The sequence below is a fragment of the Microcaecilia unicolor genome, chromosome 1, assembly GCF_901765095.1.
Source record: "Microcaecilia unicolor chromosome 1, aMicUni1.1, whole genome shotgun sequence".
Classification (NCBI taxonomy): domain Eukaryota; kingdom Metazoa; phylum Chordata; class Amphibia; order Gymnophiona; family Siphonopidae; genus Microcaecilia; species Microcaecilia unicolor.
In genome coordinates this window covers 201,812,105-201,884,193 of record NC_044031.1, presented here as the reverse complement: position 1 = coordinate 201,884,193, position 72,089 = coordinate 201,812,105, and the positions used below count along the sequence as shown (strand labels likewise).

Here is a 72,089-nt window from a genome sequence, read left to right as displayed (position 1 = left end):
CGGTGGTGGGAGGCGGGGATAGTGCTGGGCAGACTTATACGGTCTGTGCCCTGAAGAGCACAGGTACAAATCAAAGTAGGGTATACACAAATGTAGCACACATGAGTTGTCTTGTTGGGCAGACTGGATGGACCATGCAGGTCTTTTTCTGCCGTCATCTACTATGTTACTAATGTAGATTAAATTTCAACATTTTTTTCTCAGAATTTCTAATCTCCCCTGTTTACTAAGTTGCGCTAGTGGCTACCATATACCAATCAGTGGCATAGCCAAGGGTGGGCTAGGGTGGGCCCAGGCCCACCCACTTTAGGTTCAAGCCCACCAAGTAGCAGCACACCTATTATGTGGCTGGCAGGGACCCCAAGCCCCACCAGCCAAAAACTCCCAACAACTGATTGCTGCCAGTGAAAATCTGCTATTTAAAAGGTATATGGGCGAGAGGGGATGTTTGAAAGACCTTATGGCATGCAGGCGAGAGAGGGAGAAACCAAATCACTTGTAGGACAAGGCGGTGCTCTGCCCACCCACCTTGGGTCCAGGCCCACCCAAACTTGGATGTCTGGCTACGCCCCTGATACCAATGCTGACACAGCCCATTCAGAGTGAATGGGCTGTGTTGTCATTAGCGCACAGCAGCCACTAGCGTGACTTAGTAAACGGGGGAGATCTTTTACTAAAGCTTAAGCTCGAGTTATCTGCAACAGGGCCCGTAGGAATAAAATGGGCCCTGCTGCAGATAACTTGCGCTATGCTTTAGTAAAAGACCCCTGTGTTTGTTAAATTTGGGTAGAGTATTTTCTTGTTCCCATGTGGTTTGTGACCTACAGGCCTCTTTTACCAAAATATGGTAAGATTTTGAATTTGAGACAGACAAAATTATACAAAAGAATACGTTTTCACAACCAGCATGGTCCCAACAAAGAAACACAGCAAAGATGACAAAAATCGCATACAGCAAAGTGATAAGGTGCTGATAAAAATCTTTAATGCAAAACTAGGCTCAACTCAAGTCTAGCCTAGTTTTGCATTAAAGATTTTTATCAACACCTCATCACTTTGCTGTATGCGATTTTATTTATTTATTTATTTATTGCATTTATTTCCCACATTTTTCCACCCATGGGCAGGCTCAATGTGGCTTAAAACATACATCAATTCAGCAAACAATCAAAATCAATGAAGTAAAGAGATTAGCGAGTAACAGCAAAGGAAAGGAATAGGAGAAAGAGAAATAGAGCTTTACCCCTTTGTCTTTTACGCTCTGGGATTTTGTCATCTGCACTGTTTTTCTTTGTAAGATTGTGAATTTACCACATCTTAAGTGCAAAACTTACAAAGGATAAGTGCAAAGTCTGTGTGGTAAATGTAGGGCGGGTTCCCTGAATCTGCCCTACATTCATAGGATTTAACTTTTCAAAATTATTGGGGTGCTAAACCTGATGGAAATTACCTCTTCCTGTACAAAGTCAAGGAGAATGTTTAATATAGGATATGTTCAAGCACCCACAAAGCTGGCTCCTATGCTTGCATTTTCTTCAAGACAGGTACTGCACATGGACCACATTAGATGTAGTGTCAGGTAGAATGGGTGCTCCCAAGCTATCAGGCACTAAATTATGACAGAACTCTGAGTGTGAACAATCTTGCAGAATGTAAAGAGAGAATATAGAGAACATAGACAGCTCATAACCTCATTCCTACTGAATCTTGTACGGACCTTGAGGAGAGAGATGCAGGTATCTCAACAGACAGGATTAGTAGATATGATGGCACTGATAAAGAAATATGCATCCTCTCATTGCCAATTAGATGACTTGCCCAACCTATCTGATAAAAGAAGCTCCTAGGGAATTTATAGGTTGTTTATCCTCATGGATAAGTTCAGCATAGAATTCCCTAGATCTCTGGGAGATATTATTTTAACATCTAGTCTTAAAAATGCAAGTTTAAAGCAGGACAATGCTAGTGAACACAGCATCCCAGTGAAGCCCACCTCTTTAACATTGCTCCTCTTTCCTCCACACATTAATTGATTTGCTTGCTTTATTTTTTGTCTATTAGATTGTAAGTTCTTTGAGCAGGGACTTTCTTCTATGTTTGTGCAGCGCTGCATACGCTTTGTAGCGCTATAAAATGCTAAATAGTAGTAGTAGTAGAAGGAGTTGAGAACAAGGACAGTATCTGATTTCAAGAAATAGTAGAAATAGTAGTAGTAGTAGGATTTTTGAAGGAATTGTAGTGCTTAGTAGCTGGTGTGGATGGACAGATTGGTTAGGCCATGTAGTCTTTATGTCTCATTATTTATTTATTTATTTATTTTTATTGCTGTTGCAATGTGAGCCTGTGCAATCAGTGGCATTCTGAATGGCTTGAATAGATTACTGGTCTTTGTACTTTTCTTTTGATCATGCATCCATCGATTGCTCTCCCAGCTCATTAAAGATCAGGCACCATTTTCTTTAAGTTGTTTTGTTATTCCAAGCAGAATGTTTTTTTAATCCAAACAAAACTGGCAATTACATCAACATCAATCAAATTGAAAAATATCGTCATTGGCCACCTATTTGTTTTGCATTTGCACTTAGTCATATGTACTCGGGATGTGCAAGAAAATAATGTGGTGTTTAGTTTCCTGGGTCATTTGCAAGGTTTTTTTGTTTTATTTAATTTTCTTTTCATACATTTTTTGTTGTTGTTTTGCTTTTATAAAAAAAATTAAAAATTAGGCCCCTGTTTACTAAGGTGTGCTAGCGTGTTTAGTGCGGCTAAACAGTAGAGTCGCCCATATGTTTCTATGGTCGACTTTGGTGTTTATCGCATGCTAATCATTAGCATGTGCTAAAAATGCTAGCATGCCCTTAGTGCTGCTTAGTAAACAGGGCCCCTAGAGTGCAAGTAGACAAGAATTAGGATAGGTTAGAATTTAAAGGAAACAAGCCCAGAAGCTGGGAAGAAATGTTCAAGCCTGTCCTGAGGTGGTTCCTGCTGGGCGAGTCAGAAAAGAGGAACTGAGGTTACTAGAAACAGAAGGCATATCTAGGAACAGAGACGTCACTATTCAATTCAATTTAACTGTCCAAAAATGTCTGCTGGCCAGTTAAATCACCTGTCTGTGCCTAACTGCTAATTTTTAACAGCACTTAACCAGTTAACGTGTGTTATGGTAATTTAACATACATTATTGCCCTTTAGGGGCAATCAAGGGGCAAATAACACACCTTAGAGCTGTAAAACACCTTAATAACTATCTGTTTACATGAACTGGTTAGCACTGAAAACTGGCTATTTTGGGGGCATTCTAGGGCGGAATTGGCACATGGCTGGTTAAGGGACTATATTCAGCACTTAACCGACCAGCGGGCTTATTTTCGAAAGGTAATCGCCGGAGATCTTTCGACACAAATCGAGAGATCGCCGGCAATCTCTCAAAAGCGGCAAAATTGGTATAATCGAAAGCTGCTTTTTTGACAGCATCACCGCTTTCCTGTCGCCAAGCCGGCAAAAGTTCAAGGGGGCGTGTCAGCGTCGTAGCGAAGACGGGACATGGGCGGGCATGGGCATGGCTACCAGATGGCCGGCTTTCACGGATAATGGAAAAAAAAGAGGCGTTAATGAGTATTTTGACAGTTTTATTTGGTCCTTTTATTTTCACAACCAAGCCTCAAAAAGGTGCCCCAACTGACCAGATGACCACCGGAGGGAATGGGGCATGACCTCCCCGTACTCCCCCAGTGGTCACCAATCCCCTCCCACACTAAAAAAATAAAAATAAAAACATTTTTTGCCAGCCTGTATGCCAGCCTCAAATGTCATACCCAGCTCCCTGACAGCAGTATGCAGGTCCCTGGAACAGTTTTTGTTGGTTGCAGTGGACTTCAGGCAGGTGGACCCAGGCCCATCCCCCCCTACCTGTTACACTTGTGGTGGTAAGTGTTGAGTCCTACAACCCCCCCCCCAAAACCCACTCTACCCACATGTAGGTGCCCCCCTTCACCCATAAGGGCTATGGTAGTGGTGTAGAGTTGTGGGGAGTGGGTTTTGGGGGGTATTTTGGGGGCTCAGCACCCAAGGTAAGGGAGCTATGTGCCTGGGAGCTATTTGTATATATTTTTTTTTAATTTTTAGAAGTGCCCCCTAGGGTGCCCGGTTGGTGTCCTGGCATGTCAAGGGAACCAGTGCACTACAAATGCTGGCTCCTCCCATGAGCAAAGGCCTTGGATTTAGCTGGGGTTGAGATGGCCGCTTTTAGTTTCCATTATCGCTGAAAAACAAAACCGGCCATCCCAAACCCGGCGAACTCTGGCATTTGGCCGGGCCAAACTGTATTATCGAAAGAAAAGATGGCCAGCCATCTTTTTCAATAATACAGTTTGACCAGCTGTTTGCGGCGGCGCCAAAATAGATCGCCGACAATCTATTTTGCCGACGCCATTCGATTATTCCCCTCCAGGTTAATTGCATAAATAAGACCTCATAAAAGTCAATCCATTCTTTATATGGTAACCCATAGCTGGTTAAATATTGAATATCCAGGCTTAACCAGGAATGTGTTAGCTAGTTCTGGAAACCTAGAAATTTGAATACCGGTGTCCAGACAATTTCCAGGTTTAACACTGTTGCTGGCTATCAATAGGCTTTCAAGATAAAGAATAGCTTCTTCTGAAAGTCTTCCAACTGGAAAGTCAGAGGTTCAGTTGTGGCTTGTGCATGATAGCAATTAAAACTGGAAAAAAATGCTGAATTTGAAAGAACTGGAATCTGTCTTTCCTGTGTTTGTTTCTGTTGTTTTGTGTTAGAAACAATGTGAAACAATAAGGAAATGCGCTTTACATTCCCATATTGTTTCAAATGAAGTGGTCTAGATTAGTGTTTCCCCAAGTCCAGTCCTGGAATACCTCATGCCAGTCAGGTTTTTAGGATATTCACAATGAATATGCATGAACTTGATTTGTTTAAACTGCCTCCAGTATATGCAAATCTATTTCATGCATATTCATTGTGGATATCCTGAAAACCTGACTGGCAAGGGGTACTACAGGACCGGACTTGGAAAACACTGGTTTAGATTGCCAACTTTTGATTTTGTCATAATTTATAATGTGATTTTCTTTCTTGTCTGATTATTGTCATGTCATAGTGCTTTGCTAATAGCAACATTATTGCTTTGGGGGGGTGAGGGTCTGTTTGGGGAGCATTTTTGAACTTGGTGCAAGCAAGGCGCAGGAGCGGCTAGGGATAACTTGTGCCCTGACCCTACTTGACACCAGGGATTATGTCAGGTAGGCAGGGGGTTCCTCGGGAAAGGAGGGGGCTTTGCATGTTTGAGAGGGATTTGGTTTGAGATTGGAAAACTCTGGGAGTGGTGTCTGGAATGGAGGGGGGAGAGTGAAGCAGATATGAAATTAGGGAGGTCTTGGGAGTATCTTATATTGGGGGGCCATCAGAAGTATCTGGAATTGAGGGAGCTGATCTGAATAGCATATGCTGGCCCCTTTAAGAAGTGCCAGCGGGCATTATTCTGTGGCTTTGTGGCCCAATGCATTCAGGAAATATACCAGCTACATTATTCAGGGGTATAGATATCAATGTGGGCTACCATTAAGACATGTTATTTTACCAATAACTCATGCTATTTTAGCACAGGTCCCATTTTGGAAGTGAATCAATAAATGGAATCAATAAAAATTCAGCGCTAAGTACTATTTATAAAGAACATCATTTAATGCAGATCCTGTGCCTAACTTTTGGGCACCAGACTTACGCCTGCTGAAACCTAGTGCAAATGCTAGAACCCAAGGCAAGCACGGTTGGGCAGTATTCTGTATTGGTGGTATGCTTTGCCATTAAGTTTAAGGAAATTAAACAATTATAAACTTCTTAGGAAATCTCTGAAAACCTTTTAAAACTTTTAAATAATGGTTGAATGCTTTTTCATATTTGTATAGTCCTGGAAATTGCTGTGCTCTTTTAAGTTTGTAAACCACATAGAACTCCGGTGGGATTTTGTGGGGTATAAGCCTTATTGTAATTGCAATTGTAATTTTGTGCACAACTTTTTGGAACACCCCTAATGTGCCCATGGCCATGCCTATTTTTAGATATGTGCCATGGGAGTTAGGTGCCGTGCCTTATAGAATAGCATGCATCCAGATGCAGATGCAAGGGAGTGTCAATTAGCATTAACTATTGGTTGTTAATTATTAATGGTTCAGAGCTCATTGTCTAACTTTTTTGTGTGTGCATCTCGGAAGCACGCCCAAATCTTTGGGCACCATATATAGAAGCTGGGGGTTTATGCACTGAGACCTAGTTACTAATAACTGGGGTAAACAGTAAAATAATGCATATTAACAGTAGCCCATGTTGTAACTTCCCCTTCAATATACATAGTAATAAGCTGTTCTGAAAGCATTTGCATGCTTTGCTTCTCATTACTATCCTGCTTATAATCAATATAGAAAAACGCCTATATTGTGACCCAAATCGGGAGATAGACGTTTATCTCACAAAAACGAATAAAGCGGTATAATCGAAAGCCGAATTTGGACGTTTTCAACTGCACTCCGTCGCGGATGCGGACAAAGTTGATGGGGTGTGTCGAAGGCGTGGTGAAGGTGGAACTGGGGCGTGGTTATCTGCCGATCAGACATGGGCGCCTTTCGCCGATAATGGAAAAAAATATGCGTTTTTAGCGAGAATTTAGGGCACTTTTCCTGGACCCTATTTTTCCACGAATACGGCCCCAAAAAGTGCCCTAAATGACCAGATGACCACTGGAGGGAATCGGGGATGACCTCCCCTGACTCCCCCAGTGGTCACAAACCCCCTCCCACCACAAAATATGCCGTTTCACAACTTTTTATTTTCACCCTCAAATGTCATACCCACCTCCCTGGCAGCAGTATGCAGGTCACTGGAGCAGTTATTAGGGGGTGCAGTGGACGTCAGGCAGGTAGACCCAGGCCCATCCTCCCCCCACCTATTACACTTGTGCTGGTAAATGGGAGCCCTCCACACCGCCCCCCAAACCCACTGTACCCACATGTAGGTGCCCCCTTCACCCCTTAGGGCTATAGTAATGGTGTAGTCTTGTGGGCAGTGGGTTTTGAGGGGGATTTGGGGGGCTCAACACCCAAGGGAAGGGTGCTATGCACCTGGGAGCTGTTTTACCTTTTTTTTTTTTTTTTTTTGTAAAAGTGCCCCCTAGGGTGCCCGGTTGGTGTCCTGGCATGTGAGGGGGACCAGTGCACTACGAATCCTGGCCCCTCCCACGAATAAATGTCTTGGGAGTTATTTGTTTTTCAGCTGGGCACTTTCGGTTTCCATTATCGCTGAAAAACAAAAACGCCCAGCTCAAAAAAAGATAAACGTCTACGTTTTTTGAAAATACGGTTCGGTCCGCCCCTTCACGGACCCGTTCTCGGAGATAAACGCCCATGGAGATAGACGTTTCCGTTCGATTATGCCCCTTCACGTATCCCATGTTACCTCATATTAACGTGTGTTATGGTAAGTTAACATATATTATTGCCCTTTAACATTATTAAGGGGCAAAAAACACACATTAGGGCTGTAACACACCTTAATAACTATCTCTTTAAATGAGGCTTAATAGAATACAGGGGAGTCAGTGAAAAAATTCTAAAAGAAAAATATTTTATTAACAACACCAAAACAATTTACTTATCTTTAAGACCTCTGTGGAGTTCAAATGGCCCCATGACTGGTGATTAAGATTAAAATTCTGTATCATCCTAAATACCAGTTACTATTCATAACTACATCCTGACTATGTTCCAAGTGGAAGAACTTTCTTTCTTAGATTTTTCTCCATTCTTTTTTCTAGCTGATAGAAAGTCTCTCCTAGTTATTTCTTTCCATAACCAATAACCGGTTCTATGTGGCTCTATGACATTGAAAGTAGGTTACAAATGCTGAGAACTATGGCAGGTTAGAACTGAAACTTTTTTTCCTGCCAGTGACATGATTATTACATAAGTCAGTAATTAAAAAAAAAAAGGTTGACGGGAACTCTGAGGCATATTGGTTTGGTGAACTATACTCCATTTCCCCATACAATCTATAGAAATGAAATAGGGCACAATGCAAAGGAAAGAAGAAGGAATAACTGCAGATTGCTATGTTCATTGTGAAATTTCCATTTTATATGCAACATTTATAGGAAAAGCTTTCTAAGCATAAGCATATTTTGCATGAAACAGTGTTACAAAACTCATAGAACTTTTGAAAATGCTTTAGAAATACTAAAATACTCAAACATGCGTATTTTCCTTCATTTAGATTGTATATCAGAAAGGCAATTTTGTAAAAGTCTAATTTGCATGTAAAACACTGTTTTACCCACAGAACTGCCTTTTAAAATTGCCTGCTGTATGATTTGTCTTCTGAAGAGCAGTCTTTCTAAAATTTGTTTGAAGCACATTGATAAAGACGAAAAGGCAAGGAGAGAGGGCTGGATATTAATAGAATTGTTTTTGCCCATTCAAGAAATGCAAGCCAACTCTCTAGCAATGGAGACATAGGGGGAAGGATAATTTTGTAAAGTATTTTCCACATATAAAGCATGTGAGTGAGTATATACATATGGTATAGCAAAGAGAGGGAGCAAAGTACAAACAAAAAGTCCAAACAGCAAAACAAAAAGTACCAGGAGCCTTCAAAAAAAAGGGGATAAGAATTTTAATCAAATGTGTAGATGAAACAATCCTAGAATGGACCCGGCACACAGCACCTGCGTCAGGGGTCACGAAGTGTAGCAGAAAACTTACGGCTGTGGGCTGGAAGCAATATGCTGCGCCACCGTGTTATCCCTTCGTGCAATGTTAAACGGAGAGATACTCTCACGAAACAACTGGTTCTGGTCACAAGATCAGTGAAAGCTCAAAACATCTTAGTTTTAATCCTGGACGGTTTTCTTTTGTTCCATTATGGCAGAAAAACATCCAAGTGTTAGGAATGCCCAGATCCCACCCTTAATACACCCCTGACATGCCCCCTTGTGATTTGAATGCACTTCTGATGGACTTCATAGAAAAACATTTAAAAATTGGTTTTGAAAATTCCAATTTGGATGTTTTTGTGAGAAAAATGTCCAAATGCAGATTTATGCCACTTTTTGGACGTTCTTCTCTTTTGAAAATTAGCTCCATAGTAACATGGAACGTGGAGGGGCATAATCGAACGGCTGGCCATCTATTTGGTCGGTGCCACAAAGAGCAGTCCCAAACCGTATTATCAAAAAAGATGGCCGGCCATCTTTCGTTTCGATAATACAGTTGGGGCTGGCCAAATGTCAGAGATGGCCGGGTTTGAGATAGCCAGCATCGGTTTTCGCCGATAATGGAAACTAATGCCGGCGATCTCAAACTTGGCTAAATCCAAAGCATTTGGTCATGGGAGGAGCCAGCATTTGTAGTGCACTGGTCCCCCTGACATGCCAGGACACCAACCGGGCACCCGAGAGGGCACTGCAGTGGACTTCAAAAATTGCTTCCACGCCCCACAACTGTACACCACTACCATAGCCCTTATGAGTGAAGGAGGGCACCTACATGTGGGTACAGTGGGTTTTGGGGGGTTTTGGAGGGCTTAACATTTACCACCACAAGTGTAACATGTGGGGGGATGGGCCTGGGTCCACCTGCCTGAAGTGCACTGCACCCACTAAATACTGCTCCAGGGACCTGCATACTGCTGTCAGGGAGCTGGGTATGACATTTGAGGCTGGCAAAAATATATATATATTTTTTTTTTTGGGTGGGAGAGGGGTTGGTGACCACTGAGGAAGTAAGGGAAGGTCATCCCCGATTCCCTCCGGTGGTCATTTGGTCAGTTGAGGCACCTTTTTGAAGCTTGGTCCTGAAAAAAAAGGGACCAGTTGAAGCCGGTGAAATGCTCGTCAGGGCCGGCTTTCTTTTTTCCATTATCGGGCGAAGTCGGCCATCTTGTGAGCACGCCCCCATCCCGCCCCGCCTTCGCTACCCTACCGACATGCCCCCTTGAAGTTTGGCCGGCTTCACGACAGAAAGCAGTTGTCGCTGGCCAAAATCGGCTTTCGATTATACCGATTTGGCTGGGTTCAGGAGATGGCCGGCCATCTCCCAATTTGTGTTGGAAGATGGCCGGCAATTTCCTTCAAAAATAAGCTGGATAGTAGATGACAACAAATAAAGACCTGTATGGTCCATCTAGTCTGCTCAATGAGAAACTCATTACATATGGTATAAAGTGATACATTATATTTATACCTGATCTTGATTTATCCTTGACTTTTTTAGGGCATAGACTGTAGAAGTCTGTCTGGCACTGGCCTTGTTTTTTAAAATTTCTGAAGTTGTCATAGCCCCTGAAAAGCTCCACTCTAGCCCATCCAAATCTATACAGCCTCAATCAGGTTACAGACCGTAGAAGTCTGCCCAGCACTGTCTTTCTTACCTAATCTTTGTTAAGCTTCTTTGGATCCATTCCTTCTAAACAGGATTCCTTTGTGTTTGTTCCATGCATTTTTGAATTTTGTTACCGTTTGCATTTGTTTATAAGCTTCATAACACTTTCTTATTTAAATATGGCCTAGTGTTTCCTTTTTGTTTTGTTGCCTCATTAATATACAGTGATTTGAATCTCTGCTGGATGTTGTCTTTTGATGTGGATGTGTAGAAGTGTTCCCAGTGTATCATCTTTTTTTGTTCTGAGGCCTATGAACCAACTTTGACTAGCCAGGAACTATCTTTTTAGGGCATAAGTACACAAGTATTGGCATACTGGATCAGACCAAAGGTCCACCAAGCCCAGCATCCTGTTTTCAACAGTGGCCAATCCAGGTCACAAGTACCTGTCAAGATCCCAAAACAGTACAATACATTTTATGCTGCTTATCCTAGAAGTAAGTAGTGGATTTCCCCAAATCATTTTATTAATGGCTTATGAACTTTTCTTTTAGGAAGCTATCCAAACCTTTTTTAAACCCCGCTAAGCTAACTTCTTTTACTATACTCTCTGGTAACGAATTCCAGAGTTTAATTACATGTTGTGTGAAGAAATATTTTCTCTGATTCATTTTAAATTTACGACTTTGTAGCTTCATTGTATGCCCCATATTCCTAGTATTTTTGGAAAGAGTAAACAAGCGATTCACATCTACCCATTTCATTCCACTCATTATTTTATAGACCTCTATCATATCTCCCCTCAACTGTCTCTTCTCCAGCCTCCATTCAGGTAACCACGACAATACTGTCATGGTTGCCTGAATGTTTCCTGCATTTTTACACTGACATTCCAGAACATCTGCACTTCATCTTTGGGTGTGAAGCTGGTAAAAATACAGATTTACACAGACACATATATGAGATAAGGGTTGTGGGCCTCCTTGGCTGGCACCAGCACTTTCAGGGAGCGTGTCTGAATCAACTATCAACATCATTGTTCTCCAGGCCTGCATTTTATCTGCTGGACTGGAGAATTGGATGACCTGATTGTGCCAAAACAGTCACCTGAGGACTATGGGCAGAAGTTTGGTACTATACTTGGTGAGAAACAAAAGGGAAAAGTTTTGGCACTGCATCAAATCATGTATTCCTCTTGTCCAGCAGACAAAATGCAGGACTGGAGACAGTGGTGTGCTGGTAAATGTTTAACAACAGGCTCTCTCCCTGGTCCACCTCTGCACCCCCCATTCACCTCTGCGCCCCCCCCCCCCTAAAAAAAAAAAAAATTGCACAGCTGGCTATAGCTGGGGAGAGAGCCTGGGGGGGGGGGGGGTGCAATGCATTACTCTCTCCAGGAAAAAAAAATGCTCCCAGGTTCCAATCTAATTCATGTTTAATGTGGGATAGAATGCCATAAATAAGTAAATAAATATAAACTTTTAACATTGGGAACCTGATTCTCATAACATGATGTCTGTTTTAGAAGCCCTTTACCAGGAAAAAAAAAATCTCTACAGTATACCCAAAATGACACAAACCAAATTAGCATACAGACCAGGAATTAGGAGTACAGACAGTCTTGCCAACTCTGAAAAAACAATGTGTTATCAAAATCTCAGAACCTAACAAACAGATCCCTATTCAGACACTTGGCCTTGCAGTCATACATGCAGAACAGAGATAGCCCCTATTCCAATTCTTCAAAAATTATCCTGAAATCCTAAGAAGCACAATACCAGAAAAACAGAAAGAAACACGTTGCTACAGTATACACTGCAAAATATGATAGCAGATGTAAATTCTCAAAGTGGACATATTCCAAACACTAAAATGAAAATAAATTTTTCTATCTTTGTTATCTGGTGACCACGTTTTTCTCATCATGCTGGCCCAGTATCTGATTCTGCTACTCTCTATCTGTTCCCTTGACTCCATTTCCAGGGCTTCCTTTCCATTTCTTTCTTTTCTTTTCTTTCCTCTTTTCTTCTTCATTTCTGATCCTCCGCAGACTTGACTGTCCAGTGGATCCAACTTCTTCCTATTTTCTCCATCCATGTGCAGTTTTTCTCCTCTCCTTTCTTCCTTTTCCCTCATCTCATCTCCTTCCTCTCTCTTTCCGCCATGTCCAGCATTTCTTCTCTCTCCCTTCCCTCTCCTCCATCCATGTCCAGCATTTCTCCTTTCTCCCCTCCATTCATGTTCATCTCACTTTCTCTCTCTTCCCTCCCCTCCAGGGGACACAAGATGAAATTAGAATGTGGTAGGTTTAAAACAAATCGGAGAAAGTTTTTCTTTACTCAGCGCATGGTTAGACTCTAGAACTCATTGCTGGAGATGGTAGTGACGGCAGCTGGCCTTGCTGTGTTTAAAGGGGGTCTGGACAGATTCCTGAAGGAAAAGTCCATTGATCGTTATTACATTTGGGGTTTTTGCCAGGTTTTTGGGGCCTAGATTGGCCGCTGTCGGAGACAGAGTGCTGGGCTTGATGGACCTTTGGTCTTTTCCCAGCGTGGAAGTGCTTATGTAGTTATGTACTTATGATGTCCAGTATTTCTTCTCTCTCTCCCTTCCCCTCCATCCATGTGCATCTCCTTCCTGTCTTCCCTCCCCTCCATCCATTTGCAGAATTTCTCCAGCCCTCCCCTCCATCCATGTCCAGCAACCCTCCTCTCTCCTCTTCCCTCCCTTCCATCCACCTATGTCCAGCAACTTTCCTCTCCTCTGTCCTCCCCTCTATCCACCCATGTCCAGCAAATGTCCTGTCCCCTGCCCTCCCCTCCATCCACCCATATCCAGCAACTGTCCTCTTCCCTGCTCTCCATCCATCCATCCATATCCAGCAATTCTCTTCTCTCCCCTGCCCCCCCCCCTCCAGCCATCCATACCCAGCGATTCTCTTCTCTCCCCTGCCCCCTCCAGCCATCCATACCCAGTGATTCTCTTCTCTCCCCTGCCCCCCCTCCAGCCATCCATGTCCAACGATTCTCTTCTCTCCCCTGCCCCCTTCATCCATCCATATCCAGCAGCTGTCCTCTCTCCCCTGCCCTCCCCTCCCCTCTATGTCCAGCAATTTCTCCTCTCTCCCTGGGCCCTGCCTTCCCATCCATATCCATTGATGGTTTTTTATGCTCATCTTTCCCCTGCCCTCCCGCTCCAATGTCCACCTGCCTGCCCTCTACTCCCCCCAACGTCCCTCTTTTTACTCCTGCCATCCTGGGAGGTTTAAATCATTGATTTACCTCCATCACAGCAGCCACAGTGAAAGCCCGTCTCTAGCCGTCCCTTCGTTTCCTGTCAGTGTCCCATCCTCGCAGAAAGAGAAAATTATGTCAGAAGAAGAAGGGACACTGATGGGAATGAAGGGAAGACTAGAGACGGGCTTTCAGTGCGGCTGCTGTGGCGGAGGTAAATCAACGATTTAAACCCCCCTAGAGCGGCGGGAGGTGAGGTAAGCATGGCTTGTGGCGCCCTCCTGCCATGCTTACCTCATTTACCGCCGGGTTGCGCCGCCCCTGGGAGCCAGCTCGCCTGCCAGAACAACCGGCTCGCAAGTGCTTTAAAATTTTAACATCTGGCTCTTGCGAGCCGGCTCCAGCACACCATTGCCTGGAGAACAATGATGTCCACAGTTGATTCATGTAATCCACAAAGCAGTAAAAAAGCCAAAGTAACCCCTTTGCAAAACTAAATGAGGAAAAACAAAAAGGGGAACGACCAAAGAAGTGCCAACCAAGGGATATTTATTAAAAACTTCACAAAGATCAACTAAAAAAAACATACAATCCATAGGGATCTATAAAAATGATATTGAGTCTCGATGCAGTCCTGGGTTTTGTTTCCAAAACAAATTGTTCAGGTTGTTAATCAGCTGCACTACTTTTAGCAGCTGGTTTCATTTTGCTGTCACAGCCCAACAGTGTGTGTGTGTGTGTGTGGGGGGGGGGGGGGGGGGGTATGCTTGATGGTGCTAAGTTGTTTGCTTTGGTCATAAGAGGAAAACAAATTACAGAGACTAAATCACTCTCTTAAATTAGAATAGGAACTGTTCATTTGTACTAAAGGACCTTCTGAAGATATTTCTGTCTGACATAGATTCAATGTAATCAAGCTGTTTGGTTATTGCAGCAAAATTGGTCGGTGCCAGCACTTGCAGGCAACGTGTCTGAATCAACTAAATACTTTTTTTTTAAAAAGAACACCCCACAGACCCTTTTTCTGATAGTTGATATTTGGCAAACTCAGATTTCCTAAGCTATTCAATCTCTGCAGGTGGAATATAGCTAATGAGAATTGATCCCATAGGCCCCTACTTATTAAGGTATTCTAAGATTTTGCAGTTACTGTACATTAGAAGCCAAAATTAATACATGCTAACTGCAAAACTTCTACGTTGACTGTTAGCAGTGTTTCTAGTATTTTTTGTAGGGCTGCCTTAGTGTTAACATACAAAACATTTACCCTGGATTCTATATAGTGCATCTAGATATCAACTAAGCATATTCTATATACTGCACCTAAATCTAGCTTAGACGGCACTGTTTTCAGCACTGATCTTTTAGGCACCTTATATAGAATCCGCCCCTTAGCTACTGAACTTTGGCTACATGACAGATAATGCGTGATGCATTCAGCTAAAACCAGAACTAGCCCAACCATTAGGCAAAATTAAGTGGTCACCTGAAGGGCAGCAAAGAACAGCAGCAATCAAAGCAAAACATTACTATTTAAAAATGTGCCAACCGATATTTAAATTATTTAACTGGCTGAAAACTGGTTAAATAGCTCGCTACCAATCCCAGGGCAAGCAATGGCTCCCCCATGTCTGTCTCAATAGCAGACTATGGACTTTTCCTCCAGAAATTTGTCCAAACCTTTTTTAAACTCAGATACACTAACCACTGTTACTACATCCTCTGGCAAGGAGTTTCAGAGCTTAATTATTCGTTGAGTGAAAAAAATAATCCCTCCTATTTGTTTTAAAACAACCTCCATGTAACTTCATTGAGTGTCCCGTAGTCTTTGTACTTTTTGAAAGAGTAAAAAATCTACTCATCCTATACCACTCAGGATTTTGTAGATCTCAATCATATCTCCTCTCAGCCGTCTCTTTTACAAGCTGTAGAGCCCTAATCTCTTTAGCCTTTCCTCATGCAACCAGTTATCTCTGCTGAAAATGACCAGTTAGTGCCAAATTCAAAAGTGGCTATCTCGTGAGCATTCCAGAGGAAGAGTTAGATTGTAAGCTCCCTGATTAGATTGTAAGCTCTTTCAAGCAGAGACTGTTTCTTCATGTTCAACTGTATAGTACTGCGTATGTCTAGTAGCACTATAGAAATGATAAGTAATAGTAGTAGTAAAGTGCCAATATTCAGCCCCCACACCGCATAAGTAAACTGCTTAAATCAGGCCGCATAAATAGCAGTCCTATGTTGAAGTGGTTTGGCTTATGTGGTCAAGGGCTGAATATTTGAATATTGACTTAACTGGCTATGTGTTTTCCAGCTAAAAAAAAAAAAAAGGATGTTCAATGCCAAAGCCTGGACAGAACCCGGCATTGAATATCCAGGAATAATGCAGGCAGCAAAACGCTCACCGCCGATGGCTGAATATCGATTGTGTGGTGTCCAATTGGGCCTTTTTACAAGATTGTTGTGGGTGGGATGAAGTTGAGAGATCATGATTGTTGAATTTAATTATTCAATTTTCAGGAGGGGTCATAAGGTTGAAGGTTTGCACCCACTATCCTTACAGTCGCTCTGGCTTTACTTCTTGATGTGATGCTAACCACTTTACATTATTTGCCTCATTAACACTTAACATGTAGTAATGAGCTAAACGTTAATTGTAAGGTATGGTTCCCCATCTATTTTTCATCCATTCCCTGCCTCCAAATGACGTTTTCTGGATCAGCTGTTTACCACAGGAATGAAAGTATGCTAGAGTTAACATGCTGCTTAGGCTGTGAGCATGTGGTAATTCCCATGTCAAACAGCTAGCACAGTTTATTAAATAAGTCTGTTAGGGGCTCTTTTACTAAGCCACGTAGGCACCTACGTGCACCCATTGCGTATCAATTTAGAGTTATCGCCCGGCAGACATGTGGCCCTTGTGGTAATTTTATTTTTGATGCGCGTTCGCTAGGTGTGCTTGAAAATATTTTTATTTTCTGGCGCGTGAGCGGTAATCGTCATTCTACATGCTTAGACCATCACCACCAGGTTACCGCGTGAGACCTCGGTCAATGACTGGTGGTAAGAACTCAGATCCAAAATGTATACGTGGCAATTTTAATTTTGCTGCACGTCCATTTTCGGCAAAAATTTAAAACGGCATTTTTTTACAGGTGCGCTGAAAAATGATTCTGACCGCGCCCAAAACACACATCTAAACTACTGCAGGCCATTTTTCAACCTGCCGTTGTAAAAGGGCCCCTTAGTGATTTCTTTCTCACAAATCTGATATCAAATCATGATTCTGAGTTCTATTTCAGTGTGTTTCTTCTATAACTGAAAAAATAAATCCTCTAGATGGGAAACCAATGTACAAAAAAAAAATCCCATTACCAACAGATTTCTTGTCTTCTTCCATCATAGCACGAAATGTGTAATTACTTAAGGTTGTTGAACAGAATAGAGAAGGAAAATATTTGAAACTAGATAACTAAGAGTCCCTTTTACAAAAGCGTGTTAAACCCTAACACATGCTTAGTGCTTGAAAAACAGACTATTGAAAATCACACTGAAGCGTTTTGCATGATTTTGCCTGTTAGCTATTTAAAAAATAAATATATTTTTGTGAGGGTGTGTCATGGATGAGGAACAGAAGGGTTAATAAGCTACTGCATTCACGTTAGAATATGCTAACCTGCTAAAGCTAAGTTAATACGGATGCACTTAGAACCTCCTAAATTGGAGGTGATAGGTGCCTTCACATTAACTTTGTACAGGTAACATGTACTAATGCAAACATTAGAGCATGACCTGAAAATAATTATTCAAAAATGCCTTAAATTCTGCTGCACTGAATTTGGGCTTATCGTATAGGAAAGTCCCATCTATCGTGTAGGAAAGTCCCATATTAAAATGCATCAAGTCCAGATTATAAGGCCCTGAGGAAAAAGCGCTCCTAAACCCCGTTAACTTGGCATCAGAGCTGGTGCAAGGGCACTAGGCACCCTAGTCTTCTGTCCCATTCAATTACGTTTCAAGTCCTTAGAACCCCTATATCTGAGGTTTTGACTTTTACACTTAGCAAATTATGATCACCTCAACACCACCACTAAAACAAATATTTAAAAAAAGTCCTATAAAAGTGTAAATTGGACACCATGCTTTGTTTTGTGTTTATTTGCATCCATGTGTATGTATCTGCTGCATCTAGTGGCATTATTCATGCATAGCACAGCTTGCAATATTAAATGCAAGCTGCATTACTCAACTTTCATAATAATGATGTGCTCTGCATGCTTTGCATTTCATTATTGCTTTGTCCTTGTTGCACTGCCAAAGCATCCATTAAGGGTGAATAATAGGCTTGTACCTTTCAATACATGTTATCCCTTTGATGCTCATTAATAACTCCCCCTCTAAAAACAGTTTTGATTGTTGATTCTTTTTATGTAATCCACTCTTGCCACTTTCAGGTGGAAGGCCTATGAAATGGAATCACTAAAATAAAAGTTCAGGGAATTGTCAGTAGTGGAGATTATGCTCTTGTTGCAGTGAATGTCCATTTAGGGTGTATCTTAATAACATTAAGTGCTGTCAACCTAGACAAATCCTTGCTGATTCTCATTGACTTCTCAGAATGATGAAAAGATTAGGTGATAAAACTGATATGTAGCAGTGACTTCCATATGAATGTCATTGATGCACTTCTGTAGGGAGTCAACAATAATCCATGTAAATGTTTTAAATAGAACTGCAAATGTCTTGAGAAAAGTCTATGACAAAATATTAGTGTTCAAATTATCAAGAAGATTTTGAATTTTCTTCACAGTCAATGTAGTTCTATAATATGGGCACCATGGTGCAATGTATGTGTATAAGTTATTAGAATACTGGTTTATATGCACATATAACTTGTCACGCCCATAGGAATATGCAAGAAGGTCAGGTAAGATGCATAGGAGACAGCGGACAGTAGCTTGGAAACTCAGCCAAAACACAGGAAAGAACTCAGGACAAGTCACTTAATCCTCCATTGCCTCAGATACAAAAATAGAATGTGAGCCCTCCAGAGACAGGGAAATATCCAATGTACTGAATGTAACTCACCTTGAGCTACTACAAAAAAGGTGTGAGCAAAATCCCCCCCCCCAAAAAAAAAAAAAAATTAACATTGCAGTGTCCAAGAAGCAATAACTTTTATCCTTCAAGTCATTTGGCCTAGCCCAGGACAAATAATAGGGCCTTTAATTCATAACATTCACTCTTTATTCAAAGGGATTCAGACTTCTCATAGCAAGCATAATCCAAAAGGGGGGTGGGGGGGTGTACAATGACTCAGTTATGTCTGTAACAGACCAGAGCAAAAACCAGGTGTCTAACAAACAGGGGGCCCAGAGTGAGAAGCACAGGGTCACCCAAAAATAAAGTTCACACAACAACATCAACAAAAACAAACAAAAAGTAAACCCAGGAGCAATTGTCCAGACAGGAGTCAGGGAGCCCTGTCATTGCTCTTGGGCAAAAGCAAATGAAAAGAAGTTCAGTCCAGCCCAGCCCAGCCCATAGGCAAAAGAATTGCAAATGTTCATACAGTAGTTTCACAACTTTAGTAAGCTTCAATATAAGACACAGTCAGAACAGTACAGGGCTTTGCTCTGCCCCCCCCCCACCCAAAGTTTAGAAAAGAGTGCCCATGGGAAACATTGCACCCCACCACACCCACCCACCCACAGATATCTTTCTCTTAGGCACAAACAGAAGCCCAGAAATCTGCCCCAGCGGGGTGCACAAAGCTCAATCTCTCCAGGCACAATTTAAAAGGCAACATCAGGAAGGGAAATACCTTCTCAAGAGGTGTTCATTTCCTCTCCATTGTTGTCTGCTGAACCAGGGGCTGACTGGACCCCCTGATCTCACTCCACCTCTTCCTCCTCTGTTAAGGGTTCTGCTGTTATATAGGATTTCAACCCACTGCTGGGTGGAAACCGGAAGCAGTCAGATGCTCTGGAGTGGAGTGTATATTGGTTGAACTCCTAGGGAAAATGACTGGGTCTTCTGTCCTCTGTCCCCAGCAGATCCTGGAATTTCAGTCCAGACTTTTGGTTTGGTCAGCCTAAGGTCTGAATTTCCTCTCTCCCCTCCCCTAGGGCAAACAAAGTTCTTGCCTTGCTCATAGGAATACAAGAGAACTGTTTTGGCAGTACAAGCGAGTACAAGGTGAGGCCAGAGGTTTTCCAGGGTCCCTTTCCCCTTTCTTGTCACAATATGTGTATATGCTGAATTTTCACCTAAGTGCTATTCTATAAATACATACAATTCTTACATAGTGGCCCCCTTACTAAAGTGCATGAAACACTTAGGGCCAGATTCTATCAATGGCACTCAAAAATGGTGCCGGAAAAGATCGGCGCTAAGTGAGATTCTATAAAGTGTCTTCACCCTTAACCTTGGGCACCAGACTTACGCCTGCTGAAACCTGGTGTAAATGCTGGTACCCATGTTGGGCACAGAGACCCAGTATTCAGTAATAAAGCACACAATGTTTTGGAATGCCCCTCACATGGCCACGTCCACTTTTGAGACATACATTTATGGGATCTAGGCACCCAGGGTCTAATATTCAGAACAAGGAAGTTAGAGCGGCTAGCTCTTATGGTCAGTTCTAAGACCGGATATTCAGTGCCGGGCCATTTCCAGTGACTGGCATTGAATATCCGGTTTGTTTTTGGCTGGTTTATTTTATTTATTTATTGCATTTGTATCCCACATTTTCCCACCTAATTGCAGGCTCAATGTGGCTTACAGAGTTTTGTTATGATATATTCATTACAGGATATCAGATACAATTGGTAGTGTACAAAGATTAAGTAATGGAAGAGTGAAGGAAGGTGTTAGGGAGGATAGTATAGAGGGTGGATTATCATAGCTGGGTGGATTAGTGGGGTAGTTTTGTAAGGTTATGGGTTCTCTTTGTAGGCCTTGTTAAAGAGATGTGTCTTCAAAGATTTGTGAAAGTTAGTTATTTCATCAGTAGTTTTCAGGGCTGTAGGTAGTGCATTCCACAACTGTGTGCTCATGTAGGAGAAGGTGGTGGAGTGTATCAGCTTGTATTTTAGTCCTTTATAGCTGGGAAAGTGCAGATTGCGAAATTTGCGGGATGATCTTATGGCGTTTCTGGGAGGTAGGCCCACAAGGTTTAGCATGTAGATTGGGGCGTCTGCATGAATAATTTTGTGAACAATCGTGCAGATCTTGAACGCAATCCTGCTTATAATCGAAAGAGAAAAACGCCTATATTTCGACCCAAATCGGGAGATAGACGTTTATCTCACAAAAACGAATTAATCGGTATAATCGAACGCCGATTTTAGACGTTTTCAACTGCACTCCATGGGCGGATGCGGACAAAGTTGACAGGGGTGTGTCGGAGGCGTGGTGAAGGCGGGACTTGGGCGTGGTTATCGGCCGAGGAGAGATGGGCGTCCTCGGCCGATAATCGAAAAAAGAAAGGTGTTTTTAACGAGAATTTAGGGCATTTTTGCTGGACCCTTTTTTTTTCATGAGTAAGTCCCAAAAAAGTGCCCTAAATGACCAGATGACCACTACAGGGAATCGGGGATCACCTCCCCTGACTCCCCCAGTGGGCACTAACCCCCTCCCACAAAAAAAAAAAGATTTTTAAAAACTTTTTTTTCCAGCCTGTATGCGAGCCTGAAATGTGATACCCAGCTCCATCACAGCAGTATGCCGGTCACTGGAGCAGTTGTTAGTGGGTGCAGTGGACTTCAGGCAGGTGGACCCAGGCCCATGCCCCCCTACCTGTTACACTTGTGGTGCATAATACTGAGCCCTCCAACCCCTCCCCCAAACCCACTGGACCCACATGTAGGTGCCCCCCCTTCATCCCATAGTGCTATGGTAATGGTGTAGACTTGTGGGCAGTGGGTTTTGGGGGAGATTTGGGGGGCTCAGTACACAAGGGAAAGCTGCTATGCCCTTGGGAGCTCATTTATGGTTTTTCTTTGATTTGTAAAAGTGCCCCCTAAGGTGCCCGGTTGGTGTCCTGGCATGTGAGGGGGACCAGTGCACTATGACTCCTGGCCCCTCCCACAAACAAATGCCTTGGATGTATTCATTTTTGAGTTGGGCACTTTTGGTTTCCATTATCGCTGAAAAACAAAAGGTCCCAGCTCAAAAACGAACACATCCAAGGCATTTGCCCCGCACAACCCGTATTTTCGGGAAAAAATATGAACGTCCATTTTTTTCGAAAATACGGTTTGTCCCGCCCCTTCACGTACCCGTTATCAGAGATAAATGTCCATTGAGATAGGCGTTTTCATTTGATTATGCCCCTCCACGTGTTCCTTGAGTGGGAGCCAGTGCAGTTTTTCTCTTAGGGGTTTTGCACTTTCATATTTAGTTTTTCCAAATATGAGTCTGGCTGCAGTATTCTGGGCTGTTTGGAGTTTTTTGATGGTCTGTTCTTTGCAGCCCGTGTACAGAGCGTTGCAGTAGTCCAGATGGCTTATTACCATTGATTGTACCAGGGTACGGAAGATGTATCTTGGGAAGAAAGGTTTTACTCTTTTGAGTTTCCACATGGAGTAGAACATCTTTTTCGCTGTATTCTTCACGTGGGTATCGAGTGTGAGGTTTCGGTCAATGGTAACTCCAAGAATTTTCAGATTTTGTGAGACGGGAAGAGAGCAGTATGGTGTAGTTATGGTGGAGTATTTGTTTGTGTTGTGTTGTGAGGTGAGTACAAGACATTGTGTTTTTTCTGCGTTGAGTTTTAGCTGGAATGCATCCGCCCAAGAGTGCATGATTTGGAGGCTTTGGTTGATCTCGTTAGTGATTTCGTTTAGATTTTGTTTGAATGGTATGTAAATCGTGACATCATCTGTGTATATGTAGGGATTGAGGTTTTGATTGGCTAGAAGTTTGGCTAAAGGTATCATCATTAGGTTGAAGAGAGTTGGTGAGAGGGGGGATCCTTGAGGAACTCCACATTCAGGTATCCATGGGGGTGATATATCCGCATTCGTTGTTACTTGGTATGATCTTGTGGTCAGGAATCCTTTGAGCCATTTGAGAACTGTGCCTCCTATTTCAAAGTATTCTAGTATATTTAATAGTATTTCATGACTAACCATGTTGAAGGCACTGGACATGTCAAATTATAGGAGGAGTATTTTGTTACCAGTTGCGATTGCTTGTTTGAATGAGTTCATTGCGGACACTAGTACAGTTTCGGTGCTGTGATTTCACCGAATTCCTGATTGAGACTCATGCACAATTGAGTGTTTATTTAGGTATTCAGTGAGTTGTTTCATTACTATGCCTTCCATGAGTTTGGTTATGAGCGGAATCGATGCTACTGGGCGATAATTGGTTAGGTCCATTGTGCTTTTCTTAGCATCTTTTGGCAGCGGAGTAAGTAAGATGTTCCCTTTTTCCGTGGGAAAGAGACCATTTTGAAGCCTGTGGTTTACATGATTCGTGAGGTCTTTTTTGAATTGTTTGGGGGCGGATCTTATTAAGCTAGTAGGGCAAATGTCTAATTTGCATTGTGGTTTGGCGTATTTTCCGAGCCATTGTGAGATTTCATCTGACGATAGCATATCAAAGTTGGTCCATGATCGATCTGCTGGGTATTCCCCGGGTTTTGGGTCTAGACATTCAAGGATGTTTGTGTACTCAATACTGTTGGTAGGTATCTTGAGTCAGAGCTTTGTAATTTTTTCATTGAAGTAGTTCGCGAGATTGGTTGCGGATGGGATGTCTGTATTATTAGAGGTAACTGGTGTAGTATTTAGGAGTTTGTTTACGAGTGAGAAGAGTTTGTGTGTATCCTTGTAGTTTGGTCCTATTTCGGTTTTGTAGTACTTTCTTTTAGTTTGTCTGATAGTGTATTTGTATTTTCTTTGTAGCTGTTTCCATTCTTTGAATTTGTATTCGTCTTTTTTCTTGCTCCATGCAATTTCTAATCTTCTGACCTGTGTTTTTAGTTCTTTCAGTAACCAGCTAAATCGATATTCAGACTTAGCCGGTTATCTTTAAACTGGCCAAAGATATACCAGGTTTTCTTTCAGCCAAATATGACCACAAAGCTTGATTTAAAAATCAGCGGATAGCCGGTTATATTGGGCAATATAACCAGCTATCTTCTAGCCACTAACTGGGGATGTTGAGCAGGGGATAGCTGGTTATTCCATGCTGAATATTGGTAGACAGCCAGTTAAGTATTATTTAACCGGTCAGCAGCTGTTCTGATTGGCTAAATAGCACTGAATATCAGGGGGCCAATGTTACAGAATAGTGAGCAGCCAGATGTGCACACAAATCCTAATTAGTACTAATTAACATCAGTATTTGGTTGTTACCACCCAATTACTGATGGTTAAGAGCTCATTAGCCGATTAAGTTGCATGCACATCTCAGGAGTGTGCCCAAATTTGAATGCCATGTGTAGAATCTGAGGGTTAATGTATAGTTAGCATGTGATAGGCTACCACACAAACACATTAAGGCATTTTGTGGTAGTTACTCTGTGTCTGCGTGTTAAATTGCATGTTGCTGAACTTTTTTTTAGAGTTCTTTTCAGGTGGCATGGCAGGGGTGGAGAGTGACTGTGAAAGCGTTAGCCAGCTAGCATGTTATTCTTACTGCGCTCAAACTGGCTAGCACAGTATTCACATGGGAGCACTAAGCACCTCCTAAATAGCAGGCAGTAAATGCATCTGTATTAACTCTCTGCAGGTACCGCATGCTAATGGTAACGTTAGCACACAACCTGCAAAAAAAAGTGAGAATGCCTTTGCGATACCCCTAGTGAGGGTTGAGAGAGGGCCTGTGAAATAACACCGCTGGACAAAGGGATACAGATGAAAACAAGTTTTTATTTCATTGAATCCTGAGGCCTGTTATGTTGCAGGACCAGGAACAAAAGGTAGAACACATCTGTAGTTCAATAAACAGTCTTAGTAGGCATCAGGCTGGCAAGGCCGGAACACAGTCTGTGGCGGGTAGGGTGGCCCCACCTAGGGTTACCATACGTCCAGATTTACCCGGACATGTCCTCTTTTTGAGGACATGTCTGGGCATCCGGGTGGGTTTTGCCAGTCCGCCCGTTTGTCCGGATTTCTTCCTTTCATGAAGGGCTTGCAAAATAGCTGTATTGTGTGCAAAATTAAGAAGCTTCAAGGTTACAACACAAGGCCTCAAGTTTCCCTCTCTTTTAGGGTCAAGACAACGTGCCCTCTCAGTGCTGAGAGGCCCTGTATAAAAAGGCAAGCCCAGACTCTGACAGCAGGCCACAGAGCTGCAGCTCTGTCACTGACTCTGGTATTCCTACTATCCATAGCTTATTTCTGCAGGTATAATTTTCAAGTTCATCAAGCTTGTCTTCTATGGCTTAAAATCTTTTAAGTAACTCTGTTTGTTCCTGACTCACCTCTTGCTCAGTGTCTAGCACTGCCAAGTGGACCTTAAAAGCCCCTAGATCAATTTGTATGTTTTCCATCCGAGTTTCTATGGATTCCATTTTGTCATATAATTTTTGAAATTGTGTGTCCCAGGTCTTTTCCATCAAGACTACAAATTCTTTGGAAATCCCTTGCATCCAGACGGACCCCAATGACGCTCCCGGTGAACATACTGCATCTGCCATTTTAGTTTCCTGCAATCATGGCCTGTCCTGATCTGTTTTAGGGAGTTTGAAAGCCATAAATGGCCAGAAAGCTTGATAGATTTGACCTTGCAGCCTCCTCTCTTACTATGACTAAGATGATAGAATTATCACGGTGAGGTTATGTAGCTCTCTGGAGGAGGTAGTTGGGCCTGGGAGCTATGGAGCTTCCCTCCTGCTCATCCACCCAACATCACCAGAAGCCCTTGTTCTGTAACATTTTATGTTTAATGCAGATGCACGGTGCTGCTCTTTCTTGAATGAACTCAACTGTTCCAATCCAGGTTTAATCTAATCTAATCTAATTTTACACTTGAAAAACCACTAAATTACTCTAATGAGTCCTAAGTGATGTGCAGTAAAATTACTCAAATATACAAGTAAATAATCATACATACACAAACACAAATAGAATAAAAAAAAGCTAAGCTGTCTAAAGGCATTCAAAACTAACCCCCCTGTGTACTAAGCCACTTGAATGGGCTGTCTTGGCATTGCTGCGTGGCAGCCACTAGCACAACTTTGTAAACAGAGGGGTTACTGTCTTAAGTCTAATGGCAGTGAATTCCAATGATAAGTAACTTGGCATGAATAAGAACGTTCATGGTTATGCTTCAAAGTAATATGTGTTTGACAGTTGTATATATAAGAAAATGCTATCCTTAATTCTTGATGTCCTAAAATTAGTAGAACAATGCAACAAATTATATAGATAAAATGAGCCCAAACCATTTGAGAGACTTAAAAACCAGATACAGTAGCTCATAAATGATTCTGGACCTAACTGGCAACCAGTGCAATTCAATCAATAATGGTGTCACTCTATCATATTTTAGAGGGTCAAAATCAACTTGTCAGCTATGCTCTGTAGCAGCTGTAATCTTTGTAATTGTTTCTGAGGTAATCCTATATAAACTGAATTACAGTAATCCATCTGTGACAGTGTATACACCTGTTTTCCACCAGTGCATGCCTCCATAAACTAAAATTTAGGCTGGAGTGGATCCATTGACTCTTTCTGTTATTAAAATGGTCATACTTCCTACATAGCTGCGTTTCATTTCAGGGTAATGCTTTGCATTGAATATTATTATTATTTGGTCCCAGGCCTGACATTGGTTCAGGATCTAAAATGAGAGAAAAACTTAAAGGCCTGTGACTCTGACTTGAACTCCAGTGTTGCTCAAGGTCTCATGAGCTATTGAGACACTGCAGAGCAAGCAGATATCTGCAAGAAAAAGGAAGGGTGGGGGTCTAACTTGCAGAATTGCATGAATGTGGCAATATGGTGGTAACAGATGTTCAGAAAGACAGAACTGGATAATTCCACAGGAAGATGACCAGGTGCCACAAAAAGTGTTTTGAGGAAGATGACTTAGTCTTCCAGTAAAAGCTAGTCTACTGTTGACCTTTCCAGTAAATATTAACCAACTCATTAGCATAGCCAATCAGTGTTAACAATGACATAAGCATAGATCCAATAAGATGTGATTACTGTCATATTACCTGTATCCTGAATGGACATATAAAAATCAGTGTACTTCCTACTCCAATGAAGAGAGATAGTCACCACTGGTACCTTTGAACCAGCCAAGTTGCTCTCTCCCATGAGAAACCAATCTATTGCATCTGAATTGGCAAGTATTCCAATTGCTTTGTCATGAGTAGTTTTGAGTCTTTTATATCTACCCAGAGAACACCTGTGTATAGCTGTGGTATGGTATTCATATAATTATGTGATTGTACATATATTTGGAGAATAGTAAAATAAAAGCATTTCATTGTTTGTATATACTTGGAGTCTCAGATATAGAGGTAATTCCATGTAGCAATATTCTGTATTTCCAGTGAAATATCACTGATCTGCTAATTGTACAAATACTTGATGAGGTATCTAAAAAAGAACAAACTGATACAGCCTTAGGTGATTTATTTCTTCCTAAGTATTAGTGGGTGGCCCACTATATTGGGAGGGGTAAATACACCCTAAAAATTATACAGCATTTTGATTGAACTCCTTTCAGGATGCTTTCATATGTGACACTTTTTCTACTGAGCTGCATTATGCAGTATGAGTTTTCTGGTGGGGGAACCAGTCAGAAGAAGGGAAAGCACTAAAATAAGGAAAAAAGGTGAGCCTTCACCCCTACAAGAGATGAAATGAGAAATTGGACAGTGCTCACCTTGGAATAACACCCTCACCAGCATCAAAATATGTAAATATTAATTTTAAAATGCATTTTCATTTGCAATAGTATCATTTTTATTGCATCACTAGATAATGCACAGCTCTTCATAGTGGTGATAACAATTCAGGCATTTCTATTTTTACTTAAATATTTTGGGGCATAAGCCATACTAGCTGTAAATGCAGAAGATAGCATGAGGTAATAGTCCATGTGGGTGTGCATTAATAGTTAATAGAACACCTCAGCCTTAGCAGGTACTGCATTCTTGTTTAGGAATAGCCTAATGGTTAGTGCAGAAGCCTTAAATTACGGGGAACTGAGTTCAAGTCCCACTACAGTTCCCGGTAACTCTGGGCAAATTGCTTAATCCTCCATTGAATAACTGTAGTTGCATCCTATTAAGGCTATGTGGAGGGGCATAATTGAACGAAAACGTCTATCTCCATGGGCGTTTATCTCCGAGAACGGGTCCGTGAAGGGGCGGACCGAACCGTATTTTCGAAAAAAATAGACGTCCATATTTTATTCGACAATTTGTGAGCTGGGCGTTTTTGTTTTTCAGTGATAATGGAAAATGAAAGCGCCCAGCTCAAAAACGAATAAATCCAAGGCATTTGTTCGTGGGAGGGGCCAGGATTCGTAGAGCACTGGTCCCCCTCACATGCCAGGACATCAACCAGGCACCCTAGGGGGCACTTTTACAAAACCAAAAAAAAAGGTAAAAGAGCTCCCAGGTGCATAGCACCCTTCCCTTGTGTGTTGAGCCCCCCAAATCCCCATCAAAACCCACTGCCCACAAGTCTACACCATTACTATAGCCCTAAGGGGTGAAGGGGGGCACCTACATGTGGGTACAGTGGGTTTGGGGGGTTTGGACGACTAAGCATTAAGCAGCACAATTGTAACAGGTAGGGGGGGAATGGGCCTGAGTCCACCTGCCTGAAGTCCACTGCACCCCCTAACAACTGCTCCAGGGACCTGCATACTGCTGCCAGGGAGGTGGGTATGACATTTGAGGGTGAAAATAAAAAGTTGTGACACATCATTTTTTGTGGTGGGAGGGGGTTAGTGACCACTGGGGGAGTCAGGGGAGGTCATCCCCGATTCCCTCCAGTGGTCATCTGGTCATTTAGGGCACTTTTTGGGGCCTTATTCGTGAAAAAACAGGGTCCAGGAAAAGTGTCCTAAATTCTAGCTAAAAACGCATACTTTTTTCCCATTATCGGTGAAATGCGCCCATCTCTGTTTGGCAGATAACCACACCCCAGTTTCGCCTTCGCCACACCTCTGACACTCCCCCATCAACTTTGTCCGCATCCGCGACGGAGTGCAGTTGAAAACGTCCAAAATCGGCTTTCGATTATACCGCTTTATTCGTTTTTGTGAGATAAACGTCCATCTCCCGATTTAGGTCGGAACTTGGGCGTTTTTCTCTTTCAATTATAAGGTGGATAGTCAACAAAAGAATGTCAATAATTATTCCCTGCAATACCTGAATGGCAAAATGTTAAGGATGCTATTGAGGCAGAGAGACCTTGCAGTCACCATGCATTAATTTTGGCTGTTAATCTCTGATAACTGTAAAATCTTATCATACTATAGTAAATAAGGCCCTCCCCATGGTTTCATTTCTTATAGCTGTAGTTGGTGCATAAGCATTAATGATGGATATAACTGGAAGAGGATGTGTGTCTGTGTACAATGTTTATATGCATGAGGTATACTGTGAAAATGAGGTCAGAATGAAAGTGTGAAGCGCCTGTGGTGAGAGAGTCAGGTTGCTTTTGTAGTATGAAGGGTTTGGCAAAGCACTTCTAAGAAGTTCACTTCTGTGATCTGCCTTCCAGAGATGAATAATATCTCTTTCAAAAGTGGCTTTTACCCAGAAAGAGCACATGCATTTTTTTTTTGAGAAAACAAGGTTGTGTCATCTTTCTCTCTCATGATATGTGATTGAGTAAAATGACATGTTTTGTTTCAGTGCCGTTTGTCAAATCTGATATGTGAGAAGAAAAGTGACAATATTCTCCTATAGAACATAATGGGAACAACCCAGCTGTAGCAGGGCACATTGTGGAGACAGGACAGCTCCCAGGAGAAATACATAAATTCAAGGTGTAGGCCTTCTGGTGGTGAATAAAAATTGTAAGGATGTGAGGGGGAATAACTCCTTGTGAACCAGTTTATTGTTGGAGTGGAAATAAGGTTATTACTTGATCTGAGTCAACCCTTACAGCTAAATCAATGTATCTATAGATTTGTAGTCCTGCCTTTCTAAACGACATAAATAAAGTACCATGGTTGATATGTTAGTCCACTTTAAAGGTTAATAAATAGAAATAAAAACAAAACAATAAGATGACACCTTTTTCGTTGGACTAAAAATACATTTTGGTGCTGAAAAATCGGCATACAAATTGAGCACTAAGTGCTCCAAGTTGGATGCTGTTTATAGAATAGTGTATAATACGGAGATCTGTGCCCTATTTTGGATGTGAGGATTTACACCAACTAAAACCTGATATAAATCCTTGCACCTAAATTAGGCACGGATCTGTATTATTTGATAAAACTGTGTACAAATTCTAGGAACATCTTTGACATGCCTCTTCCATGATCACGCTCCTTTTCGGACCCATCTGTAAATGTTTATTGTGCATCTTTATAGAATACTGACTATAAAGATGCACAAGTAAATTCCAGTGATCCTGAATTATCACCAATAATTGATTATTTGCACCCAATTATTGACATTAATTGGCTCATTATGCAATTAAATTGTGCATGCAAATTTACACGCACAATTTTGAGCACTATATATGGAATTAGGGGTTTTTGACTAGATTTAAAAGGCCAGAACCTCTGTTCCTCAAGTTAGGGCATTATCTTATTCATTTTATAATCATGTACACCCAAACTTGCTCATGCAGACTGTATGTTGGGACTCCTTGCCACAATCAGCTTTAGATTTTTTGGCCCCTTCACAGTCTTATCCCCCCAAGACTTTCTAATAAGTAGCCATGGTTTCATCCTGGTCTCTGACTTTTGCAACAAGTTAGAATTCAAAATTCCTGATATGGTCTCTCATTGTAAAACTTGTCAGAATTTCATATAGATCAGCTCGAAAAACATACTATAACCAACAGGTAAGAACCTCTTCAAATCCAGTTCGTTCTATATTCTCTTTGATCTGCCATCTAACTCAGTGGGATAAAACAGTCGGCTACTGTTGTATGCCATAGCAAATCATTTTGAACAGAAAATTATGCTACTACAACAATCTTTTACTAATTCTCATGTATCGCAGCCCTCTATTGCACCAGATTCTGGTTTGTCAATTTTCACTTTGTCTCCACATCTCTGGTCAGTCTTTTCAACTGCCTTCTCTTACTACCTTAAATCAGGATTTCAAATCAGTCAATTAGACTTGTTTATTAGATCCTATACTTTCTACTTCGATCATGATTCCTAGGTATGGGCTACATTCTTTGGCAATTATGTTTATTTGAAACACACTAACACTGGGGAAAGTTCCATCTTCCTAGAAAACAGCTGCAATCCGGCAGATCTTGAAAATGTTTCTTTAGACACAATGGACCCAGCCAACTACAGACCAGTATTAAATCTCTGTTTTCTGTCTGAGCTAAATGAAATGGATTTTCTACACCCAGTTAATGGATCATGTTTACAAAGTTTCTGCCCTCCATCCTAGGAAATCTAGATATAGAACAGGACATAACTGTGAACAGTTATGACATCATTGTTTAGTGACATGTCTGTTATGCTGGATTGAGGACATATAGCATTAGCGGTTTCTTTAGATTTGTCATGTGCTTTCACTTAGTAGATCACTCTTTACTGTTATTCTGACTGTTGTCGGGACTCTTTATAAATGGTTTTGTTCATTCCTAAACAATCATTCCTTGTATGTGAAAACTATGATGAATACTTCATCTCTTCTACTAACGTATGCCGTGCCTCAGGGATCAATTATCTCACCTGTTTTGTTTAATCTATTTATGAGCCCCCTGGGAACACTGATTCAAGATTATGGTATTCATTTTTACTTTAAGAGGATGACATCTTTTTGGTATATTATTCCAGGGCCACCGAGAAACTGAGCTGGGCAAGAGGCAGGACCATCGCTGTCGCTCTCACCCCCCCAGGACACCGCCCCACCCAGGACGCTACAGTCATGACTGTCATCCCCTGGACACCACATTGCCAGGCCAGATTGGGGGGGGGGGGGCTGGAGCCCAATGTGGAGGGGGGGGGACATTTTGCCCTAGCTCCCTGCTCCCACCACAACTCCATATACCTTGGCTGGCGGGGGTCCCCAAGCCCCACCAGAAGAAGCCTTCCCTCCAGCGCTTTTCTCTGCTGCATTGCCTGTCCAGTGTGGCTGCTTCTCCACACGTCGTGCATGCTCAGTTTCATCAAAACCGAGCATGTGCGACATGAGCAGAAGCAGGACAGGCAATACGGCGAACAGCACTGGAGGGAAAGATTCTGCTGATGGGACTTGTGGACCCCCACCTGTCAAACCAGGAGCCCCAACCAACTGTGTCTGTTCCTCCACAGCCTCTAAGGGGGCCCGGTGCTGGAGTCTGTCTCTCTCCTGCTTCTGTCAGAACCCAGGTAATTGCGTTAACGCAATCACGAGTCCTGTCAGAAGCAGGAGAGAGACAGACCCTGGCACTGAGCCCTCCTTGGAGGCCAGGCCCAGGGGAATTTTGCCCCCCCCCCCCCTGCTCCCTTCTCTGCGACCCTGATTGCATCTCTTTAATAACCCCTGACCTAATGTATCTTCAATAGTGTTTGACATTAGTTGCTACCTGGCTTTGAAATCATTGTCTTAAGCTCAGTTGTTCTAAGATGACTGTATGCTGGTTTACAGGTTGCCTGGAATGCCCTTTATTGACACCCTATTTAATTGACTCAAATATTATTCCCATTGATTCATTTAAATTCTTGGGGTGATTATAGACTCTGAGTTATCTTTTGGGCCTCATATTCAGCCAGGGTCACATACAATATACAAACTTCACTACTATTGAATAACAAGAGCAGCGTTCCAAGCATGCCCAAGAGCTAACAATTACAAATGTGAGTACAGAAATTACAAAAAAAATAATAGTTACAACAGCATATGAAATAAGAGGTAATCGGTAACGTATCTTAATGGATTAGGCAGAGAATTCCATATCTTCGTATCTTGATAGGTAAAGCCTGCATTACAAATAGATTTATAATGAAGCTTCTTAAAACTTGGGTATTGAAGGATGAGATAGTCCCTAGATGTATGAAAAGCATTTTGTAAAGGCAGTTCTATCAGGTTTTGCATTAATAAACCATACAAAATTTGATAAATATACAAAATTTAAAGGTAATCCAATAATTTATTGGAAGTCAATATAATTTAGCCAAGATAAGAGTTTCTTTCTTATAACAAAGAACTCTACAAACATGATGGGCAGCGGTGTTCTGTGCTGATTGAAGTTTCTTGACTAAAGAGTATTTTAAACTTTTTCTTGACTAAAGAGTAATTTAAACCTGAGTAAATGGCAATACAATAGTCACATTTAGAAAGTACTAGTGTTTGAACCAAATAACAGAAGACTGAATTTGGAAAGAAAGGTCTCAATTGCTTTAGCCTCCACAATGTATTAAAGACATTGGATATCACCTCTGACACCTGAGGTTCAAATAACAGATACTGGTTAATAGTTATACCTAAGATTTTCATAGTGGTAACTAACAGGTATGTCATATTATCTGTAGTGAAGTTCCTAATAGCCATACAGTTATAGGGATTAATCAGGGTTAGGAACTTGGTTTTGTCTTTGTTTAGTTTTAATCTGAAATTAGCAACCCAGATTCCATCAGATCAAAACTGGATTTGATAGTAGGCAAGATTTCAACTATATTGTCTACAAATGGGATGTAAATGGCAACATCATTGACATACATAAAGGTATTAAAATCTCTGGATTCCATTAAGCTACCTACTGGGGAAAGAGGGGAGTCCTTGGAACACCACAAACAGAGGACCAAGGTGGAGACATTAGAACAGCCTGCTTTACTTGATATTGTCTAGATTGAAAACCATTGAACCATTTTACTAAGTTTGATGGATTATTTTGGCATCTGTAGTAAAATACAATGGTCAACTGTATCAAAAGCACTAGACATATCAAACTGTATAATTAAAGTTTCCCTACCTAAGCTCAGTTCTTTCCGAAAACTGGCTATCAGGTGGTTAAGGCAGTGTACTATATATCCAGGTCTGAACCCAGATTGACAACTATGCAGAATAGAATGTGAATGAAGATATTCCATAAATTGAGATGACACCAATCCTTCCATCGCCTTTACTAACAAAGGTATAGATGCCACTGGCCTATAATTGGATACTTCACGCCTACTAGACAAGGGGTTCTTTGGAATAGGAGTAAGAATTATTCTGCCTTTGTCTTTACAGAATAAACCTTGAGGTAACATAAAAGAGATATTTAACAAAATGGATAAATCTTTTGCTGACTTTAGTAGATAACTGAGGCAAGAGTCCAATAAACAATGTAAAAACACTTAAGAAAGAAAGAATGGTCAACAAAGCAGCCTGAGTGTCCACAATTGCTGATCTGGGATATAAAGTGATAGACAACCATGTAAATAATCTGGACCCAGCCCTTCTAATGTACTCTGTAGCAAACAGCTCATCTTATTAGTGAGCTTCCTCTGTGTGATTCTGTTGAAAACTTTATTGAAATCCAAGTATACCACACTCAGGGGCCCTTTTACAGAGGGCGGTAAGCCTGCTGCCACCGTCCCAATGCAACCGCTGGAGGTAGTCCCATCCTAAGCGTGTACCATTTCCAGGGTAAAAAGAAAACCCCTGGAAATAGCCTGTGTGATGGTAACCTGGCGGTAATCAGGCATCGCCGCTCGCTGCCCGGTTACTACCACGTTAGTGCAGGAGCCCTTATTTCCACCTCAACGGGTGGCTGTAAGGGCTCCCCGTTGCATGGCCATGTGTGCTGGGGACCTTTTTACCCACTGCGGTAAAATGGCCCCCACCACCAGCGCAGGGCCCTTTTTCTTTCAGCTTGGTAAAAAGGCCCCTCAGTATATACACTTGATCTAACTCCTTAGTAATCCAATAAAATTAATTATTCAAACAATACATGTGCTACTGTAAGCTAAATAATGATATCATCTGAGTAAAAGAAAACAATTGTGAACTATAAATAACAGAAAAAACGTCTTGCCCTCTATTGATGGTGTCTGCGGTGGACAGTGAATTTATCAATTTGCCAAAGCCTCAGAGGCACATGATAGATAGCTGCAAATGCTATTATGGTACTTAGAGATAGAATGAGATATATGAATATCAGCTGCAAGGAGTGAGAATTTACCTTAATTGTTCCACAGTTGTAATTGATATAGAAAACTCGACATTATGGAAATTAATAATTTCTGCCTGCTGAGAAGGGAAATGGTATACACAGCTGAGAAATAGTGTGTTCATCTATGAGATACCACTAACCAAAGTCCATACCAAATGAAGTACTAGTACAACATGTTGTCTTTAAATGGACATCACTGTGTAGTCTGGTGCCCATTATCTTGCCAAATGTTCTTGGGTGTATACAGTGCTTTTTTTGTAGGAAAAACGGTACTGGTACTCCTTATGGGTGGGGCCACTGCATATGACCCCACCCCTATGTTAGCCACACCCATGTTAGCCACACCCCTTATACCAACCTTGACACATATAAACAGGCATTATTGAAAATATTATACCAGTATAGGAGAAAAAATAACTTGAATTTTTTCATTATAAATAATTTCTGTAAGATGTTACAGCTCCAGTATACCCAGTGCAAAATAAGACAGCAGATGTAAATTCTCAAATTGGACATATTCGAAACACTAAAATGAAAATAACATGATTTTTTTTTACCTTTGTTGTCTGGTGACTTTCTTTTTTTGATCATGTCAGTCCCAGTCTCTGATTCTGCTGCTCTCGATCTGTTCCTTTAACTCCATTTCCAGGGATTCCTTTCCATTTATTTCTTTACTTTCCTCCTTTCTTTTTCATTTCTTGCTCTACATCCATAGGTAAAAGCTGGGTCCTCCGCACACTTGACTGGAGGAGGTATAGAGTGGATCCAGTTTTGCCTATTTTCTCCATCCATGTGCAGTTTTTCTCCTCTTTTCCCTTTCCTTCATCTCCATCAGTATGCATCTCCTTCCTATTCTTCCCTCCCCTCCATCCATATACATCTCCTGTCCTTCCTCTCTCTTCCCTCTCATCCATCCATATCCAGCATTTCTCCTCTCTCCTCCCCTCCATCCATGTTCATCTCACTTCCTCTCTCTTCCCTCCCCTCCATCCATGTCCAGCATTTCAACTCTCTACCCTCCGTCCGTGTCCAGAATTTCTCGTCTCCCCTAAATCCATGTGCATCTCCTCCTCTGTCATCCCTCCCCTCCATCCAGGTACAGCATTTCTCCTCTCCCCCTCCCCTCCATCCATGTTCATCTCACTTCCTCTCTCTTTCCTCCTCTCCATCCATGTCCAGCATTTCAACTATCTCCCCTCCCCACCATCCATGTGCATCTCCTTCCTCTCTCTTCTCTCTCCTCCATCCAAGTCCAGCATTTCTCCTCTCTCCCTTCCCCTCCATCCGTGTGTATTTCCTTCCTCTGTCTTTCCTTCCCTCCAACATTTCTCTTCCCTGCCCTCCACTCCATCCATGTCCAGCATTTCTCCTCTCTCCCCTCCCCTCCATCCATGTGCATCTCCTTCCTGTCTTCCCTCTCCTCTATCCATGTCCAGCATTTCTCCTGCCCTCCCCTCCATCCATCCATGTCCAGCAACTCTCCTCTCTCCCCTGACCTCCCCTCCCGTCCATGTCCAGGGTAAACTTCTACAAAACAAATGAAGATGTGATTCCATATGCTCCAATGAAAGGAGAGTTCAATTCTACTTCCATTTAATTTTAATATATTACATCGTCTTTATAAACACCAGGCTTCCCAAGGCAGATTACAACCAGTTAAGATGAACCCATAAGGAAACAGAATATTCTCACTGACATCTGGCCATCTGAATTGTACAGAAGCACAGTGAAGAAAAATGAGCACAAACTACAGAATTTATAATTGCTGTTTCTACTAGCTACAATACTTTTTGAAGTTGTTTTAGTGATATTCAATTATGTCTTTTCTCCTCCACCTTATAAAGCACTGCCTATCCAACAAAAACAGTGTTAGACTTGTTAAAGATGGGCCAACAACAAAGAACGGCAACGTGGATGCAGCAGCTCACAGGTTTGCTTGCTGTGTTTTGAGTGAATGGCAATGACGGCTGAGCGGAGGAGTAGAAACAGAGATTAATCAAATGTCTTCCTTAATTATAATGGACTAGATAGGCTCACTTCCACTCCACTCTCTATTTACCCGAAGTTGCAACGGCGAGCCAGCGGGCGGCAGCAGTGAAGGCTGCAAGGAGGCAGGCTCACCTCCAGCCTTTGCTTCCCTGCCCTCTCAGCGTCCCGCCCTCGCGGAAAGGAAATTACATCAGAGGAAGGCGGGACGCTGAGAGGGCAGGGAAGTGAAGGACGGAGGCGAGCCTGCCTGCTTGCTGCTTTCACTGCTGCTGGTTCACCGCTGTGACTTTGGGTAAATAGAAGATTTGCATGGGGCAGAACGGAAAGTCGGGAAGCTGAGGGCCGACAGGTGAGCCAGCCCTCATAAAAAATTTGCCGGTACGCTGTACTGGCACAAAAAAAGCACTGGGTGTATACCAGAAAACTAATGGATCATATTAAATAATAATGGCATGAAATTTGGCTAGCAATCCTGCAAAGATCTTAATCTGTATGAGCCAAGGAAAGATGGGCAATTACTAACAATAATGTGTTAAAACTGGCTTCAATTTTTTTTAGGACAGACGGATTTACCCTTTTGCAATGCATAAACTTATAGCTCTGATTTCCGTATACTGTACATACAGTGAGATAAAACTAGGACTGAATTAGCCTGTCATGCTAAACTGGAAGTAGTAAAGCTATCCTTCGTCTACATCTTCCCCGATACAACTAGGAGTTTGCATCACTATGGGGGCTTGGTTTTGTTTCCATTTGGATTTTGGTTTCATTTTGGAGAAGTGTGATTAGAGAGAGGATGGATGAGGGTGTGTGGCAGATGGAGGGGTTATGGCATAGGTCTCGAAAGAGATGAGCAGCTGATTGGCTGATTCCTATTTTTAAAAGAGGAGAGTTTACATTATAATATATTATAACATAACTTATATTCTATTGTTGACCTACCCAAATTACAGCTTGAAGAAGCTGGATAATCACCAGAAGCATACAATAACAATAATAAAGAATTGCAATCATTTTAACGTACACTAAAATAATCTTTAGTATAACGTAAGATATCAAACAATAACAAAGACATGTTTCCTAAATAAATGTGTCTTGATTGCTTCTAAAATGCATATAATTTGCTGCAGATAATAGTAGGCCTGAAAAATCTTTATCTAGTCTGGCTTCTTGGAATGAAAGTAGATTGTCAACAAGTCTATGACTCTTTTTATTTTTTAGTGAGGGATAAGCAGATACATTGGAAATCCTATTAATTTTAGTTGACACCTGAAATAAAAAGTGATTAAATTGATATGATGGCACAAAACCAAAAATAGCCTTAAAAGATAAACAGAGAAATTTGAAAAAAAAACTCTTACATATACAGGAAGCCAGTGGGTTTTTATATAATAGGATGTTAAACTATCACATTTCTTCAAAAAGTTAATTAAACGTAAAGCAGTATTTTGTATAGTATGAAGTTTTGTAAATATTTACTTAGAGCAACCTAAATAAATGATGTTACAGTAGTCCAAAAGACTTAAGTGATCTCGATCAACATATTTTTGCACCTGACAGAGATTTTGCACAGTGAGACAGGCACTCTGAATTAGGGTATTGATCTGCATTTGCAGCGTTATTTTACAATCACAAACTACTCCCAGATTCATTCTAATAGTAGAGGAAAAATGTATGTTATCTGATTGTCACATCATGCACCTCTTCGTCTAAGGAGTTACTGATAAGCATAATTTTTGTTTAGTCCACTCTATTTGTTGCAGGCATATTCTATACAGTTGTAGCTTGGAATGTTAATTGACTTAATCGCCATATCAAAAGAGAGTTTTATCACATTTTTATAAATATCAAACACAGATGCTGTTTTCTTCAAGAAAATGTCTCAAGTTGAAAACAGGTTGGGTAGAGCAAGTGTTTTCTGCAACATTAGTTAAAGCTATGAGAGGATTCGCCATTTTGTAGGGATGGGCTTTTCATTAGAGAAAAACAAGCAGAAAAAAAACACAACGTGGTTTTCATTTCCCAATAAGCAGAGGAGTGTGGTAGCCGTGTTAGTCCACTCTTAAGGTTATCAATAGAAATCAAACAAAATAAAACATGGAAAAGAAAAATAAGATTATACCTTTTTAATTGGACATAACTTAATACATTTCTTGATTAGCTTTCGAAGGTTGCCCTTCTTCGTCAGATCGGAAATAAGCAAATGTGCTAGCTGACAGTGTATATAAGTGAAAACATTCAAGCATTACTATGACAGTCTGACAGGGTGGGAGGATGGGGCTGGGTAGGAGGTATGCATGGGGACATCAAAGCATATCATTGATATTCTAACAGGATGGGTGTGGATAGGTGAGGGGTGGGGTGATCAACAGAGACATACAGCTTTATGGTTTATAATGGTCTAGGAACCCCAGATCCTTGTTAAGTCCTTTCTGTTGGGTGTTAAAATATTCATTCATTCTGACTTCAAAGGTCTTACGTTCTTGTATGGTTTTAAAGTTACCTTTCAGTATTCTCACTGTGAAATCACTGGTACAGTGTCCTGGTTCTGTGAAGTGCTGTCCCACCGGGGTAGGGGCCCTACTGGCTGTATTGTTCATGTGATGTCTATGTAAATTGAATCTTGTCTTAAGCATCTGGCCTGTTTCTCCAATATAGCATCCTTCGTTACAGTTTTTACACTGAATGATATATACCACATTGGAAGATGAGCAAGTGAAAGATCCCTTTATGTTGAATATCTTTCCTTTGTGGAAAACTGTGGGGTCCTATGAAATATTTTGGCATAGTTTGCAACTGGATAAATTACAGGACGTGTGTCCTTCTGTTCCTTTTCAGTCTGTGATGGAAGTTTACTTCTGATTAGCTTGTGTTTTAAGTTGGGTGGCTGTCGGAAGGCCACAAGCTAATCAGAAGTAAACTTCCATCACAGACTGAAAAGGAACAGAAGGGCACACGTCCCTGTAATTTATCCAGTTGCAACATAAAGGGATCTTTCACTTGCTCATCTTCCAATATGGTATATATCATTCAGTGTAAAAAATGTAACAAAGGATGCTATATTGGAGAAACAGGCCAGATGCTTAAGACAAGGTTCAATTTACATAGCCATCACATGAACAATACAGCCAGTAGGGCCCCCACCCCGGTGGGACAGCACTTCACAGAACCAGGACACTGTACCAGTGATTTCACAGTGAGAATACTGAAAGGTAACTTTAAAACCATACAAGAACGTAAGACCTTTGAAGTCAGAATGATTGAATATTTTAACACCCAACAGAAAGGACTTAACAAGGATCTGGGGTTCCTAGACCATTATAAACCATAAAGCTGTATGTCTCTGTTGATCACCCCACCCCTCACCTATCCACACCCATCCTGTTAGAATATCAATGATATGCTTTGATGTCCCCATGCATACCTCCTACCCACCCCATCCTCCCACCCTGTCAGACTGTCATAGTAATGCTTGAATGTTTTCACTTATATACACTGTCAGCTAGCACATTTGCTTATTTCCGATCTGACGAAGAAGGGCAACCTTCGAAAGCTAATCAAGAAATGTATTAAGTTATGTCCAATAAAAAAGGTATCATCTTATTTTCTTTTCCATGTTTTATTTTGTTTGATTTCTATTGATAACATTTCCCAATAATAATGCTCACTCACTGCCTTTTAGTTGGGTGTTGCATATGTTTTATCAAAGTCAGTAAAGATTGATGTTTATGATAATGATGGTAAAGTAAATTGTAAATACCATCCCTCTCTCTCTAGAAAATGTTTTGATTTTTGGTGTTTGTTAATTATTATGATTTAATTTGATTTTTATTTCTTATGCAGTTTATAAATTTAATAAGTAATAAAAAATTAAAAATATGTTGGAAAAGGTGATTGAAACTCAGCTTTAAGGCATCGCTTTAAAATGTGCAAAAATCTTTTGCAGTTTCTGGTTATGAATACTACCAGAACAAATTCTAAACTCTAAAATCTCAATGGGTCACAGTTCAGAAGAGTTAGAGGGTTCTGCTATTTAAATAAATCTCTCCTCTCTGTATTTCTCCTGTTATAAAAGAGTAACCTAATGCTGCATTACTTCTGACATGAAAGAGTAATCTAATGCTATGAAAGTTATGCAATAAATGGCAAATAATTTTTTTCTAGCTCATGCTGAAAAAAACATACACATGAACAAGGCAGTTCTATAAAGGGTACCTAGAGGGTGTCTGGTAGAAGCCTGTTCTATAAGGAAAGTAGGTACCTATTTTTCTTTATAGAATATTAGCCTAACAGGTGAAATATGTGCCTAGAATTTAGGCGTGAGCACTTAGTCCAGTCATAGAGCTGGTGAAATGTTCGCACTTAAATGTCAGAGATATGCCCATAGCTTATAGTATTCCACACATTTTGTTTTTAAGTGGGAGTCTTGCCCAGGCTCTACCCATGTGTACACCCACCTGTAAAATACACACTATCCCTCGGATTAATATATAGTGTGCCTAGAGATTTTGGCACGGATTCTATAACAATGAGTGCAACTTAATTGGCTTAATAAGCTAATGAGTGCTGATAACAGCACTAAACAAGCAATAATGAACACTGATTAGTATTGAGAATTTAGGCGCACAACTCGCTAAGCATATTCTATGGCAAAGTGCACTGAACTTCTAACTTGCACAGGCAAAAAGGGGCATGGTTATGCGCAGGGAAATGGGCATTTCATGGCCCAGTGTGTGTAAATTTACATGCTGATATTTACGCCACATTTTTGTTGGTGTAAATAGACACACGTAGTTTTAGGTGCTGAGATATCAACTAAGTGTATTCTATAATCAGCACCTAAATCTATGTGCCTATTATAGAATACACTTAGTCGGTGCTGATTTCAATGCTGATTTTTTAGGCATTATATATAGAATCTCCCCCTATAAACATTAAGCATGTATTTACAGAATAGCGCTTAAGCCAGATGTTGGCATTTACATGCTTATGTGGAATTTTGGCATCTTCCTCCAGAGTCTATAAGGGGCGTTCAAATTTGTATGCCCAAATTTAGGTGCAATCTTGAGATGCATGCACAACTAACTTGGGTGACAAGCCAATTGGGTGCTAACAATCAATTATTGATGTTAATTGGCAGCAATTTGGATTTACGCTTGCATCTTGCTTCTCGCTATTCTATAAAACTGCAGGCCCAAATGGTATTGAAAATTATAGATATATTTCCTCATTACCATTCCTTGCTAAAATTATAGAGAAGGTAGTTTACAATCAATTGTTGGATTTTATGGAAACATGATACAGAAACATTGCTTATTTCTCTATTGGACATTGTGAAGTTGGGGGTTAATAAAGATATTCATTTCTTCCTGGTTACTTTGGATATATCTGTTGTATTCGATACAATTTGATCATAATAGTTTGTTGAGAAGGTAGCATTCTACTGGTTTGAGGAATATTGTATTAGATTGGTTTACCTCATTTTTGGAACATAGGAAATTTTATGTAGTGAACAGGTCTGTGACGTCTGATGAATTTGATTGTCCTATAGGAGTTCCATTTGGGATCTGCTGTCAGCAATGCTATTTAATTCTGGTTATCATTATGCAGATTACTAAATTGCTTGAATCTACAGTACCAATTATATGCTGATGACATCCAATTTTTGTTTCAAATTTGTCAATCTTGAAGATTCTTTTAAACCGTTGTCTCTTTGTTTGAAATCTATAAAGCATTGGATGAGGGAAAATCATTTTGAACTTAATATGTCAAAAACCCAGATATATCTTTTATCTTGTTTCCTATCAACTGATGTTCCTGACCAATTTTTTAATAGATAATATTCACATCCTTATATTTAAGGAAATTTGTTATCTCAGAGTGGTGTTAGATTCCTCATTAACATTAAAATCTCAAGTGAAGGTTATTAGTGTTGTTTTCTGTAAGCTTAAGAGAATCAGGAGTTTGAGGGATTTTTTTTAGCTTCACAGAATTTCAGGTTAATGGTTCAAAGTGTAATAGCCCCTTGCTTTGACTATTGTAATGGCCTCCTTGTGGGACTTACAAAGAATTCCCTTAAAGCTCTGCAAGTGTCCCAAAATGCGGTAGTTGTTCTCGCTACAATCATATTTCTCCAGTCTTGAAAAAACTGCATTGGCTTCCTATTGAGCATAGAATAAAATTTAAAATTTTATGTCTGGTTTATAAAGTTGTCAACAATTTATTGTCTCATAGTCTAGCAGCAAACCTGTGGATTTATCAGCCACCTGTGACACTGAGGTCTGCTGCAATGCTTCAACTGGAAATACTATCATTTTGGATTATCAGGTTAGAGGAGTTCTGAAAATTGATGTTCAAGGGGATTGGTCCTATATTAAGGAACTCATTGCCTTTAAAAATTCCGAGTAAACTGAACACTGAAGCCTTTAAAAAAATAACTAATGTTTGAGCAGTTTTATGGCAGGGGCATAGCAAGAAGTTGATGGGGGGGCCCTGGAGATAGACCAGGGCGCCAAGAACTTCCTCTCAGTCCCCAACCCCTTGCTGCAGTGGTTGTTGCCCTTGTTGCTGCACACATCCCTGCTGCTGGCATTTCTTCACACCCTCCTCGAACATACCTTTGCTGGTGGGGATGCACAAGCCCCACCAGCTGAATTTTGTCTGAGAAGCAGGCAGGCTTTTCCAGTCTCCAACGCCAGCATTTCTGCACATGTTCAGTTCAAATATGAATTCAATATGCACAGAAGTGCCATCATCAGCTGCTAGAGCACCCTGCCAACTTCCTGCTGCTCTGACAGCATAAGCAGGACTCTGGCAGGGAAACTCTGGCTGGCAAGACTTGAGCAACCAAACACAAACAAGGTGGAAGATAAACCAAAACAGACCAAAAACAAGGGAGTAAGAGCGCCAGAAATGTTTAATAGGACTAATAAACTTTTCTGGCGCTCTTACTCCCTTGTTTTTGGTCTGTTTTGGTTTATCTTCCGCCTTTTTTGTGTTTTGTTCTGTTTTCACGGGAGATTTGGACTTCTTTTTTGTGTGCAAGGCTTGAGCAACCTCCACCAGCCATGTATTGGATACCACAGTGCTGGACTGGGCCCGAGACCAAAGTGTGTGGGGGCCCAGGCTCCTGAAGGCCCATCCCAATGACTACTATATTGTTTTATGGTAAAGGCTAGGAAGTAAGAGCTACTTGTTCTATTTAAAGTTTATATCGGCTGCTGTCATTATCAGCTATACATCGTCAGTCAACCATTCATTGCCCCAGGTTCCAAAACTTAAATTGAGAGCCCTCAAGGGACAGAGAATGTACCTGTACAGCGCTGCATGTGTCTAGTAGTGCTATAGAAATGATTATTATTATTAGTAGTAGTAGCTATACATGTACAAACACTGAAGAGAAATAAGCTTTGATTGGATACTTAAATGGTCAGGTATTTATTGTGTTGGCTAAAGTTATTTGGGGTTTTTATGCTATTCTTGTTTTATTGCATGTTTTATATGGTGAAATTGAATGAGTAGGATATAAATGCTGTAAATAAATCAATAAGTAAATAGTGCACAACCTCAAATGGGGTGTGGCCATGGTAGGGGTATGGGCGAATCAGGGACATTCTGGAAATTTAGGCATGCCAGGAATTGCACCTGATTTTAGCAGACAAAACTCCAGATGCCTAAATTTGGGAATCAGTTCTATATGCCATTCTATAAAGGGTGCTTGTAATCTAGTGAAGACAAAGAAACATGACAATTGAGAGAGGACAAGAGAAAGTATGTATTAAAGAGAAGCATCCTCAAAAAAGGTGAGTGTTTTTGTCTGGATTCACATATAAAAGAGTGTAGTTGGAAATGTTGGTAAACAACACAGCTCAGAGGGACTTGTTTGATGAACCGAGTTCATGAGGAAGGGAGTGGGGAGAGCAGTGGCGTAGGAAGGGGGGGGCGGCGGGGCGGTCCGCCCCGGGTGCATGCGCTGGGGGGGAGGTGTCGGCTCGCTGGTTCCCTGCTCTTTCTGCCCCGGAACAGGTTACTTCCTGTTCTGGGGCAGAGAAAGCAGGGAAGCAGCAGAGCCTACGCAGCTCCCAGTGACGTGCACTGGGGGCGGATCGGCCCTCCCGCTTCCCCCCCCGCTGAAAGGTAGGGTACATTTCAGGGGGGGCACTCCAGAGGGGGGGGGCGCCGTGCCCTGCACCCGGGGGGGGGGTGTGCAGCAACGACCCGGCCCGGGTGTCAGGCACCCTCGCTACGGCACTGAGGGAGAGAGAAGAAAAGAGAGTTAGAGAATATACAAAGTATGTAAATTTGTAAGTGAGATGTATGAGGAAATGGATGGGAACCAATACAATATCTTGAGGAGTTAGGGAAGGGAAGGGAAATGAGACTTGATATACCACCTTTCTGAGGTTTTTACAACTACATTCAAAGTGGTTTACATATATTCAGGTACTTATTTTGTACCAGGGACAATGGAGGGTTAAGTGATTTCCCCAGAGTCACAAGGAGCTGCAGTGGGAATTGAACTCAGTTCCCCAGGATTAAAGTCCACTAGGCTACTCCTCTACAATTGTACCTGATAAACTGAATTTTCAAAAATGCCTCCATAAATTTCACTGGATTCTCACTTTCAGTTCCCTCTAGTATTCCCCAAATTTGCATTTTCAAAGACTGTTTTCAGTCCTGCAGTTATTTTGTTTTTCTTTCATAGTGGCATCCCAGTATCTTCTAACAAGGGAATCCCTTCCACCAGCTCATCCACTGTTCTTTGAAATAAAATGAATTACACTATAATGGAAGTCACCTGAGTTTATGGATTTTGAATAGATCCTTAGACAGCAATGCTCTGACATGTCCATCAAGCAGCAAATTCTAGCTCCACTTGACCCCCCCTTTAATTGAGAAATTTTCACTTATTTGCAAGTGCTTATTAAAAAAAAGATATACATACATCTGGGAAATAGAGATTGATGTCTCTGGAGTCTATAGTAATTTTTCATAGACTTAAAAGAAAATAATACTTATATAGTGCTCTATTTTTACTTTAGCATTGTGAAATAGACATTAATAACCAACTCCTGTCTGAGAGCACAATTAACCTATCAGTTTGTTGAGACAATTAATAACAGTTTGTATTTTTACAGAGGTTTAGAGCATGCAAGAGGTATTATTGAATTGCCAGTGGATACATTTTCTAATGATTTGTGTTTTGTTAGATCACACCAGGGATACAGGTTAAAAATCAAAACAGAATTACTTAGTGCAGATGTGTATCTTAAAATGCCCGTCTCCCTATCATGTATTCCATTCCAGTATTTGTATCCCACTTTTATCTATAGAGAATCAAAATGGGTCACGTAACTTAAAAATGAAAACCCTAAAACCCTAGCTTCACACATTGCAAATCCTAATTAGAAAGGATGTCTATAAGTCAGTACCGAAATATTTACTGAAAATATAGGATTTCAATAAATTTCAAAATGGTAATTAAATGGCGTTTGAATTGATATAGGTATCAAATTCCAAATTCTACTGAAATTCTCATGAAAGTGCTTAAGCAAAACACCCTTAACAGTAGGAAAACCTAGTCTCTGTGTAAAACAAAAGTGAGGTGAAAGCCTAAAAGAAGGAACTGACAACAATTGAATCAAGGAGTGTGGACAAAAACCATTATTAATCTTAAAAGCAAAGCATCTCACCATAAACTCAATTTGAGCACCAACCGGCAACCAGTGCAGACCTCTAAGGTTTTTGCTGAATCAAACTACATTTTGTTTTCTTTATTGTATGTTCCAACAAAATATATAATGATACACTTTAAAAAAAACAAATTGAAAAGCCTTCACGTCATGGCATCTACATAATCAATGCTCTGGACAACTATTAGAAATGAATACACTAGTCATTTTGCTTTGCAAAAAATTCTTCAAATGTTCAGAGTCAAAGAAGATATAGCAAGTATCACTGCAATAAACTACTTATTTACAGGGGTAACAAAGTACAAATGAAGTGCCAAGGGCACAAGTCTCATGATGCAATGAAATAATTAATTTCCAAAATAATTGTATATCTTTAATAGACAAAACTGTGAACAACAAATCTGCAACTTCTTGATCATATTAATATCTTCAGGGAAGACAAAAGACGCTAGGAGAGTTGCTCCATTATCTTCCTCAGCAAAAGACTACTTCAATAAAGTTGACATAACCAGATTATCTGCTTTCCTGCACAGGCAAATCCATTTAGGTTTAGGGAAATTCATTAACATCAAATTAAGGAGTCCTTTAACCAAGCTGCATTAACAGGGGACCTGGGGTGGTGTCAGTGTACATAAGTACATAAGTACATAAGTAGTGCCATACTGGGAAAGACCAAAGGTCCATCTAGCCCAGCATCCTGTCACCGACAGTGGCCAATCCAGGTCAAGGGCACCTGGCACGCTCCCCAAACGTAAAAACATTCCAGACAAGTTGTACCTAAAAATGAGGAATTTTTCCAGTCCATTTAATAGCGGTCTATGGACTTGTCCTTTAGGAATCTATCTAACCCCTTTTTAAACTCCGTCAAGCTAACCGCCCGTACCACGTTCTCCGGCAATGAATTCCAGAGTCTAATTACACGTTGGGTGAAGAAAAAATTTTCTCCGATTCGTTTTAAATTTACCACACTGTAGCTTCAACTCATGCCCTCTAGTCCTAGTATTTTTGGATAGCGTGAACAGTCGCTTCACATCCACCCGATCCATTCCACTCATTATTTTATACACTTCTATCATATCTCCCCTCAGCCGTCTCTTCTCCAAGCTGAAAAGCCCTAGCCTTCTCAGCCTCTCTTCATAGGAAAGTCGTCCCATCCCCACTATCATTTTCGTCGCCCTTCGCTGTACCTTTTCCAATTCTACTATATCTTTTTTGAGATACGGAGACCAGTACTGAACACAATACTCCAGGTGCGGTCGCACCATGGAGCGATACAACGGCATTATAACATCCGCACACCTGGACTCCATACCCTTCTTAATAACACCCAACATTCTATTCGCTTTCCTAGCCGCAGCAGCACACTGAGCAGAAGGTTTCAGCGTATCATCGACGACGACACCCAGATCCCTTTCTTGATCCGTAACTCCTAACGCGGAACCTTGCAAGACGTAGCTATAATTCGGGTTCCTCTTACCCACATGCATCACTTTGCACTTGTCAACATTGAACTTCATCTGCCACTTGCACGCCCATTCTCCCAGTCTCGCAAGGTCCTCCTGTAATCGTTCACATTCCTCCTGCGACTTGACGACCCTGAATAATTTTGTGTCATCGGCGAATTTAATTACCTCACTAGTTATTCCCATCTCTAGGTCATTTATAAATACATTAAAAAGCAACGGACCCAGCACAGACCCCTGCGGGACCCCACTAACTACCCTCCTCCACTGAGAATACTGGCCACGCAATCCTACTCTCTGCTTCCTATCTTTCAACCAGTTCTTAATCCATAATAATACCCTACCTCCGATTCCATGACTCTGCAATTTCTTCAGGAGTCTTTCGTGCGGCACTTTGTCAAACGCCTTCTGAAAATCCAGATATACAATATCAACCGGCTCCCCATTGTCCACATGTTTGCTTACCCCCTCAAAAAAATGCATTAGATTGGTGAGGCAAGACTTCCCTTCACTAAATCCGTGCTGACTTTGTCTCATCAGTCCATGTTTTTGTATATGCTCTGCAATTTTATTCTTAATAATAGCCTCCACCATCTTGCCCGGCACCGACGTCAGACTCACCGGTCTATAATTTCCCGGATCTCCTCTGGAACCCTTCTTAAAAATCGGAGTAACATTGGCTACCCTCCAGTCTTCCGGTATTACACTCGATTTTAGGGACAGATTGCATATTTCTAACAGTAGCTCCGCAAGTTCATTTTTTAGTTCTATTAATACTCTGGGATGAATACCATCAGGTCCCGGTGATTTACTACTCTTCAGCTTGCTGAACTGACCCATTACATCCTCCAAGGTTACAGAGAATTTGTTTAGTTTCTCCGATTCCCCCGCTTCAAATATTCTTTCCGGCACCGGTGTCCCCCCCAAATCCTCCTCGGTGAAGACCGAAGCAAAGAATTCGTTTAATTTTTCCGCTACGGCTTTGTCCTCCTTGATCGCCCCTTTAACACCATTTTCGTCCAGCGGCCCAACCGACTCTTTGGCCGGTTTCCTGCTTTTAATGTATCTAAAAAAGTTTTTACTATGTATTTTTGCTTCCAACGCTAATTTCTTCTCAAAGTCCTTTTTTGCCCTCCTTATCTCCGCTTTGCATTTGGCTTGGCATTCCTTATGATCTATCCTGTTACTTTCAGTTGGTTCTCTTCTCCACTTTCTGAAGGATTGTTTTTTGGCTCTAATGATTTCCTTTATCTTACTGTTTAGCCACGCCGGCTGACGTTTAGTCTTTTTTTCCCTTTTTTCTAATACGTGGAATATATTTGTCCTGAACCTCCAGGATGGCGTTTTTAAACAGCATCCACGCCTGATGCAAGTTTTTTACTCTGCGAGCTGCTCCTTTCAGTCTTTTTTTCACCATTTTTCTCATTTTGTCGTAATCACCTTTTCTATAGTTAAACGCTAGCGTACTTGATTTCCTAGTTTCACTTCCTTCAATGCCAATATCAAAACCGATCATATTATGATCACTGTTATCAAGCGGCCCTCGTATCGTTACCCCCTGCACTAGATCATGAGCACCACTAAGGACTAAGTCTAGTATTTTTCCTTCTCTTGTCGGCTCCTGAACTAGCTGTTCCATGAAGCTGTCCTTGATTTCATCAAGAAATCTTATGTCCCTTGCGTGTACAGATGTTACATTACCCCAGTCTATATGCGGGTAATTGAAATCCCCCATTATTATTGTGTTGCCCAGTTTGTTTGCGTCCCTGATTTCCTTTAACATTTCCGCATCCGTCTGTTCGTCCTGGCCAGGCGGACGGTAGTACACTCCTATCACTATCCTTTTCCCCTTTGCACATGGAATTTCAATCCACAGTGATTCCAAGGAGTGTTTTGCTTCCTGCAGAATTTTCAATCTATTTGATTCAAGGCTCTCGTTAATATACAATGCTACCCCTCCACCAATCCGATTCACCCTATCACTACGATATAATTTGTACCCCGGTATGACAGTGTCCCACTGGTTATCCTCCTTCCACCAGGTCTCAGAGATGCCTATTATATCTAATTTTTCATTTAGTGCAATATATTCTAACTCCCCCATCTTATTTCTTAGGCTCCTGGCATTCGCATATAGACATTTCAAACTATGTTTGTTGTTCCTAAGTACATCATGCTTAGTACTTGACAGTATTAATTGGCAATCTTTTGTCTGATTTTTATTGTTATTTAAAGATACCCGATCTACTACAATCTCTTTTGCAACCTCACTATCAGGATACTCTATCTTCCCTGTTATGGTGATATCTTTGAAAGATACCTTATCCCGAACCATGCTCTTTTGAGCGACTGTATGGATTTGTCACACTCCGAGGACCCTTTTACTGCATCGGGTAAAAGGAATTTTTTTAAAAAAAGGAAATGGTCATGCGGTAAGTAAAGCACTTGCCGTGTGACCATTTCCTGGGGGACCCCTTACAGCCTCTTATTTAGGAGGCAGTAAGGGCTCCTGCTTTAACTTGGCAGTAAACAGGCAGTGTGCAGTGCTGTCTGATTACTGCCAGGTAAGCCCCCAGTGCTAAACAAATATATTTCTGGAGTGCCAGAAATGGTATCCCAGCGGTAGGACCGGTTTGCCACTCGCAATTGCCTTGGTAGCCCTATTGTGGCTTTGTAAAGGGTCCCTAAGGCTTCTGTGTTCATTTTCCAACTGATCTATATGTCAGTATACTGGCATCTTATCTTATATAATAATACTCACCATGAAACTGGCTGCCTGTTTCCGTAACTTTCTTCGCTTGGCTCCAAAGCCCCAGCTGATGTCACTGGACGTGATCAAGTTGGAATCTGTTTGTGTGCGTGCGTCAAACATCAGTCGCACGGACACAAACTGATTCCAACTTGATCATTCCTCCATGACTTCACGCTGTGCGGCCGAGAACAGGACTTCGGCTGGGGAAGGTTGGGGTCCCCCCACCAGCACAAGTACGTGACGGCAGCAGGGGAGGTTTGGCGGCGGGAAGGGGGGCTCGAGAGGGTCGCGACAAGGGGGTCCAGGGATCAGGAGCTCCAAGGGGGGGGGCTGGAAATCAGAGGGAGGGGGTCTGCTAATCGGAGGGAGGAAGGCAGGGAGGTGGAGTCTGCAAATCGGAGGGAGGGAGGCAGGGAGGTGGGGCCTGTAACTCGGACAGCAGAAGAGAGGGGTCTGGAACTCGGAGGTGAGTCTGGAATTCGGAGGGGGTCTGGAATGGGGGAGGGATGGGGGTCTGGACTTCGGAAGAAGGGACGAGAGGGGAGGAGGGAGGAATGCACCACCTGTACAAAAGCTAAAAAAAGGGGGGGAAGACCCTGGAACTTGGAGGGAGGGAGGGAGGGGGGATGGACGACAACGACCATGGAACACGGAGGAAGGGGGGGCACTGGAAATGGGTGGGAGGGAGGGACCCCAGGCACACACACTGTCTCTCACAGACACACACTCGCACACAGCCTCACTCACTCTGTCACAAACACACACACACACTCACAAATTCATTCTCTCTCTCTCACATAGTCACTCTCACACACACTCTCTCAAGCATACACACTCCGAGGAAAACGGGCCTTTTCTACCAGTATTTAATAAACTCAACCTGGACTTGTTTAATATCATCCATTCAGTGTTCTAGTGAAGCCATGCTATTTTTTATCCCAGCCAAGTCGGCACTCTCATTGTGGGCCAATTTCTCAGTTGTAGACTTAACCTCAGCAATATCCCTTGTTGTAATATGTATCAAATCACACAATCTAACCAGTATAAACCAAATAGTTTTCAATGTAATTTATTGGGACCTTTGACAGGGAAGGGAGTAGAGTTACAGGTACAGACAAGCTTTCCTCTATCAGCAATTCTTGCCCTCATAAGCTCTTGATATAACCCCATCTCCCCAGGGCACTCCTCTTACCACCACCTGTCAGCTTTTCATGGCCCCAGATGCAACATCTCTCTGCACTATGACTTCTGTGCCTATCTCAGGGAACACCAGGATCTGGCCTTCATCACAGTATCTATTAGGCCTGCTGTCTTGAAGCTGTTTTGAGGGGATCAAAGATACACCCTCCCAAAATGATGCTGAGTCTCACGGACCCTTCAAGAGGCATTGCTGGGGGAGAATGAGACATTCTTGGTCTGCCACACCATGAGATTGGAAATGCAGTCAGGGCCTAAAGGAAGAACAGAGAAAACAAAAGGGTCCTTTTACTAAGGGTCACTGAAAAATGGCCTGCGGTAGTTTTAGGTGTGGGTTTTGGGCGCACGCAGATCCACTTTTCAGCGCGCCTGTAAAAAATGTTTTTTTTTTAATTTTTGCTGAAAATGGACATGCGGCAAATTAAAAATTGTGCACATCCCATTTTGGGTCTGAGACCTTACTGACAGGCATTGACAGTAATCGCCTACGTGCATCAAGTCAGTTACCGCTCAATTTTCGCCGCACACCAGAAAATAAAATATATTTTCTGGCATGCATAGTGGATGCACGTAAAAAATGAAATTACTGCAATGGCCATATGGTAGCCGGATGGTAACTCCGAATTGGTACGTTGGGCGCACGTGGGTACCTACACAGCTTAGTGAAAGGGCCCCAAAGTTATCTATTTTCTTTTAAGAAACTTTACAGATCCTCTTTTTCGCTGAAGCCATTCAAGATGGTTTCCAATTAAGACAATGCAATAATCACAATATCACAATAATAAACATACAAATACATAAATCTCATCTGCTACAAAAAAGATGTTGTCAAAGCCTTCCAAAAGCCTTCAATAGATAAATGTCTTTATTCATCAGACAACCTTTTCCTGACTAATACTGCTGTTTGTCTAAAGCCTTTATACAACAAAACTGTTGTTTTAAAAGTCTTGTCGGGCATAGCCAACAATGTCTTCTGAGCACTACACAATGTTCATCTAGGAGTGTAACACTGAATACGAGACCCCAACAAGAAAGGCACATTTAATTGGCCACTGTTTGAACCAGATGTGCATGAAAGCTCTCTGCAATTTTATCTTTTCCGCTATGCCAAAGAGAAGGGGTCAGGCCACTGCTGCAGCCTCTCAGCAGCAGAATCCTCCCTACTACTACTACTACTACTACTTAACATTTCTAGAGCGCTACTAGGGTTACGCAGCGCTGTACAATTTAACAAAGAGAGACAGTCCCTGCTCAAAGAGCTTACAATCTAATAGACAAGTGAACGGTCGGTCCGATAGGGGTTTCCCTCTCTGGTCGTTTCCATTGAAACCTTTTTGCAGCGAGCCGGGACTCCAGTGACGTCAGAGAGTAGCCCAATGGATTGACCTGGGGTGGATGGAGGACCCGGATTGATCTCTGGGCTGGAGGTTTCCCTCAGCCCAGATGAGAGAGCCCCTCCCCTGCAGCCAAATGGAAGCAGCTCCCTGATGGCGGCGTCCTTGGCCCTGCATGTGAAGGGATCAGCAGGAGCTGAGCGACGAGAGGCAGTTTGCGATCCTGAGGGAGTTCTGGGGAGTTTGGAACTACCGACTCTACCAGCAAGGGCTGAAGCAGCTATTTCAGCTTCAGGGGAGATGGAAACTACAAGTAAGGAGACTACTCTAAGAAGCAATCTGATATACTGACCACCCAATTTACTACTTCATTTTCTAAGCCTCCTGAGGTAACTCTGGACAGTTTATGGTGTTTAATTGCAGACCTGGGTCCAAAAACTGAGTCAAGATCTGACTGTCTTAAAAGGGAAAATAAAAGAAATAGATGCTGGATTAAAATATTTGAATCAACAAGACAAAAATTTTCAACAAATACAGTCACTTCAAAGTAATATAGTTAAAGATCTGTCTAATTTGAGGAGGAAAACAGAATCGCTTGAAAATTATTCTAGGAATAATAATCTCAGTTTTTTGAATTTTCCTAAACAATGTGCAGTTTCCCCACGTGAAATGTTAAAAAATTATATTAAGGAAATATTGGGGGTTCCTGAAGAATAGTATTCCTCCTTTTTCACAAGTGTATTATTTGCCTACTAAACTCATAGATAACCAGCAACCCCAAAATAAGCAAATGTTGGATGTTTGCACCGTTTCTAGAAACTTTGGACACAGATTTAGTTACTGCATCACCTTTGGTAGCCACAGTGGTGTTGGCACCAAATAAAATGTGGATAATGAGAATGTTCTTTATAAATAAGGAAAAGACTTTCATGGGTCTGAGAATTCACATTTTCCCAGATGTTTCAAGAGATACCGAAAAAAGACGTCAACAATTTCTTCTAATGAAACCAGATGTGCTTCAGTTGGGGGCTACTTTTTTCTTACGCTATCCTTGTAAATGTGTGATCAGATACCGTTCGGTTAAATATGTATTCTATGAATCTTCCCATGTTGCAGCATTTGTATCATCTAAACGTAACACTGGGGAGTGATCTACCTAGTGTTTGGTTCTCGTATTATAATAGGATAGGATTCCAGGGGCACGTTAGGTTATAATTTGCATTTACAATTTCCTTAATTCTCCACTGTTTGGAATCTTGGAGTCTGTTTGTCGACTTCAGTATGATTAACGGAAAATTTTTCTTTTTCTCTTATTTCTTTAATGCTTTATTTAATATTGCTTTATGCTTAATGTTATCATACTTTTCTGTACAAGTAGTATTCTTTTGCTTGTTTAATGATTGAAATATTGATAAATTAAAACAAACACTTAAAAGTTCATAATAAAATCTGGAACATAGCTTGCTTAAGCATTGGTAACCAATGCAAATCATATAACAAATGTAATGAATTTATCCTCATCATGCTCTTTGTAAGAAATCCGGGTATCACATTTTAGGCAACCTGCAATCTTCATAGTAATTTCCCAGGCAAGCTTATATACAAAATATCATAACCGTCTAAAGAATATAAAATACTTAACTAGAAAAAGCCTCAATTTTCTGACCATCTGCCTCCTAAAATATACTTGTCTAACAACTTGTGAAATTTGTTGTGGATCAGTTCTTTCATCCTCCAGAATTACTCCCAACACCATCAGATGAGAACCTTTCTGCGATTGTTTATTCCCCACCATAATTTGCAAATGGAGATCTGCCCAATTGATATCTTCAAAAGATAAAACAGCAGACTAACATTTCATACTAGCCCATTAAGTAAACCTACAATCTAAGAGCATCTTTTACCAAACATCGCTAGTGATTCCTGAGCAGCAATTCTTACGAAGCTCAGTCAAAGTGAATGGGCTTTGTTAGCATTACCGTGCCAGGAATCACTAGCACCCTAAATCACTCATACAACCTATAGCCTTCTCTTGTTGTCCACAACTATCTCATTCCTCAGGAAAATTGAGTTGGAAGTCATCAGCATAGATATAAAATGAAAATCCCCACTTTCTCATAATCTTTCCTAGAGAAGATATTTAAATGTTGAAAAGTAAAAGGGACAGTTGAGAGTCTTGCGGAATGCCCCATTACCATCCTTTAATTTCATACTAAGCACCATTGTAAGTATTGTATTTATTATTCTTAAATTTCTCAAATTTTTATAACATTTATCATTGCTTATATTTAACAAATCAAAATTTTATAACATTTCTAATTGTTTATATTTAACATAGTAACATAGTAAATGATGACAGATAATGACCTGTATGGTCCATTCAGTCTGCCCAACAAGTTAAACTCATTTACATGGTATGTGATACTTTATATGTATACCCAAATTTGATTTGTCCTTGCCATTCTCAGGGCACAGACAGTAGAAGTCTGTCCAGCACTCTTCTTGTACTAAGTTCTGAAGCTAACGTTGAAGTCCCTTAAAATTTACACTCCAGCCCATCCATATCTCAGTCACTATCAGGGCGTAGACCGTAGTCTGCCCAGCACCAGTTTTGTTTCCCAATTACCGGCGTCGCCACCTAATCTCCTTCCACTGTTAATTACAATAACCTGTTAGCCACATTGAACCTGATTTAATTGGGATAATATGGGATATAAATGAAATAAATAAGTACTGTGGCCAAGACCTGTAAATTGAGAATCATATGGTAGCTGCAGCTTACTATTTGCCATCTGTACTAGACAAGCCTAAATGCTATGTTTCAGAGATACTTAATTAATTTCTTACTTTCTATTTCTGCTGTGCACTTATTTGAGGGGGAGCATTATTTTGGCTGGTCTGAAAGTGTCCCGTGTGAATGAATTATACTCTATCTGATCAATATTAAAAGACAATTATGTGTTTGTTTATACATTTCAATTACTTATTTATATAAAAACATAAGAATAGCCAGTGTTGAATGGCTTACAATCTCCTATTCAGTGTAATATTATCCTTGACAACAATGAATTAAAAGGCCCATCTTGACCAGTGTCCTGTTTCCAATCCAGGTCACAAGTACCTGGCAGAATCCCAAAGTGTAGCTACATTCCATGCTACCAATCCCACAGCAAGCAGTGGCATCCCCCATTTCTATCTCAATAACAGACTATGGAATTTTCCTCCAGAAACTTGTCCAAACCTTTTTTAAACCCAGATATGCTAACCATCCACTGGCAACAAGTTCCAGAGCATAACTATACATTTAGTGAAAACATGTTGTTTTAAAATCATTATCATGTAACTTCATTGAGTGTCCCCTAGTCTTTGTGCTTTATGAAAGAGTAAAAAAAATTGATTCACTTTTACTCATTCTATAGTACTCATTTATTTCTGTCCTCAGCTGTCTCTTTTCTAAGCTGAAGAGCCCTAACCTTTTGATTTTTTCCTCATATGAGAGGAGTTCAGTTCAAGCTTCTCCTTCTCACCTACAAATGCACTCAGTCTGCAGCCCCTCATTACCTCTCCACCCTCATCTCCCCTTACGTTCCCGCCCGAAACCTCCGCTCACAGGATAAATCCCTCCTCTCAGCACCCTTCTCCACCACCGCCAACTCCAGGCTCCGCCCATTCTGCCTCGCCTCACCCTATGCATGGAATCAACTTCCTGTGGCCCTACGCCAAGCCCCCTCCCTACCCATCTTCAAATCCTTGCTCAAAGCCCACCTCTTCAATGTTGCCTTCGGCACCTAACCTTAGACTGCCCCAATTTGACTGCCACTACTTGATTGTCTGTACATTTGTCCATTAGATTGTAAGCTCTTCGAGCAGGGACTGTCCTATGTTATATTGTACAGCGCTGCGTAACCCTAGTAGCGCTTTAGAAATGTCAAATAGTAGTAGTAGTAGTAGTAGTAGTAGAGTTCCATCCCTTTTAGCTTGAAACCTTTTCTAATTCTGCTGTATCTCTTTTGATATATGGTGACCAGGATTGCATGCAATACTCAAGGTGTGGAGCAATACAGAGGCATTATAATATTCCTCATTGTATTTTCCATCCCTTTACCAATAATTCCTAGCATCCTGTATGCTTTTTTGGCTACTGCTGCTGCACACTGGGCAGAAGATTTTAACAATGACACTTAAATCTTTTTCTTCCGTGCTGACATCTAAGGTGGACCCTAGCATCAAGTAACTATGATTCAGATTATTCTTCCCAATCTGCATCACTTTGCATGTGTTCACAATAAATTTCATCTGCTATTTTGGATGCCCACTCTTCCAGTTTTCTAAGGTATTCTTGCAAATGTTCACAGACCACTTGCATTTTAGCAACTTTGAATAGTTCTGCGTCATCTGTAAATTTAGGGCCTCTTTTACTGAACTGTGCTAGTGATTTGTACGACAAACGTGCCACAGCCCATTCATTTTAGCAGGATTCACTAGCATGGATTAGAAAAAAGGCCCTTAATCACCTCAGTTGTTCCAAATTCCAGATTATTTATAAATATATTATTCACCTTTCTCCACTGATAAAAATAGCCATTTAATCCTACCCTCTGTTTTATATCTATTAATCAATTTCTAATCCACAACAGAATAAGCCACACAGAAATGCCAAAAGATCAGCCCGCAAATTCCTCAATCTGAACTTCCCCAGCTGTAAAGGACTTAAATATAAGCAGGCACACGCTACTACCTTCTCGTACAGAAGTACACAGCTATGGAACGCACTACCCACAGCCTTGAAAACCATGGACAATCTAACCAACTTTCGCAAATCTTTGAAGACACATCTCTTCAACAAAGCTTACAAAAAGAACCCTTAATGACTTAATTCCACCCAACCCACTCAAGGATTAAAATACACCTCTTACACCACCCTACCTAATCACTTACCTCTCTAATTCCTCATACATCTTCTGATTACTACCGATTGTATCTTAGATCCTGTCATGACTTTGTCATAACAACACTCTGTGAGCCACATTGAGCATGCAAATAGGTGGGATAATGTGGGGTACAAATGCAATAAATAATAATAATAAATAATAATATTGCCTCCCATCCCATGGCATTTTAATTTTCTCAGGAATATCTCATAAGGAATTTTATCAAAATTTTTCTGAAAACCTAGACACACTACATCAACCAGCTCACCTTTATCCACATGTTTATTCACACATCCAAAGAAATGAAACAAATTGGTGAGGCAAGACCTCCCTTGACTGAATCCATGCTGACTCTGTCCCATTAAACCACGTTTGTCTATGTGTTCAACAATTTTATTCTTTATAATAGTTTCCACTTTTTTGCCCAGCTCCAAAGTCAGGCTTACTAGTCTGTAATTTCCCGACTCAACCCTGGAACCCTTTGTAAAAGTTGGTGTTACATTAGCCATCCTCCAGTCTTTGGGTGGGCCAGGATAGGTAAGAGAAAGGGTAATATGTTATCTGGATAGCAGATATATTTAGCTGCTGTTTGAGCAAGGCCTGCTGAATTGCAGGCCTAAACTACCTATCACTATATAATCTATATATTCAGTGCCACTACCTATAGAGATAGTAGCATTGAATTTATGGATTATGTAAAACACTGGCTCCAGCATTCAACTTAAGATGGTCACATTGCTGACTGAAAATGTATGCCTTCCTATAGGGATCATACTGCAGGATTGGCCCAAAGATGGGGGAACAAACGCAAAAGTTGGCTCAGGGTACCACAGCCCTTGAGCCTGCCCCAGCATGGCCTTAACAAATTCCAGACTATTCTTTAAGCTTTGCTAGGTTTCTCGTCATGTTATTCGTACCTTCTGAAGTATCTGCCTTGTTGCAAATTTTGGTGTCATCTGCAAAAAAATCTTTCCTGATAGCCCATTCACAATATCACTTACAAATATGTAGAAATGAACTAGACCAAGGACCAATCCCTGCAACACTCCACTGGTAGCGTCCCTATCATCAGAGGGAACTTCATTTACCAACCTTTTTAACCTCCTATGCTCCCAGTTTCTGACTCAGTGGTTCAGTTTAGGGCCCATACAGAGGACGATCAGTTTGTTTTTGATAGATCTATGCCTTGCTGAAATTGAAGCTCACAAACAAAAAAAGCAACACTGGGCCTTCAAGACTGAGACAACAGGAGTATTTTATTGATAAATGACCCAACACGAGCCGTGTTTCGGTGTTAAATAACACCTGCCTCAGGGGTCAAGGTTTGGATGTAAACAATATAAACTGTGTATGTATCCAACACCTCCGAACGGGGACGGAGAAAATCTTTAACGCCAAAAATGCCATACAGAAATAACAGCCGCAATATAGGAAAAAACTCCTGCATATAGCCTCTGTTTGGCTTGAAATTGAAGCTCACCACATCTAGCATTCCTCTCAAATCCAACATTATGGTCACCCAGTCAAATTGATCAGATTCATCTAGTTATTTTCAAAAGCTGCCTTGGATTCTGTAATCCACGGAGTCTGAAAACTGCTCTATCTTCTGATTTAGCAATGTTTAAGGAACCAAAAGATTTAACCAAAAAGAAAGCTTTTATAGTAGGAAGAAGCTTATCCCTGGGAATAGAAAGATACTTAAATAATTTGTAAACAACTCTATCCCAGCAGTAGTTTGAACATATGGAAAATTAATAGTTCTAATATCATTGGAGCGCAGAAAGTGTTGAATGGCTTCCAATCTATTTAGTGTAATATTCTTTGATAGAAATGGATTAAAATTCCTGGAAGTTGTCCATTTTTTGCCTGAAGTCTTTAGGGACCTATTTACTAAACTGCATTAGCTGTTAATAGACAATTAATGTGTGGTAATTTCTGTGTTAAAAACAAATGCAGAATGGGGAAGAAAATAGGTGGATAATGGGTTGGAATGTGTATTTTACCTAATACACAGGAGGATACCATGGATTAACTGCTGATGTAAGGCAGAGCACAGAAGGAGTAAGGAGAGCAGGCTCTTTCCAAACAGTGAAGGAGACATATAGGTGGTTAAGAGTTTTTATTAGATAACAATAAAAAGCGACTCGACACAGCTGTTATCACCACCTGATGTAGCCAACTTCAACACAGGCAATAGGAGCCTATTCTAGAACAGAATCTAGATGCTAAGTTCCATTTTAGAATTCTAGTGTAACATGGTATCAGTGGGCCTAACGTACCGTTGCTGCAAGTGCTGCAAAAATATCAGCAAGGACATCCATAACTTACAGTATTCTGTAAGTTAGCATATACTGTAAGTAGGATCTCCACCTATTTCCCACCTATTCACTGTCCATGTGAACCCCCCCCCCCCCTTGCAAATACACACTATGCAAGATAGCGGCATATTTACATAATAGTGCTTAGGCAATACACTGGCATATACATGCTTAAGTGCACACCTATGTTTGTATATGATAGTATTCTAAACATTGGCTTATAAATGTTTATAGAATTGCTCTTCCTATGTCGAGAGTTCCTAATGTGTGCTACTACTTTAGTATTATTTTACCACGGGCCTCATTTTAGGCAGATGAACCTTTTTACTAATACCATGTGTTAATAATGTTGATGCTCATTAATGCTTTAGCACATGTTAGTAATTATATTTGTTAATGTTATCAGTACATTTTTTATTCATTGAGAAATGAGAATCCATTTTAAATTAAGAACTCAAACATTCTGACTAATGGACTGCATTACAAGCAAAAACAAACATAGGTCTTGGGTATCTACCAAAGAGTCTCCAAAAGGATATTCATGGGTACCATTGTACCCTCCTCCAGCATTCCTTTTAACTTGGATCTCATTTGCTCCACAACAATCACATGAACCCTCATCAGAGCTTTCACAGCACTCTGCCCCCTACCACTCTACTTCCATCTTCACACGCTGCAGAACTTTGGCTGGAGGGAAAGAAATAGAGCCAATGGAATTCTGGGAGACAAATCCCCACAACATAAGATTATTGGCCTCAGGAGTGGATTCCAGGTCCTAGTGCAGAGGTGGGCCAACCTCGGTCCTCAAGAGAGGGAACCCAGTCAAGTTGTCAGGATTCCCCCAATGAATATGCATGAGATCTATTTGCATACAATGGAGACAGTGCATGCAAATAGATCTCATATATATTCACTGGAGAAATCCTGAAACCTCAACTGGGCTGCAGTCCTCGAGAACTGGGCTTGTCCACCCCTGTCCTAGTGCCTCAGGAACCACTGCTCCTGTTCCTGCTCCCCCAGTCAGATTCACATCACAAAAACCACTGGAGGATGCAGTCCTGGCTAGTTTCAGATAAGGATAAGGTCCAGAATGAGGATACGAATGTGTGTAATGAAAAACTTTATTGGCACAGGCAATACATAGGGATATAGAGAGACCTAGTAGTAGCCATGTTTTAGTGAAAATGTCTGCACAGAGGCTATGCATAAAAATGAACCCCAAATAATGTACTGTACTGATAAAATTGTGATTAACAAGAAGATGCAATTATCACATCATCCATAAAATATATTTGGAACTATGTGATATTTAAAAAGTAATTGTACAGGAAGACATAACTCACCCAATACTGACAATTCTGCAATTTTTAACCAGCGTGCTGTTTTGAGATGAAGAATTCTAGTTAAAAAATTTGGTCAAGCTTTAACAGTTCTTTGTTTTTCTTGATGCGGCAGCAATATGCTAGCCATGTTGGAATGAGGCTGTTGTAACTAACAGATAAGTTTAAGGTTAGATTTATTTGATATACCACCATAAAAGACAAGTCATCTAAGTGCTTCATAATAAACTCAAACAACAAAACAAAAAGGAAAAGGAACTGCAATAAAATAGTTCTATATAAAAATATATTTTGAAACACTATGGGCCCTGTTTACTAAGCTGCGCTGTAGGCGTGGTAACGTTTTTAGCGTGCTAAAAATTAGTGTGCGCTAACACTAGAGACACCCATAGGAATATACGGGTATCTCTAGCATTAGCGCACACTAATTTTTAGTGCACGCTAAAAACACTAGACCATCTTAGTAAACAGGGCCCTATGTATGAACTATGAAATAATAAAAGGCGCAGCAAAGAAAAGCAGACCAAAGATATAAGAGTTCTGGGCAGATTTAGATTATTAGATGGAAAAAGTTCTCAGTTTTGTAATCTCCAAGCATATACATTGTAATGCAGGGATCACAAGCAACTGCTGACGTTCAGATTGCAGTGATCATGACGGTATATACCACTGCAATGCAGTTTTTAAATAAACAGCTATATCCTGATACATAGCTTGATGAACGATGAGCAGCAATTTGTACAGTATCCTCCATTGCATCGGTAGCCACTTCAAGCATTTCAAACTAGAGGAGATATGCTCAAAACAGGAAAGTCTCATCAACAGTCGTACTACTGAGTTCATTACCATGTAAAACACTTGAACAGAATACTTTGCAAGCCTAAGATATCCAATGTTACAATCATCTAAACTACTAAATATCATAGACTGTATGACCATTTTAAAGTCACTCCAAGACAGAATCGACTTCTCAGTTTGAAGTATAGGAAACGGATCAGTGTCTGAACTTGCGCTAGAAAAGGTTGAATCCAACACAACCCCTAAATGTCTAATTCACTTAGCAATCTTAACTGGCACACCCACTAAGACCAGTTCAGCTGGCAGCTCAATAGAAAGGTCTGAAACAATCCACATTATTTCTGTTTTAGCTACATTCATTTGCATCCAATTTTTGTCTAGCCAGTCCATCACTGACTGTAAAAACAAATGCAACTGGAATAACATATCATCATTTATTAATACAAATCCCAACATGGCCACTTTTTGCCCTACGGCTGCGTAAAGGCTTAGAAACTAATAAAAAACGAATAAAATACAATTAATCATAATGATAAAATCAACAAAGAACAATAATTAAAAATAACCAAATTTAAAAAATGTATTTGTATTAATAAAACTGCCCAGCACTCCTATATCTTTGTTCTGCTTTTGTTTGCTGCTCCATTTGAGTGCAGATCATCGCCTCTCTTGTTGTCTGCTTGATAAATAATAAAAAGACTGTTCAGTATTGTAAAGATTTGGTTTAAAAAAATGGAGAGGGGGAGGTTTTTAAAGCCAGTGATTAAACAACTGACGTGTTAAAACAAGAAGGATTGTCTACTGCTCTGAGACTTTTTTTCTACCCTGTTTTTTGTATATCTAAATGTAATAATGTAATGGTGAAGAAATGCAAGTTCATTCATATATTGTGGACACACTTTACAGTGAATTTTGTGTTTATGGATACATCTTTTATTATGCCATATACATTGAAGAAGAACTTAATGTACATAGTGGCGCCAATTAGAACTTTTGGGAATAAAATGCCAGTTTATATTAGTATACTGCATACTTTTAGTCAAATTGTATATTGCAGATGTACATTTTTTAAGCTGCACCTTATCCATCATCATTGGTTCATCTACATTCAATAAATCATTTGAAATTATTCTATAAAAGTAATTTTCTTACTGAAAAGCAGACCACATTTTTGTTCTTGCTTTGATAATGAAAACAGATGCACATGATTACCACCTTTGAAAATGAATATAAATGCTTGTCTGTAATGTCTTCAGATCCATCCCTCTGGCTTCGTGGTAGTTTGTTTAAAACCTGCTTCATGGACTCAGCACGGCTATTTCCTTAAATTTAAACACCTATTTGGTTTCTTTTGTTTAAATAATTCAAGAAAAACCTACAAAGTAGGTCAGATACCAATTATATTTCCTTTTATTTTTTTTCCTACTATCATGTATTTACATTATTCAGTTTTAGGGGCACATTTACCAAAATGCAGTAATTTCTCACCCTGAATGTAAATTAACTGGGTGGACACGTGATAACCTCCTCACTTTGTAACAGGTCACCTAAATGTAAACACCTTTTATGCTTCTAAATGTATAGAATATTGCCATCCTTGCAGTGTAACCAGTGTAAACTTATGCCCCTAACCCCCCTCCCCTTTTACAAAGCTGTGCTAGTGGTGCCTTGCGGTAATGCTAACACAGCCCATTCACTTTGAATCAGCTGTGTCGGCATTATTGTACCGGCAGCCGCTAGTGTGGCTTTGTAAAAGGGGGAGGGGAGGGGGTTAAATGGCAATAGTGCACCTAACCACTATTCTACCATTACACACTAAAATGTGTAACACGTAAATGCAGGGGACATTCACAGGGGAGTGATATAGGCGTGTCGTAGACATGCCCAATATTTACATATGCTACTTACAGAATAGTGTAATTTATGCTCATAAATGCCACATTAAGGCACACCCATTTACACCAGCCATAGGTCTGGCATAACAGTGCACACTCTCATTTAGGTGCGTCAATATCGGTTCACATTAGTATTCATGCATTAGAGGTTTTATAAAACAAGCTCAGTACATGTGCAAATATGGCTTCTAAATCTTGGCACCCTCAACACATGGGCACTGTGTTACATGCATTGACAGAAAGTGAGGGATCACTCACACTTTCTGCCAAAGTATGTAATATGGAGCTAGCCAGTTAAAAACTAAACAAAACAAAACATCATGGTGATCCTCACCCCCTTGATCAAGTGCCCCCAATTTGATCCCCCCACACAAATCTCTATTCTGATCATTCTCTCAAAATTCCTCCCAAAGCCCCTGATCTAATCCTTTCTCTAAGCCCCCCCCCCCCATTTAGTGCAGATCTCACATTCTGATTCCTTCCTCAAGACCCTCCCAGGTGGATCCTATACAATCCTGTAATGCCCTGACCCCCCACCAGGAAATTCATGGACTTACCAGGGGGTCTCCTGGTAATCTGTTGGTTTAAGATTGAAATGCTCTCCCTCTGTTCTCTCACCAGTGCTATCTTGGGTTCAAAACGGCGCTGATGAGCTTTTTACCACTGGGGGGGAGGTCTTCCTTCCATATAAGGATGAACTCTCATGGTACTGGGATGCTACTGCTAGAAATCATCAGTGCCATTTTGAAGCCATGGCAGCACAGAGTGGACACCGAAGGGGACCATCCCCATCTCTGGATCACTAGACTACCAAGGAGATAATGCTTAGTAATCCCAGGAGACTCAGGGGTGATGGAGTATCAGGGTATTGGGGGATGTTTTTGGGAAGTGCTCTGGGAGTACCTCTGAGGGGGGGAGGTTAGAATGGGGAGCTTTGAGGGGATAGAAATATGGGTCTGCGCTTTGGGTGAGGTTTTGAAGGTGAATCAGATCAAGGGTTGTACCGACGGTGTATACCACTGCAATGCAGTTTTTAAATAAACAGTTGTATCCTGAAGGGCATTTCAAGAGAGGAGCTGCCAGATGGGAAGACTCCAGAAAGGAGTTTGGCCCAGATGCATCAACCATACGTAAAAAAATTACAAATGTTAAAGTCCGAACCGAATTTTAAAAAAATCAAACAATGCTAAAAAAAAAACAAGTTGCACAAGTTCGGTGCGGATTTAAAAAGTACAATGTATCAATGATTCGTAATTCTGTTCGGTAATCGACCCTTAAATCATGCGCAGAGCAGCCAAGCGTTATGCTGGCTGCTCTGCATATGCCAGAACCGTCAGAACAACAACAACAAAACCCCCACAAACACGTGGCTCCCCACTCCCCGCTGCATCACTGAAAAAATAAACATACCTTTAAAAGGATCAGGAGGGGGCAAAGGCGCTCATCAGAAGCGTCCTGTATGGACGGCCTTGCCCTCCCCCCAGATCGCCGCTGTTCCCCGCTTCCGCCCTTCACTAAATTAAAAACTGAAAATAAAAATGATTCGGTGTAATCGTCGGTATTGTTAGTGCATCCCGAATCGCCCACATTACAATGGTAGTTACTCCGTTTTCGTTAGCTGCTTGCTTCATTGGAAAAAGGCCTTTAATGCATGCAACGGTTGGGAATTTCGTTCGTTAAAGGGTTGTTAGAGGGTCGTTAAGGTTTAGTGCATCTAGCCCTTTGTGATTAGGGGGACTTGGAGAGCAACCTTTTCAACTGTGGCTGGCCCCTTTGAAATGCAAATTGATGCTCCCAGAGGGGTAGAACAACACTACTCACAAGAAGTTATTCATTTACCACAGGATTCAGTAACCTGCAGTTCTGTGATACCGTCAGTTGGTGACTCCCATGATGAATCAAGGTTTAGTAAAAGTCTGACTTTTACCGCACCATGATTACTACCCCCTTAATATGCAACTGTGGGGGCAAGTGCAGTTTAGATGTATACATGGACAAACTAGTTAGGAAAACATTATTTGGATAAAGAGATAAGTGTCTTGATTGAAGGCAAATTATTTGTACAGTTGAATAAAGTATGAGGAACTGCTCTTAGTTACAGGGTGTGTGGCATGCTAGTCCAGATGTGGAGTGAGTGACCAGTCACCACATGTATGCTTTGGAGAAGGTTCAGGCTTTTACCTGTTTTCTGTAGAGGTAGTCCTGAATTAGGCATAGCCCCTCTGGAAGAGAGTTCCAGAGTTTGGAGGTACTTCTGAGAAAACTTGCTGGTAAGCATCACATTGTGCAATGTTTTTTGACAAGGGTACAGATAGTGATGTTCCTTGAAAGGACCTAAGAGGCCTCAAAAGTGTACAGAAGGCTAGTTTGTTGTTTAGGTACTCTGGTCCATTTTGTCTGAGGATCTTGAAAATCAAAGAGTTTTAAATTTGGTCCTGTAAGGTACTTATAGCTAGTGTGTTTTTTTGCAGAAAGGGTGTGATGTGGTCATACCACTTGCAGCCCTTTTATCGGTCATGTTGCAGCATTCTGAATAAGCAAGGGCTGTTGCAAACTCTTTTTGTCCGACCAACAGTAGTCCAGTCTTGACATTATCACAGCATGGATCATTGTAGTCAGACCTGTCTTTTCAATATATGGAGAGAGATTTCATACTTGCTGCCGGTGAGAGAAACTGTTTTTAAAGGCTGTTTGAATTTGCAGCATCAAATGAAGTGATTCCAAGAATCCCGACCTGTGGTTTTAAGGGGAGTTCACATTTCCCAAATGGTAGTTTGAAGTTAGGTACCTGCCCATCTGTGTTAGGAACCCAGAGAATCTCTGTTTTAACTGGATTCATGAAGATTTTGTTGTTGTTTTCCCATTCTGAGTTGCTATTAGACAGGCAGTCAATTTAACCAAAGCTGTGGGTAGATCTGGTTCAAGTCAGGGGCGTAGCCAGACAACAGATTTTGGGTGGGCCTAGACAAGAAGTGGGTGGGCACCAAGTGTTCTCCCCCACCCAACCATAAAAATATCTCAGCTGGTAGGAAAACGCTTCTTTTCACCTTGGCAGTCTGCAGCAGGCATACGCTGAAAACTGAGCATGTGCAGGTGCCGGTATCATGGAAAGTAGCGTTTTCATTACCATCAGGGGGAAGTCTTCAGCTGGCAGAGCTTGGGATCCCTACCAGCTACTGCTAAACATGTGCTACTGTTGGATGGGCCTGAGCCCTAAGTGGGTGGACCCTGGCCCACCCAGGCCCACTTGTGGCTACGCCACTGGTTCAAGTAGCTTCACATCTTCAGCAGAGATATAGAATTTTGTGTCCATCTACTGAGCTAAAAGCTTTAAGTAGATATTAAATAAAATAGGTGATAACATGGATGGGATCCTGTGGCACCAGGCAATTCAGTGTCCAAGGGGAATATGTGCTGTTGCCAACTAGAACTGATAGGTGTCTGACAGATTTGAACAATGCAAATACTGTGCCACTGATACCTGTTCCCACCAGCTATGTATGCATGATATTATGATTCAGAAGTTGAAGGCTGCTGAGAAATCCAGCAAAACTAGTATTGAGGTGGAATCTTTGTCACCATTCCTGTGGAGATCATTAAGGAGGGGTTCAAAAACTGTCTCTGTTTATTGAGGTCTGAAACTAGACTGACATAGTCTAGCCAGTTTCTTTCATTTAGCCAGTTGTTGAGTTGAATGCAGATAGTCCGTTCTATCAGTTTTTCCAGGAAAGAGATGCTGGAAACTGGTTGATAGTTTTCAAACTTGACCTGTTCAAGGGAGCTCTTTTTTAAATAGGGGCAGTGCATTTTATCTAGCGAAAAAGGTGCTGGTACTCAAATGCTAGGCCACCCTTCAGGGGTGGGGTGATCACTGAGGGACCCACCCCACAATAGCCAGGCCCTCTGCAACCAGTCACAGAATCTATGACAAGGAAGAATTGGTGTGTAGGGCCTGAGCTCTTTCATTAAAACTTGGGGACCATGGGTCAATTTTAGCAGACAATGAAAAAGGTGCTGGTACTCAGTACCCCCAAGTACCCCCTCAAAAAAAGCCCTGAATAGGGGGCACACTACAGCCCCTTTTAACGTTTTTTTTTTTGTAGCTTCCTTTCCACAAGAAAGGCATTAACAATTTTAGTGGTCCCTTCAGTGAGGTATATGTTTCCTAAATGTATTATCTTTACTGGTTAGGAGTTAAGAACATAGTAACATAGTAGATGACGGCAGAAAAAGACCTGCATGGTCCATCCAGTCTGCTGAGGAGGAAGGAGGTGTTTTAGAGAGCTCTGCTGACTTCCAGTGGAAAGGGAGTGAGACCTAGCTCCCTCCCCAAAGATGAGGAGGGTCCCTGGGGAGAAGGCCTCAGGAAAGTCCCAGGCTATGGGGCCTCCTGGGGCCCGGGACCAGAAGGCCGAAAGGAGTGGCTCTCTCCCTGGTTTGACTACCGGGAGAAGGGAAAGGAGTCCAGTGGACCGAAGGGAGAAGCAGCCCAGTGGAGGCCACCAGAGCATTTCCCCCTCCATGGCCCAGCTTGCGGAAGGTAAGCGAGAAGACAGTGGAGGGGGGAGGAAGATAGTACAGGCCCCAGAAGGGCGCTTCCAAGGAAGGGAGAAGGAAGAGGCGATGGAAGTTTGCCAGAAGCCTTTGCTGGAGGCAGCTGAGAGTGAGAGTGAGGAGAGTGGATCGTCAGATGAGGAGTTCCTTGAAGTGAGCTATGACCCTGATGATCCAGCAAGTAGTGTGGTAAATATTGTAAGACGAATTAAGCTGGTGGAAAAAGAAGTAGTGGAGCTAGGAAAACGTCTGAAAATGGCAAGAACTATGTGTAAATTTGCCCCAGCGGAGCACAGACAAATGTATGTTAAAGAGGAAGCCCGGATATCAAAGTTGTTGGGGAAAAAAGAACACTTGTTGAACTGTTTAAAAAAGGGCTCTGTGAATCCTTTGAGGGAGCTCTATGTTAACCGAGAAAGGATGGCTTCAATACCACAGTCTGGGGGTTCAGGAACACTACAGTTGCAGCAAGCTTCAGTGTCTTCAGCAGCATTAGACTCAAAAGAGTTGTCTGGGTTCAGAGGTGACCCCACTTTAAAATACATGAGACAGTTGGCAACACAGTCTAGAGCACTTACCCAGCAGCCAGAGGATAAGGAGGCAGCGGCAGGACATGGCTCTGAGGTGGGGGCTGGAGTAGAGATCCTACCTGTGGAGGGGAGGACAGAACTCAGTAACTTTTCAAAACTCCAGATAATGGAGGCAGCAGAGGGAGACGCAGGTAGCAGCCTGTTTTCTACAGAGGTGGTGGTCGAAGTCTCAGAGGGCTTACCTGCAGTTGTGCAAACAGCAGAGACAGTTGCCGTGAAGGAGGCCCTGTTGGAAAAGGGTCAGCAGAGGCAGACTCCGGTATTTTTGGCTGGGTCTGCAATGACTGAAGTGGAAACCGAAGCAGCATGGCATCTGGAGAAGCCCCGCCCACGAAGTCCGGGAGCAGGGGAGGTCTTCCCTGAGCATGGAGTAGCTGGCGGTTTACAGGAGAGGGGTCGGAGAGAGAGGAATAGGAGCGGGCAGCAGCTGGGAGCTCATTTGACCAGCTGTCCATTACAAGAGGTGAAATCGGGGGGTGCTAACAGCCAGCCTGTGGCGGAATCAGGAACAGACAAGCTATGCCCCCGGGAAGCGCCAGCCATTGGGAGAACGCAGGAGGGACTGCACCAGAAGCAAGGGGGAAGTAACCCGATTGTTGAGAGACTTTCGTTGACTACAGAAGTGGACATGGCAAGTCTAACAGATGTGCAGCAGGTGGTGGAGCAGACCTGCCAGCAGGACGGCTGGGAGCGAGGAGCCAAGGGGAGCGGCGGAGTTCCGGAGGCTTCGCCCCTGGTGCCGGAGGTTGGAGGGAGTTCGGGGGCAGAGCGAGCAGGGAGTCTGGTATCGCCAGCTGCAGACCTGACTGGGCAGGTGCCAGAGTATCGCCAGGAGACAGAGGAGAGGAGGCGATTAGCCCAGAGGCTGGAGCCTGCAGTGGCAGGGACGAGCAGGGATGTTCCAGGAAGTGGAGATGGGCAGGACAATCAGTTGGAGGCAGCCCAAGCCGCAGAACTGACTATGGACGTTGCTGGATGTTTGTCTGAGAGGGAAGGGGACGGGGGACAACGGGAGGGGGAGGGGGCGGTGGATATTGAGGAAGGGAGAGGGATGAGGGGAGGGGCAGAGGGACAGAAGGGGGGGGAGGCAGAGGGAAGGGCTGGAACAAGTGTGGAGGGGGGGCGGTGGGGGCTGGGGTCCAAGTCCTTTGCGGCAGTAGTCCAGGGAGGGGGAAGGAGGGAGGGGGGGAGATCGGGTGGTTTTGAGGGCCCAGGGAGGGGTTGGGGGGGAGCGGGGACAGGGGGTGGACAGCTGCCTAAGCGGCGAAATTTGGTACAGCTCAAATGGATAGGGGAGGGGGCAATGCCCTCCAGGGATCGGGTCTTGAGGCTGGTGATGGGGATGGGGTTTATACCCGAGGACTTTTACGCGTGTATACACCCCATCAACATCCCAGAATATGACTTGAGCTTCATGACCCAGAGGGGGATGGAAATATTCTGGGAAAGGTACGAGGGGGTGAGGGGAAAGGGGGAGTGGCGGGACCTCAGGGCCATTCCAGTCAGCAAGCCGGACCTGGTGCAGATCACCCTGCTCGTGAGAAATGAGTCTATCTCTGGGGCAGATTTAGCCTACTGGCTACAGAGGTACGCGGAGCTGAGATCCCCACTTACAAAGTTACCGGATCCAAGCAGGGTTTGGGCAGGAGGTTGGGGAGCCCTGGTCAAATTGAGACAGGAGAGCCATGTGGTCCAGCACATTCCTTCGGCTGCCTTTATCGGTCGTGACAGGATACTGTGCTTTTACAAGGGGCAGCCGCGGCAGTGCTTCAGATGTGGTTCGTTTAGGCACTTCAGCATGTCATGCCCAGTGGTAAAGTGTGGAAGATGCGGGGATCAGCATGCCACAGAGGACTGCACCGCGATCAGGTGCAACCTCTGCGGCGGGTTAGGCCATGCATATCGGAACTGCCCTAGGGCGGCCCATAACGAGTGGGATATGTGGGGGAAGGGACGGGGAGGGGGGGGTAATGGAGGAGGGGATAGGGCAGGGGGTGATAGGCAGGGAGGGGCAAGGGGAGGAGAAGGAGGGGATGCAGGAGGGGGGGCGGCAGGGGGCTGGGTCAGGAGTGGAGCAGGGGGGAGAGGGGGAGTGGGTACAAGTGCCACAGAGGAAAGGGAAGTTTCGGAGGGGGGGGAAAGTAGGGGTGGGCAGGGAGGGGTCGCTGCAGGGGAAGAGGGGGGGGAACAGATTTCAGGTGTTGGAGGAGGAGGAGGAGGATAGGGAGGTTGGGAGGGAGGAGGAAGAACAGGGGAAAGGAGAAGAGGTGGAGTTAATGGAGGAAGAGGGGGCGGCAGGGGGGATTGGAGAGGGCAAACGGAAATATGAGGAAG

At 41.9% G+C, this 72,089-nt stretch overlaps 1 long non-coding RNA gene across 1 annotated transcript; it reads left to right on the top strand.

Annotated features, from left to right (window-relative positions):
* The first annotated feature begins 26,578 nt into the window (after positions 1–26,578).
* LOC115460265 lies at positions 26,579–38,809 on the top strand. Its single transcript, XR_003940440.1, has 4 exons — positions 26,579–26,651; positions 28,222–28,230; positions 35,936–35,943; positions 38,798–38,809. It is a non-coding gene; the product is annotated as an uncharacterized LOC115460265 (long non-coding RNA).
* The last annotated feature ends 33,280 nt before the right edge of the window (positions 38,810–72,089 follow it).